Raw genomic sequence first — 72,089 nt, 5'->3', positions numbered from 1 at the left:
GGTTGCAACAAACCCGCTGGCCTCTGATGCTCGGCCTTCACTTGCTGGCAAGTAAGGCACTTCGATACGAAAACAGCCACATCTCTCTTCATACCCCGCCACCAAAATTGGCGACCCAAATCCTGATACATCTTAGTACCTCCCGGATGCACCGCAAGGCGCGAATGATGAAACTCTCGGAGTACTTTCTCTCGGCAAGACTCTGGTACAAACAAACGGTCTCGGTATCTCACACTCAGGTCGGGATACACCGTCAAACCCTTCTCAACTTTCCCACTGGAGATCTTCTCTCGGAGGGATTCTACCTCAAGGTCACCTCTCTGTGCCTCTAACACTCTAATCACAAGTGTAGGCTGCGCAACTACAGAAAACAAGGCCGCAGCCTCAACAGATTCGCCCAGTAGCAAATCAAACTCGCCAAGTGCTCCCAACATCTCCCATTCCCGGATGGCTATACAAGCTACATCACTAATGGTCTTCCTACTAAGGGCATCGGCCACAACATTGGCCTTTCCCGGATGATAATGCAACTCAAAATCATAATCCTCGATGAACTCCATCCATCTCCTCTGCCTCAAATTCAAGTCTCTCTGTGTAAACAGATACTTCAAACTCTTGTGATCCGAGAATACCTCGAACCTCTCACCATAAAGGTAGTGCCTCCAGATTTTCAAGGCAAAGATCACAGCTGCTAACTCTAAGTCGTGTGTGGGGTAATTCTTCTCGTGTATTTTCAACTGACGTGAACCATAAGCTACCACTTTCCCCTCCTGCATCAACACACAACCCAAACCCTCTCGTGAGGCATCACAATAAACCACATAACCCAACCCTCTCTCCGGAATAATCAACACCGGAGCGGTGGTCAATCTAACTTTCAGCTCTTGGAACGACTTTTCACAAGTCTCACTCCACACAAACTTGACTCCCTTCCGAGTCAGTCTAGTCAACGGTGACGCCAACCTGGAGAAATCTTTCACAAACCGACGGTAATACCCAGCTAATCCCAGAAAACTGCGAATCTCAAATACACTCTTAGGCTGTGCCCAATCTTGCACTGCCTCAACCTTGGATGTATCAACAGACACCCCTTCCCCGGATACCACGTGGCCTAAGAATTTGACTTCCCTCAGCCAGAACTCACACTTCCCAAACTTGGCATACAGCCTATGGGCTCTAAGTAACTCAAGCACCACTCTCAAGTGTTCCTCGTGCTCCTCCTTAGATGACGAATAGATAAGGATATCGTCCACAAAAACAACCACAAAGCGGTCTAAGAACTCCCGGAAAATCCGGTTCATCAAGTCCATAAAGACTGCCGGTGCATTGGTAAGCCCAAATGGCATCACCAAAAACTCATAATGGCCATACCGCGTACGGAATGCCGTCTTAGGAACATCTTCCTCCCTGACCCTCAACTGATGGTAACCCGATCTCAAGTCTATCTTAGAGAAACAACGGGAACCCTTCAACTGGTCAAACAAATCATCTATACGGGGCATAGGGTACTTATTCTTAACCGTAGCCCGATTCAACTTCCGGTAGTCTATACACAATCTCAAGGCACCATCTTTCTTTTTAACAAAGAGTGCCGGTGCTCCCCACGGTGAAACACTAGGGCGAACAAAGCCCTTATCAAGCAATTCCTGGAGCTGAACTTTCAACTCAACCAACTCTGCTGGAGCAAAACGGTAAGGTGCCATAGAAATCGGCGCCGTACCAGGCACTAAATCAATAGAGAACTCTATCTCTCGGTGAGGTGGCAAACTAACAAGATCTTCGGGAAAGACATCCGAATACTCACAAACCACCCTCGGTAACACAATCAGTGTCTCATCACACTTACTACTCTAAAAGCTAGCAAGTAGACCACTAAGCTCACTTCGCCCTCGCGAATCATACCCCGGTGGCAAAACACTACCAACCCGGTCTCCCAAGAAATGGAACCACTCCCCGCTCAAGGTACACAATGTAACCCTCTGGCGGTAGCAATCAATAACAGCCCGGTATGACGATAACCAGTCCATACCCAAAATAACATCAAAACCCTTCATGGGCATGACAACAAACGGAAAAGGAAGCCTATAGTCGGCGACCTCTATATCACATCCTCTAACACCCTGTTTCAGAATCAACTCACCACCCAAAGGTGATACCACACAAATAGGAGATACTAACTGTGCTAACTCCAATTCCAAAACAGATGCAAATGCAGCAGATACAAAAGAATGAGATGCACCCGTGTCTATCAACACATTAGCAACTGAGTTGCAAAACAGAAAAGTACCTCTCACTACTGATGGAGCCGGTACTAAGTCCTGCGCGGTAACAGCATACACGCGCCCCGTAGGCCCCTGGTCTACCTGCTCACCTCTCGGAGCAAAAGACTGCTGCACAGACTGGGATGACGAAGCTCCCTGATTGGCCCTCGAGGCCTGCACAGACTGAGCTGGCTGAAAACCCTGCGTCTGCCTAGAACCAGACGCTCCCGAAGTGGCACTCAACTGTGGGCAAAACCTCTTCATGTGCCCAGGTTGTCCACACTGATAACAAATCAAGAGCTGCCCCCTGCCCAAACTCTGACTCGACGGTCTAGCTGAAGAAGAAGCAGCTTTCTGACCCCCACCCTTCTGCGGGCAAACAGAAACCTTGTGACCCAGCTGGCCACACTTGTAACAAGTGAATTCTCCCTGACTGCCTCTCCCCGAGCCTACACTAGGCACTGGAAAGGTCGATCTAGAGACTGCACCCTGAGACTGCTGAGGGTTATAACCCCTCTGCCTCCTGCCATCACTCTGACTATCCTGGCTCCTCTTGGAGCCTCTCTGACCCTCATCCTCCTCCTGCATCATAAGCTCCATATGAGCTGCAGCATCCACTAGGTGTCTATACTCTCGAATGTAAGACCCACCAATTCTCAACTTGAGGCCCCGCCTCAACTTCCGCTCAAACTCATAACAACGGCGTTCCTCAGACGCCACCAGTTCAGGTGCAAACCTGGACAGACTGGTAAAAGTAGCCTCAAACTCGGCCACTGACAAGCCCTGCTGATTAAGCCGGCTAAACTGATCCCTCAGCTTCTCCCTAGCTGCTGCTGATAAAAACCTCTCCTGAAAAGCATTCACAAACGCCTCCCAAGTACCACCAACACGAGCTTTCTCGTACTTCCACCATTGACCCGCATCTCCCTTCAGTTGAAAGGATGCCAAGGTCACTTTCAGTGCTCCGTCCTCGATGCCAAGCATCTCAAACGTCTTCGTTGTCTGTTCGAGCCATTCATCTGCCTTAAGCGGCTCTTTAGGATCCCCGATAAACTCGTCCGGATTACACCGGAAGAACTCCCTCTTCAAGAAGGAAGGCCCTGTCTCAGCTGCCTGATTCCCAGCTCTAAGAATACCTAAAGCTCCTGCTATCTCTCTGGCCAAGGCACCCATAGCCTGCTGACCTACTGGCTCAGCCACATTGGCCTGCCCAACTCCCTCCTGCACTGCCGGAATCTCACCCTGTAACGGTACTTCCTGCCTCGCAGGTCTACCACGCCTAGCACCTCTTCCTCGTCCTGACATCCTAATAAAGGCAACACAGAACGTTAGCACATTCCTAAGTGTGCCGAAACTAAACACTCACGTCCTAATGCATGGACAAGTGTAATTCACTCCACATAAGCACATAAACACATAAGCACTTACGAACTTCATTTCCGGATAATAATAGTCCCGAGACGTTACTAGAGTTCCGGTTAGAAACAGCGTTGATCAAGTGCTTTTCCAACAAGACTCCCAGAAACTCAAGGATCCAATCAATATCCCAGAAATTAAATCCCATACCCACATAGTCACATAAGCATGTTAGCATTTAAGCACATAGCATATGATATTACATCTAAGTCTCTACCAAGCGAGACAAACCCATTGTGATACTAAATCACTTCCCACGTACCCAAAGTATTCGAACCCGGTACGCTCTGATACCAAGTTGTAACGCCCTCAAAATAATAACAATAAACCCATCAGATAAGACATGAATTTACATTTAAACTAACCGCATTCCTTTCATTCATTAGAATTCCAAGACATAAGTATTACATGTTTAACCTCATAACAAAATGCCCTACGGGCTTACAGCTTTCCAAGTTAACACTTGGTTACAACAAATAGTTCTAACTCGTTTACACATTAAGCCCTTGGCTTGAAATTACATGTAATACATCAAAGTAAAACGACAAAACTATGCCCGCCACAAGCCTCCCAGCTATGTCCTTGGAGGTGGCATGCTTCCTGTACCTGAAAATGATATTCCCATATAGGGTGAGCCACAGCCCAGTAGAAATACACTAAACCAACCATGGATAATGACTAAAACATTAGCAATTGATAGTTGGTCAACACTGATACAATCACATAAATTTCATATTTATGTCAACGACTTACAAGTCCCAATTACTTTTCATTTTCCCTTTTTCAACAGATAAGCATGCTAGCTCTATCATCATTTCCACAGATATGTATAAAAAACTATATCTCACATTCAGATAAGCATAAAAGCTATGTCCACATTCTCAACAGATATGTATATCAACAATATCCACAGATAAGCATACAAGCTGTATCCACACTCTACAACAGATATGTATATCAACAATATCCACAGATAAGCATACAAGCTGTATCCACACTTCACTTCACAAAGATAAGCATATGAGCTCTATCTTCACTTCTCTAGACAAGCATATGAGCTCTGTCTACGGAGTACATCCCCTATCTCCTCCAAATACCTATCCGGTTTAGAGGTCCATCCCCTATCTTCCCCTAAACCGCGGAGTACATCCCCTATCTCCTCCTCTACACATAACGTATATAAACACATTGGTTCTATATACAATCACACAATACAAACAATTAATGTATTCTAACAACTGTCAAGTTCCATAACACATTCCATTGATTAGTTTCAGTTTGCCTAATCAACATACATTGTCTACAACAATCACGACTATCCTCCACCGATAGCCCAAAGCAGTTATTTCTAAAACAGAAAATAAATGCACAAATGGATATTCAATCAACATTTTCATTTCCTCATTTCTCACCAATTAATTATCCCAATTAATTAAACAATGTAATTAGGCCATTTTCCATAATTACTATTTCAACCCTTAGGTCCCATTTTCATCAATGATTCAACAATCATTCCATTTTTCTATGCCAAACATGCATCTAGGTTTATTATGAATGAAACCCCAACTTTTGGATAATTGCACAAAAGCCCCAAACTTTCACAAAATTACCACACCAAGCCCAACATCTCAAAATACCAAAATTTAAAGACAAAACCCATAGAGAGGAGTAGGATATCCCTACCTCAAATTCGGAGCCCCAAAGGAGAAGACGACAAAACCCAACGTGCTCCAAAACCCGAGATTTTCAGATTAAAATGAAGCCCTCGACGATCAACAACTTTTTTGTAAAGGCCAAAGGTGAGTAAATCACTCCTACTAGATCAAAACCTAGAGAGAAGGTAGAGTCTAGAGTGAGAGGCTCAACAATGGTGATTTTGGAAAAGTAAGAGAGAGAAGAGAAAGTGAAAAAGTGATTTGAAAAGTCACAATTTCGGGACTTTAACCCAGGTCTCCGCTCGAGCGTAAAACACCCCGCTCGAGCGTCCACTCACAGACTTCCGCTCGAGCGGCCAACCTCCCGCTCGAGCGCAGAATGCACTCGCCCAGCACTTTTGCAGAACCAGGCCTCCGCTCGAGCTCCCAACCCTACGCTCGAGCTCACAACACTGCACAACAAGATACTGGATGGATGTATTCCCCGCTCGAGCGCCAACACCTCCGCTCGAGCGGACAGGCCAAAAATCTGGGCAACTAGTTTTGGTTTCTAAACTCAACCAACCTGAAACCAACCCGCCCAACACATCCTATAACTCAAATACTAAGTAAAAAGGATGCAAACAAGATGATAGACAACTACCAACATCCACGGACACATGTCCGGGTCACTGTACAACAAGGGTAAACCCGGGATCGCTATACACAGTGGTTGGCTTGACAAAACTGGAGCTTACCCCGATGCTTCTAACCACGGTCTGGTGCCTGTACACCTACATATATATATGAGCAGTGAGCTAAAGCCCAGTGAATAACACAATGCGTAAAGGGGTTAAGAATAAATGTCCTTTCAATATTGAAAATAGTTCATTAAATCAGTATTTCAGTCGTTCAGTCAGTACAATCATATGTGGTACACCCATTAGCATAACAGTACAGTAAACAGTAGGTCTTAAAAGACCGGACAGTAAATGATGGCCATCTATCAGTAAATAGTAGTGGTTCCAACAAGGGAACCGACAGAGATCTCTGTAACAGTAACAGTAAACAGTAGTTGCTAAGGATGCCACAGTACAGTTTAGAATATAGGACATACATTCATTCAATTAACAGTAACAGTTCAGAAAATAGTTCAGTTCAGTTGTTCAGAAGATAATCATTTTGAACATATCTTTACACAGTTGTTACTCACAGAGTTCTGGGCTACAATAAAGCTAGAGTGCGTCCCCAGTCGCCAACCCTACACAGTTACAGATTGAACACACGCTAAGCTACACAGTTGGGAAAATAATAACTTAATCCCTAATTTACCTCGGTGTGTTCTACATCTATGTCCTCGTTAAGATGCCTTAAACTAGGCCTAAGAATGCTTAGGATGGGATGAGGATGCAAAGGTGCATTTTAAAAGCATTTTCAGAATTTTCAGAAAATAGGGGTCATGCTCGAGCGTATGTTACCCCACTCGAGCGGATATGCAGGCAGAGGTTTCTGCTCGAGCGTAAAATTACCCACTCGAGCATTAAGCAAAACAGTCAAAAGTGCTGGATGGGTGAAAATCACGCTCGATTGGGTGCTCGACACTCGCTCGAGCATGTGACACAATGTCCCGCTCGAGCGTCAATTCTTCCGCTCGAGCGGACTTCAAAACAAAACAAAAATGCTGGGAGCACGATTTCCACGCTCGAGCGCCAGTCACCCCGCTCGAGCGTGAGTCCAAATTCTGGAAATTCCAGATTTGAACCTCAAGCTCAAAACCAAGTTTTAAACCATAAATTTCGATCCTCTTGGGCCAATTTTCCAGAAAACACATCAAAACTCATACTTTAACATGATTCCAAAGCTCAATTGTAAAATTAAAGCCCAAGGATGTTTCAAACAACTCAATTCGAACCAAATTTTCATGAACATAAAGAACATGCAAACATGCATGAGTTCAGCTAGCCTCCAAGCTTCCAAAACATGCTCCAAGGAGCCAATTCTTTCCAAAACAAAATGGAATCATGGACTTCACATAATTATGAGCATGCATGTGACAATTCTCCATAGAATCAACTCAAAATTCAACAATATAGGCATGCATGCATGGAATGAGCTCTTAATTCAACAACTTGAGCTAGTTCTAGGCTTAGATCACTAAGAACACAAGAACCATGGATGAACATTCATAAACACAACAACAAAAGGTTGAATTTCCTTACCTAAGTCTTGAATTAGAGGTATGGAGGCTCAATGTTGCAAGAACTCCTTTAATCTTCCTAATTTCCAAGCAATTCTCTCAAGAACAAATCAATTCTCTCCCTCTCTCTCTTGGTCGGTTGAGACAAGGAAAGGCTGATGAAAATGTTTTGTATAGAGTGTAATAAGGCTCAACAATAGTCCAAGTAGTGGGCCACTAGGTGGTACCAATGTAAATAAGGCCAACTATGCAATTTATCAATATTTAATCTAATTTAATCATACCTAACCAGTTTTCAGATAAATATGCCATAAAATCCTATTAATTCTAAGGATCACAAATCATCAATCAATTTCAGATTTGGCTGCCAATAAGGCCTTCAATTCGCAATTTAAACATAAAAACACGAATAGATCAATTAACAATCAACAGATAGCAAATGCTTTTAAACAGATACAGTCAATCAATCAGTTTCAGATTTCAATCAGTCAGTTCAGTATTTCAATCAGTTCAATTACTTCAGTTATCAATCACAATCAGTCTCAGTTTAGCAGTAATCGGTAGTTATCGGTAAACAGTGACGAGGGTTGTTACAATTAATGACAAATCACAATATATATGATAATTTATTTTTCAAATAAATAACAAAAGTGAGTTAATATGTTTTACTTGTAAAAAGTTTACTAGGTGATTAGTTTTGAAGTATCATGGAGGCAATATAATATGGTGTTGCAAGACTACTGAATAATTATTTTTTAAATATTAGAGTAATATCATAAAAACAATGGCAAATTACACCTAGTTTTACTTTGGAATAAAGCTTCGTAGCTCGAAAAAAAGGGGCTCGAATGGCCCGACCTCTCTTTCTTTCTCTCTTTCTGTCTCTTTCTTCTTTATCTCTCCTCCTCTGCCTTGGTCTTCTTCTTCTTCCTTTTGAACTGCGACTGTGATGGCAATGCCAAAAAGGTTTGTGACGGTAGGCTGGCTTTCTCTCTCTCTCTCTGTCTCATATATATATATATATATATATATATATCTGTGTATATACAAATCTAACTAGCCAAGGTGTGTTAAACATGTTGGCCCATGTTGTGTGTATATATTTATAGATCTGTGTATATTGACATTTTTTTTGGTTGACCGGTGGTTTTCTCTTCTGTTCCCCTCTCTTTTCTTCTTCTTCTCTCTTCTTCCATTTTCTCTTTTTCTTTCGCCTCTCTATTACTAGATTCAGAGAGAGGGAAAAAAAATGCCAAATGTTTGGTTTTGATTTTGATTTTGGGTTTGGTTTTGATTTTGAGGGTTTTATTTGATTTGATTTTAGATTTTGGGAAGGAAGAAGAAAAGGGGAAGGAAAAAATAGGAGATCCTGTGACAGCCCAAATTTAAGAACAGCATAATAAGATTTAGAAACTTAAAATCAATATTGCCACCAAGATTACTAACATCCATTAATTAACAATCCAGAATTTAAAGTTTTTACATCACAACTTAGTCTTAGTACATAACCGAAATGACATAAACATAAAAAGAAAACTAGAGAAAAACTAGAATTTTTAGGAAATGGTTCATGGAACTTGGGCACTCTTCAAGCAAACCAAGGCTGAGTGTCGTCTTGCAAGGCCTCGGTGTCTCCTTTGGTTTCTTTGGTACCTGGTATAAAACGTCAGGGCAACGGAAATGCCAGTGAGTGACGAGCTCAATAAGATACTACAACTCGAAAATGCCCACCCCGATAATAATACTCACAATTCATGAATAATGTGTAATAACAGAATAACCAGCAACATTTAGTAAGTATAAAATAAATGCTATCAGTTGAAATAATAACAATAAATAATAATAAATCAAATAAAAATATAACAAACGAAAACAGTATTTCATCATAAGGAATATATCTAGATTTTTTTTTTCCATAGATTTAGTTTATCAGATAAATTTAGTAACTCCCCGCGGAGCACTATTTCCATTCAACCACTAAGCAATGGCCACGGGCAATTCTAACTCCCCCTTGATCAAATATTTAAATGTTACTTACTATAACTACCAATGATGCCCACGTATCAGAGTTACGTACCCGAGTCGTGACATCACGGTCTGCCCTAAGGGAACGGTCTATGTTGTGACACCCGCACTATAGCGACCCCGGTCTTTGTCCTTTAGATTATTGTATCCGGACTTAGGTTCCGTGGATCCTGTCAGTATATATTGGTTGTTGTCGTCCTTTAATCTCTTTGTATTTGAGTTATAGGATGAGTTGGGCGGGTCTGTTACAGGTCGGTTGAGTTTAGATGCCAAAACTAGTTGCCCAGATTTTGACCTGTCCGCTCGAGCGGGAGTTTGACGCTCGAGCGGGGATTCTTTTGTTGCTTGTCCGCTCGAGCGGGGGTTTTGGTGCTCGAGCGGGATTATCACCCATCCAGTATTTCCTGTGCAGTGTTGGACGCTCGAGCGTGGGATTGGACGCTCGAGCGGAAATGTGTGAGTGCCGCTCGAGCGAGGAGTTTGTCGCTCGAGCGGGGACCTGGTTCTGCAAAAGTACTGGGAGTGCGTATTTGACGCTCGAGCGGGAGTTTGGACGCTCGAGCGGGGAGTCGACTACATCAGTCCGAAATTTCACTTTTTGGATCACTTTTTGACCTACTTTTCTTTCTTAACTTTTAAAAAACCGCCCATTGAGAGTCTCTCTCTCTTTCTCTCTCTCTAAACCTGTCTTCTCTCTAAGAATTGATCTACCTAGGGTGAGTATCTAACCTTGGTCCTTTATTAAAAAGATAGAGTGAGTCAAGGGCTTTCATTCAATCTGAACGTTTGGTGGTTTGGAGCACTTTGGAATTTGGGTATTCATCTTCGTCTTCTCCATTCGGGTTATTTTCTTCGAGGTAGGGATTTCCTACTCCATCCTATAAGTTTTGTTCTAAGTTTTGGTATTTTGATATGCTGGGAGTACTTTGGTAATTTTGGGAAAAACCCTAGTTGTATTAATAAATTAATTTGTATAATTAATTTAAGGAAATTGGGAAAATTGGTTAAATGCATGAAATTGAGGAATTCATTGATTAAATGGTGTAGTTGGATAATTAAAATCACTCGCCTATTGAATTGTTGATATATTTATTTCCAGTCTAGAAATAACTGTTTTGGGCTATCGGTGGAGGATAGTCGTGCTTGTTGTAGACATTGCATGTGGATTAGGGAAAATTGAAACTAATCAATTTGTTTAAGTCATAAATTTAGACTATTGAATTAATACAGAAATTACATGTATTGATTGAGCATTGCATATGCATATTGTTTGGGAGGAGATAGGGGATGTACTCCACGGTTTAGGGGAAGATAGGGGATGGACCTCTAAACCGGATTTTGTTTGGGAGGAGATAAGGGATGAACTCCATTAGCATCACTATTATGTGTGCTTATTATATTGAAGTGTTTTTACATGTTATTGATACAACACTACAATGTGTATCAAACGGGAAGTATGAAGTGTTTTGATATGAGCCTGAGTCTCATCTGTGTTGTTGGCATTGGAAGTAATGTGATATTGAAAGTAATGTGAATATGATATATAGTTCATTGTTGTAAGTTTGGCCAGGTTCTGAGCCATATTGATAATAATGGGAATTAAAACATGTCATAGACATTAGTGTCATGAGACGGTATTAAGTTATAATTGATTATCTTGGTTAACCATCTATTGAATGCTATGGCTTTATTCAATACTTATATTTGGTTTAGTATTTTTCTCCTGGGCTGTGGCTCACCCTTTATGGGAATATCATTTTCAGGTTCAGGTAATAAGTTACCTCCAAGGACTTAGCTTGGAAGGATTTGGCTTTGTATTTCGAAGACTATCTGTAGTTAATTATTTTATTTGTTAGTACATGTAAACATTCAAGCCAAGGGCTTCACTTGTGTTTGGGTTAGAACTCATATTTTTTGTGTCCAAGTGTTGACTTGGAAAGATGTTAGCCCGTAGGGCATTTAATTTGATGTTACATGTAATGCTTATATTTTAGTAATACTCTGATGAATGAATTAATAAATTGTTTTCTTTAAATATTTCATGTCAATGATATATGTATATAATGGGTTTATTTTGAGGGCGTGACAACTTGGTATCAGAGCCAGGTTTGAATACTTTGGGTACGTGGGAAGTGATTAGTATCACAATGGGTTCGTCTCATTTGATAGAGACTTAGTGAAATGTTATATGCTTATATGATAACATGTTTATATGATTATGTGGGTATGGAACGTAGTTTCCAGGATGTTAATTGGACCCTTGAGTTTCTAGTAGTCTTGTTGGAAAGGCACTTGATCAATGCTGCTTCCAACCGGAACTATAGTGACGCTTCGGGACTAGTATCATCCAGGAACGAAATTCGTAGGTGCTTATGTGATTATGTGCTTACGTGGAATGAATTATTGTTGTCCAATGCATTAGGACGCAAGTGTTTAGCTTCGGCACATTTATTAATGTGCTAACGTCTTTGTTTCCTTATTTAGGATGTCAGGACGAGGACGAGGACGAGGGCGCGGTAGGCGTGGTAGGCCGGGTAGGCAGGAGGTGCCTGTGCCAGAGGAGGTTCCGGCAGTACAGGAGGGAGTTGGCCAAGCCAATGTGGCCGAGCCAGTAGGCCAGCAGGTTATGGGCGCTCTAGCCCGAGAGATAGCAGGGGCATTCAGGGAGTCAGTAGGCATTCTTAGAGCTGAGAATCAAGCGCGGGTTGTTGTTGTGGATGCAGGACCTTCCTTTCTGAAGAGGGAGTTCTTCCGGTCTAACCCGGATGAATTTGTGGGTGATCCTAAAGAGCCACTTAAGGCAGATGAATGGCTCGAACAGACAACGAAGACGTTTGAGATGCTTGGCATCGAAGACGAGGGGTTGAAAGTGACCTTGGCATCTTTCCAGCTGAAGGGGGATGCGGGTCAGTGGTGGAAGTTCACTAAGGGTCGTATAGAAGGTACATGGGAGGCTTTTGTGAATGCTTTCCAGGAGAGGTTCTTATCTCCAGCAGTTAGGGAGAAGCTGAGAGACCAGTTCTGCCAGCTTAAGCAGTCGAGTTCTTCAGTGGCCGAGTTTGAGGCTGCATTTACCAGCTTGTCCAGGTTTACACCTGAGTTGGTAGCGTCTGAGGAACGCCGTTGTATCGAGTTTGAGAAGAAGTTGAGGCGTGGCCTCAAGCTGCGAGTTGGGGGAACTATGATTCGGGATTATGGGCGTATGGTTGATGCTGCAGCCCACATGGAAATCATGATGCAGGAGGAGGAGGAAGGACAGAAGGGCTCCAAGAGGAGTCAGGATGGTCAGAGTGATGGTAGGAGACAGAAGGGTTTTAATCCTCAGCAGTCTCAGGGTAGCTTTTCTAGATCGACTTTTCCTGTGCCGAGCGCTAGTTCGGGGAAAGGTAGTCAGGGAGACATTACCTGTTTCAAGTGTGGCCAGCTGGGCCACAAGTCTCCAGTTTGTCCTCAGAGGGGAGGAGTGTAGAGAGCAGCATCATCTTCGGCTCGATCTCAGAGCCAGAGTCAGGGTAGAGGCCAGCCACTCTCGTGTTATCAGTGTGGTCAGCCAGGGCATATGAAGAGGTATTGCCCGCAGTTGGGTGGCACACCTGGTGCATCTGGTTTGAGTCAGATTCAGGGTCAGCAGCCAGCTCAGTCGAGTCAGGCCTCGAGGGCCAATTAGGGGGCTTCATCGTCCCAGTCGGTGCAGTAATCTTATGCTCCTAGGGGTGAGCAGGTTGATCAAAGGTCTTCTGGGCGCGTGTACGCTGTTACCGCGCAGGATCTTGTGCCAGCACCATCAGTTGTGAGAGGTACCTTCTTGTTTTGTAACTCGGTTGCTAGTGTTTTGATTGATACGGGTGCATCTCATTCCTTTGTGTCTGCTGCATTTGCATCTGTTTTGGATTTGGAGTTAGCGCAGTTAGCATCCCCTATTTGTGTAGTGTCACCTCTTGGGGGTGAATTAATCTTGAAACAAGGCGTCAGGGGTTGTGATATAGAGGTCGCCGATCATAGACTTCCATTTCCTTTTGTAGTTATGCCCATGAAGGGCTTTGATGTTATTTTGGGTATGGACTGGTTATCGACATACCGGACAGTAATTGATTGCTACCGCCAGAGGGTCACTTGTTGTACCGTGAGCGGGGAATGTTTTCATTTTCTGGGGGACCGGGTTGGTAGTGTTTTGCCACCGGGGTATGATTCGCGAGGGCGAAGTGAGCTTAGTGGTCTACTTGCTAGCTTTGAAAGTGGTGAGTGTAATGAGACCCAGACTGTGTTGCCAAGAGTGGTTTGTGAGTACTCGGACGTTTTTCCTGAGGACCTTGTTAGTTTGCCACCTCACAGAGAGATTGAGTTCTCTATTGACTTAGTGCCCGGCACGGCGCCGATTTCTATGGCACCTTATCGTTTTGCCCCAGCTGAGTTAGTTGAGTTGAAGATCCAACTCCAGAAGTTGCTAGATAAGGGCTTTATACGTCCTAGTGTTTCACCATGGGGAGCACCGGCCCTCTTTGTTAAAAAGAAAGGTGGTGCTTTGAGACTTTGTATAGATTACCGGAAATTGAATCGGGCTACGGTTAAGAATAAGTACCCTATGCCTCGTATAGATGATCTGTTCGATCAGTTGAAGGGTTCCCGTTGTTTCTCGAAGATAGACTTGAGATCGGGTTATCATCAGTTGAGAGTCAGGGAGCAGGATATTCCGAAGACGGCATTCCATACGCGATATGGCCACTATGAGTTTTTGGTGATGCCATTTGGGCTCACCAATGCACCGGCAGTATTTATGGATTTAATGAACCGGATATTCCGAAAATTTTTAGATCGTTTTGTAGTCGTCTTCGTGGACGACATCCTTATCTATTCACCTTCTGAAGAGAAGCACAAGGAACACTTGAGAGTGGTGCTTGAGTTACTTAGAGCCCATAAGCTTTATGCTAAGTTTGGGAAGTGTGAGTTCTGGCTAGAAGAGGTCAAGTTCTTAGGCCATGTAGTTTCTGGGGAAGGAGTGTCTGTTGATACATCCAAGACTGAGGTAGTGCAAGATTGACAGCCTAAGAGTGTGTTTGAGATCCACAGTTTTCTGGGGTTAGCTGAGTATTATCGCCGGTTTGTGAAGGATTTCTCCAAGTTAGCTTCACCTTTGACTAGTTTGACTCGGAAGGGAGTCAAGTTTGTATGGAGTGAGACTTGTGAAAAGTCGTTCCAGGAGTTGAAAGTTAGACTGACCACCGCTCCAGTCTTGATTATTCCGGAGAGAGGGTTGGGTTATGCAGTCTATTGTGACGCCTCACGAGAGGGTCTGGGTTGTGTGTTGATGCAAGAAGGGAAAGTAGTTGCCTTTGGCTCACGTCAGTTGAAAATTCACAAGAAGAATTACCCTACGCATGATTTAGAGTTAGCAGCTGTGATATTTGCCTTGAAGATTTGGAGGCACTATCTTTATGGTGAGAGGTTCGAGGTATTCTCAGATCATAAGAGTCTGAAATATCTGTTTACACAGAAAGACTTGAACTTGAGGCAGAGGAGGTGGATGGAGTTTATTGAGGATTATGACTTCGAGTTACATTATCATCCGGGGAAGGCCAATGTGGTGGCCGATGCCCTTAACAAGAAATCTGTTGGTGACATAGCTAGTATAGCCATCTGGGAATGGGAGATGTTGGGTGCACTTGGGGAGTTTGATTTGCTTTTGGGCGAATCCGTTGAGGCTGCGGCCTTGTTTTCTGTTGTTGCACAGCCTACACTTGTGACTCGAGTGTTAGAGGCTCAGAGGGGTGACCTAGAGGTAGAATCCCTCCGTGAGATGATTTCCGGTGGTAAGGTTGAGAAGGGTTTGACGATGTATCCCTACCTGAGTGTGAGATACCGAGACCGTCTGTTTGTGCCGGAGTCTTGTCGAGAGGAGGTACTCCGAGAGGTTCATCATTCACGCCTTGCGGTGCATCCGGGAGGCACTAAGATGTATCGGGATTTGGGTCGCCAGTTTTGGTGGCGGGGTATGAAGAGAGATGTGGCAGCTTTCGTGTCTAAGTGCCTTACTTGTCAGCAAGTGAAGGCCAAGCATCAAAGGCCAGCGGGTTTGTTACAACCCTTGCCTATTGCTGAGTGGAAGTGGGAGCATGTCACTATGGACTTCGTTGTAGGCCTTCCGAGGACTCAGCGGGGTAGTGACGCCATTTGGGTGGTTTTAGACCGGTTGACTAAGTCGGCGCACTTCATTCCTATGTGCGTGAGAGATTCGGTAGACCATCTTGCCGACTTGTATATTCGGGACATAGTGAGATTGCACGGGGTCCCAGTGACGAGCGTCTCGGATAGAGATCCTCGTTTTACTGCTAGGTTGTGGCAGAGTTTGCAGAGTGCCTTGGGCACCAAGTTAACCTTTAGTACGGCTTATCATCCGCAGACTGATGGGCAGTCCGAGCGTACTATTCAGATCCTTGAGGATATGCTTCGAGGTTGTGTCCTTGACTTTAGTGGGACGTGGGAGAGGCACTTACCATTGGTGGAGTTTGCCTATAACAACAGCTTTCAGTCTAGTATCGGTATGGCACCGTTTGAGGCCTTGTATGGCCGACCGTGTAGGTCTCCAGTTTGTTGGGCCGAGGTGGGTGATGCACCTTTGTTGGGTCCGGAGTTGGTTAGGGAGACGACGGAGAAGGTTGAGCTTATCCGTAGGAGGCTTGTTACAGCCCAGAGTCGCCAAAGGAGTTATGCCGACCGTAGGAGGAGGCCTATAGCGTTTGAGGTAGGTGATCATGTCTTTTTGAAGATATCACCTAGGCGAGGCTTGATGAGGTTTGGGAAGAGTGGGAAGTTATCCCCTCGGTTTATTGGTCCTTTTGAGATCCTTGAGAGGATTGGCGAGGTTACTTATCGATTAGCTTTACCGCCGCAGTTGTCCGGAGTTCATGACGTGTTTCATGTGAGTATGCTTCGGAAGTATGAGCTAGATCCATCACATGTATTGGATTGGACCGATTTAGAGGTAGATGAGGATGCCTCGTATGAGGAGAGACCGGTTCGAGTCTTGGATAGGCGGGATCAGGTCCTGCGTGGCAAGACCATTCCTTTGGTGAAAGTCTTGTGGAAACATCACGGAGTGGAGGAAGCCACGTGGGAACGTGAGTTGGAAGTCTGTGAGAAATATCCGGACTTGTTTGTTGTTGTGTAATCTTGTATTTAGATTTTGTAATATTGTTGAACTTTAGAGCTTTATATATGTCTTAAGCTGTAAAACATTGAGAATGTTTTGGTTAATGGAAATATTTTGGAACTTGTCTCGAAATGGAAGTTTAATAGAACATTGCATATGTTGAATATATTGAAAATTGTTGAAATTGAAAGAAAATTGCATAGTGTTAATACAGGTGGAAATATATGTTATTTTACATATTGAGAAATGCCTCTTGATAAGAGATGAAATGGCCGGTGTTGGGTCAAGTTGTTTATTTTGAGTTATCATATTGTTGGAATTTGAGAAAAACTTGTTTTCGAAACCTTATGCTTAATTTCGGGGACGAAATTCTTTTAAGGAGGGGAGGTTATAGCGACCCTGGTCTTTGTCCTTTAGATTATTGTATCCGGACTTAGGTTCCGTGGATCCTGTCAGTATATATTGGTTGTTGTCGTCCTTTAATCTCTTTGTATTTGAGTTATAGGATGAGTTGGGCGGGTCTGTTACAGGTCGGTTGAGTTTAGATGCCAAAACTAGTTGCCCAGATTTTGACCTGTCCGCTCGAGCGGGAGTTTGACGCTCGAGCGGGGATTCTTTTGTTGCTTGTCCGCTCGAGCGGGGGTTTTGGTGCTCGAGCGGGATTATCACCCATCTAGTATTTCCTGTGCAGTGTTGGACGCTCGAGCGTGGGATTGGACGCTCGAGCGAAAATGTGTGAGTGCCGCTCGAGTGAGGAGTTTGTCGCTCGAGCGGGGACCTGGTTCTGCAAAAGTACTGGGAGTGCATATTCGACGCTCGAGCAGGAGTTTGGACGCTCGAGCGGGGAGTCGACTACATCAGTCCGAGATTTCACTTTTTGGATCACTTTTTGACCTACTTTTCTTTCTTAACTTTTAAAAAACCGCCCCTTGAGAGTCTCTCTCTCTTTCTCTCTCTCTAAACCTGTCTTCTCTCTAAGAATTGATCTACCTAGGGTGAGTATCTAACCTTGGTCCTTTATTAAAAAGATAGAGTGAGTCAAGGGCTTTCATTCAATCTGAACGTTTGGTGGTTTGGAGCACTTTGGAATTTGGGTATTCATCTTCGTCTTCTCCATTCGGGTTATTTTCTTCAAGGTAGGGATTTCCTACTCCATCCTATAAGTTTTGTTCTAAGTTTTGGTATTTTGATATGCTAGGAGTACTTTGGTAATTTTGGGAAAAACCCTAGTTGTATTAATAAATTAATTTGTATAATTAATTTAAGGAAATTGGGAAAATTGGTTAAATGCATGAAATTGAGGAATTCATTGATTAAATGGTGTAGTTGGATAATTAAAATCACTCGCCTATTGAATTGTTGATATATTTATTTCCAGTCTAGAAATAACTGTTTTGGGCTATCGGTGGAGGATAGTCGTGCTTGTTGTAGACATTGCATGTGGATTAGGGAAAATTGAAACTAATCAATTTGTTTAAGTCATAAATTTAGACTATTGAATTAATACAAAAATTACATGTATTGATTGAGCATTGCATATGCATGTTGTTTGGGAGGAGATAGGGGATGTACTCCACGGTTTAGGGGAAGATAGGGGATGGACCTCTAAATCGAATTTTGTTTGGGAGGAGATAGAGGATGAACTCCATTAGCATCACTATTATGTGTGCTTATTATATTGAAGTGTTTTTACATGTTATTGATACAGCACTACAATGTGTATCAAACGGGAAGTATGAAGTGTTTTGATATGAGCCTGAGTCTCATCTGTGTTGTTGGCATTGGAAGTAATGTGATATTGAAAGTAATGTGAATATGATATATAGTTCACTGTTGTAAGTTTGGCCAGGTTCTGAGCCATATTTATAATAATGGGAATTAAAACATGTCATAGACATTAGTGTCATGAGACGGTATTAAGTTATAATTGATTATCTTGGTTAACCATCTATTGAATGCTATGGCTTTATTCAATACTTATATTTGGTTTAGTATTTTTCTCCTGGGCTGTGGCTCACCCTTTATGGGAATATCATTTTCAGGTTCAGGTGATAAGTTACCTCCAAGGACTTAGCTTGGAAGGATTTGGCTTTGGATTTCGAAGACTATCTTTAGTTAATTATTTTATTTGTTAGTACATGTAAACATTCAAGCCAAGGGCTTCACTTGTGTTTGGGTTAGAACTCATATTTTTTGTGTCCAAGTGTTGACTTGGAAAGATGTTAGCCCGTAGGGCATTTAATTTGATGTTACATGTAATGCTTATATTTTAGTAATATTCTGATGAATGAATTAATAAATTGTTTTCTTTAAATATTTCATGTCAATGATATATATATATAATGGGTTTATTTTGAGGGCGTGACACGCACCACCAACCTTATATCGCCTACACCGATAAGAGCCGAAATACCTTCCCGTGCCATGTTAGGGTTCGCAATTCACTTGCGCAAGATTCTAAACCGGGCTTACCCCATCACTTTTACAATTTAATGTATCATTGGTTAAATTTCATGTTTCTTTACTTGTTGAGATATTCACAAAAATTCAAAATTTAATTACCAATAATGATATACCAACTCATTAGAATCCCAACATAGAATATTACATATGTCACACAATAATAAACAATTATACAAAATGTAAATAAATAATTTATTTAAACTATGGTATGAAATAATAATGTAGATACCAAAAAAAAAAAGAAATAAATCATAATTACACACATGCATGGACTTTTAATCTATAAGATTAAACTAGCACAATATTAAATAAACCACAATACACCCATACATGGATTACTAATTTACAATATTTGATGAATTAGACCAACACAATAACTGATTTTTTTATCCAAATAAATAATTGAAGTGATGATCTTAAATCTGTCCAGAAATTTTCAGGTTATACATTAGGTAATAAAAATTATAAATAAATTATTTATACAGTTCTAAAATTCGTGAAAATGTACAGAATAATCAATAAATATGTTTAGGTCATTTTTCAAAAAGAATTTCCCAAAAATAAGTTATAAATAAACAATTGAAGAGATAGTTTTTGATTCCTCCTTAATCTGTCAAAATTTCAGAATATATATCTTGCAAATACAATTATAAATAAATTACTTATACAACTCTAAAATTCATACAAATCTACAAAATACTCAATAAACATGTTATTGTCATTTTTCAGAAAGCATTTTCCAAAAATAAATTATAAATAACTCTTAAAAATTCCAAGAGTGTTTATGACACAGATTTATCACATTTTCTTAAATTAATTCCATACTTAAATTTATAAATCAATACCATGATCTAAAATTTTATTATGAAACTAGACTTCTCAAATTTCATTTTTGGCTTAGAAATTATCAGATTTGGTTTAATGTAAAAATTTTAATGATTTTTCAAACACATAATAAAATCTGCCTATAGCTCCAGATTTGGTTAAAAATATGTATAAATTCGTACAAAACTCAATAATTGTTGAAAAATTTTGTGGATGAACTAGACATCATTATCAATAATCTTCAAATTTTGAGTATAAAATTGTCTAAAAATTCGTACAACTTGCTGGCAGATTTAAAGGGCCAAATAACATCTTCAATAATCTTTTTAATGGCATAAACTACACATGCAAGTCCAAATTCCACAATATGATTTTTAGATTACCAATATTTAATATACCATCATAAAATTTTATACAATAAAATCCTGTCTTCAAGTTTAGACAATTTATCATATGTATATAATCTGAAAATTTCAAATATAAAAAAAAAAAAGAGAAGGTTGAGAGGGTTTTGTTACTTAGTAATAGGATGACAAAATGGTTGAGAATTTTGGCTTCCTTAATCTCCTACTCTTCTTCCTCTCCTATTACTAAGCATGGTTGCTTCAGGGATTTCTCTCTTCTTCTTCTTTTTTCACCGAATGCTTGCATGCACACCTATATACAATGAAGGCTTGCATGCATATATGTATACAATGCTTGTTGAGCACATCTCTCTCTCTCTCTCTCTCTCTCTCTCTCTCTCTCTCTCTTCATTCTAAGTTCTCTTTCCCTCAATTCTAAGAGCATAATCAGCTCCTCTTCCCTAAACAAGCATGCAAACCAACATGTGGAAAGCCACCACCTAATTTCTGCAAAGGTTTGATTCCCCCTTCTTTTTTTCTTTTTTTTTATTTGTATTTGTGTGGGTTTCTGAAAATTGACACACTAAGATTTTTAACTAAGGTATTTAGTAAGAATAATTATCATATTGAATCCTAATTAAAATAATTTATAAACAACAAATATTGAACACCCACAAAATTATTATTCTTAATAATGTCTTTGTTAGTGATTGAATTTGGTCAATTTAAAACTAACTTTTACACTAATATACAATTCAGATAGACTGTAAATAAAATTAATTAATTAATTTATTTATTTATTTTCTTTTAAGAATAATTAAATGTGGGGTTTTCACAGATCCATTGTTTTGATTTTGTCTCAAAAAACCAGCATCCATTGTTTTGATTTTGTCTCATAAAACCAGCACTGTTGTCTTCTTCTTTCTAGAAATAGAACAACAAACAACACACACACACAAAGAGAGAGAGAGAGAGAGAGAGAGTAAAAAAAGAAAAATGGTACCAAAACGACGTCATTTTGGCACCTCGAGCCATGACTTTTTCGAGCTATCTAGCGGGACTGTTTACTTTGTTCCTACCAATTAAAAAATGTGACACTTTGGTTGAAATGGTTAAAAAATGTAAACTTTCTATTAAAAATTTGTTACTGAAATGGTTGAAAAATTGGCATATGCAAGTCACATGATATCTCAAAGATTGAAAATGTCTAAAATCGCCCTCTTTTCTTTTTCGAGCCTTCAATGTGAAAATTTCAATCCATTTAAGGACTATTAACAAAAAAAAAAAAACTGGAAACCTAATTTCAAATTTATGGTTAAAAATTCATATTGAACTCAAAAATGATAACATTGAAAATTTACTATTTTCAATAAATTAATTCTCTATTATAAAAAAGTGAAATTATAATTGAATGATAGGAATTGTAAAATTGAGGGCAAAAAACTACCTTCAACATCATGATCACCACAACACAAGTTTCTAACAATGAAATTTTTTATTGGAGAACAATTTGAATTCAATCAGTGATATTTCGTCGAATATAGGTCTCTATTTATAATTTCAACGTGAATTTAAAACCCCCAAAAAAAAAAATTTAAGAATCTGAAGAAAAAGAGAGGGAAAAAAAGTTATAAATTTTCACGTTGTTCACTGTATTGAGAACAATGAAATTTCACTATGTTCAAAACAGTGAAATTTTCAATTTAGGACTTAAAATTGTAAATTTGATGGCCAATTGCAAGCCTTTGGTACCTAATTTCAAATTTATGACTACAGTTTTAAAATTAAGGGATCCAAATTGGCAACATTTAAAATTTCTCTATTCTAAAATAAAAAAATCAAAGTGTTCTAGTATGCATTCATGACCTAAACTCATGTCACATTATTAAAAAATGAATTTAAGAGTCATATTTTAAGAATTTCTAAGTAAAATTAAAGGGTTGATCTTGGTAATTTGAACAATTCACTTTTTAAGACTCGTTGTATAGAATATTTATGCAAAAAAATTAAGATGATCGGTAGTTATATGTTTGAATCACATTTGTTTTAAAAAAAAATAAATTATAATTAGCTTGTTTGGTTTGGATTTTCAGGATTCACTTTTCAGAAAATTAAATTTTTTTGTTTTTCGTGTTTTTTGGTTTTCACTGATTTTTATTAATATTCGAAGTAATTTTTTTAAAAAATTTTAGATACACCTAACATAAATACACTTAAAAGTATAATATTTGTGGAAAAAAAATCTTTAGAAAATTCATTAAATACCAAAAATACAAATATATATATATATATATATATATGAGAATTCAATATATTTTTCATATTCTTGTGTATTTGTTGATTTTTTAAAATATTTTTTTCAAATATTTTACTTTTTAGATATATCTAAGTAAGGTGCATCTGAAAAAGTAAAAAAATTATTTAAAAATTTAAAAATATTCACTAAAAAAAAACACGAAAAACAAAAAAACTTAATTTTCAGAAAATTAAAACCAAGCACACTAAATTATTTTTTCAAAAGTAGCTATCCATTTTTTGAAATAAAAATGTGATTCAAATACATAGTTATTTATATTGAATCATTTTAATTTTTTACATAAATATTCTAAAAAATAAACAGTTCAAACCATCAAGATCTGCCCAAAATGAGCTCACCAAATCTAAACATTCTCTTAAATTGAGATAATCCAAACTCAATTTCTTTTCTATATTTCTGTAAAAATTCATTTAGGATGGGGCTTGCCTTCAGTCCACCATCTGGATTGAAAGGTTCAGTCCGCCTCATTAGGCCCACTTTTAAGCCTCCTTTTGACAATCCAAACCTTTCACATTTTAGGGTTTGTTAAGTATATTATTCTTGTAAAAAAATCGCGTCGATCGAATAACGGATACTATGCATTCGGGACTCTTTTTTATGAACCGTTGATTTTTTGACCATCTATGTTTTTTTTAGACAAAAGTGATCCGAATATATAGTATCCGTTATCCAATCAACATGATTTTTTATAGGAATAATATACTCAACAAATTCTAAAATGTGAACAGTTTTGATTATCAAAAAGACACCCAATGGGCCAAATTGAACCGAACTTTCTCAAATTTGAATTGGAGACAGTCTAGCTCCATTCATTTATTATTCAATGACTATGTTTGTCATTTGAATGAATATGATTGCATTTATTTCAATTTGTACACAAAAGTGTCACAGCTGTCACAAAACTGTCTTTTATTAAGGGAAGTTATTAGTTAGTCTCGATACCGTTATATGGTACTTTAATAATGTTGTGATGGATAAAAAAAAATAAAATTTATGAATTTTATGTTAAGTGATTAAAAAATATAAAAAGGTATAATAAATTATAATCACATAACATCCAAGACCATCTAATAAGTTTTCCATTATTAGGGGGTTGTGAAATTACAAAAATACTTGTAGCCCTCAAAGTTGAGACTTTCATGACCTCCAAAATGACGTGGACTAATCATGTATTTTTATTTTTTTGTTTTTTTTTTAAATTTTTTTTCTTTTCTTTCTGGTCTAATTACAAATAAGTGAGAGTTGTTGGGATTGTATTTTTGTAAGAATCTGTAGCATTGGTGGTGAAATTAATGCTTGCCATGTTTTACAGTTATGTTTCAGGAAAGTCTGACCTGGAATTATGAGATAAATTGGTTTAAATTGTTGTTTTCGGAGATGATGATCGAAATAGGCACTATTTGGCATAAATTAAAGAACAAATTATTCATAAGTTCTTTTTGAAAAGTGTATATTTTATTTAATTTTAATTTTTCTTGGATATATTCAAAAGTTTTATACCCATTTATCTTCTTCTCTTTTCTTACACCTGACTTTTCTCTTTGATATCAACGACGACCATGCCTTCGACTACGACCATGACTACGACCACGACCACAACCATGCCTTTCTTTCTTCTTTATTTTTCTAATCTATAGTCATCGGCGACTAGTGACCACCATTGATTGGAGTTCATCGGTAACCATCGAGCACCAACTCCTTACTTCTTGCTCACCGATGGCGAAAGAAATGAGTTTTCGACAAAGAAGATGAGTAGATCTACTCAGATCTTACATCAAATCTGAGGAGATCTACTCAGATCTACGTTAGATCCGGCTAGATTTAAACCAAAAAATAGCTATCGAAGTACAAACATCTCTCTATATTTGTCTCTTTTCTTCGATCTCTCAGTTTTTTTTTACTTTTTCTGTACTACACACTTCTATTTTTCTGTTATAATATAGAAAATTTTCAAGTTCTGAACAAATTGTTTTCAAATTTTAGTTACAGGTGGTGAAATTGTAAAATTTTACAATTTCAATTTTTTTGGTGCTAAAATGAATCATTCTTTAGAATTGTAAAATTTTGTAGTTTCATAACTTTATTTAGAATTGTTAAATTTTACAATTTTATAACATGTTTTTCAGTTTTATTAATAAAGATAAATACTTAATAGAATTATATTTTGAAACTATAACATTTTACAGTTTCAAGGCTTATTTTTCAGTTTGATCAATATTGAAAATTATTTTCTTAAACCCTACAAAAATTGAAAATAACATTTTTTTTCCCCATTGTTGCCGTTTGTTATTCTTAATTTTTTTTTCCTTTCAAAATATCAATATTTATTCATCTTGCTATGTTTTTTTGTTTTAATTTTTCAGTTTATTCTATTTTTTTTATCAATATTTTGGACGTTTTGGTGAGTCTTCAGCCATATTCTTGACGTTTAATGAATATTCTAGATATTCCTGACGTTCAATGAATATTCTAGATATTCCAACGACTTCCGGTGATATTCAGAACATTCTGGCGATACTCCGTCGAATTTCCGGTAATATTTCGGCGACTTCCCGATGATGGTAAACATTTCGACGAGTCTCCGATGACTGTCCGATGAAAATCCGGCGGTGGTGGAATGTAGCAGTGTCTTTAAATTTTTTCTTTTAAAAAAATAAATTTTTTTGGTAGCAATTAAAAATAGTAGGACTAATTGGTTCAAGTATTTTGTTTTGAGACTAGATGAGTTTTGAATTTTGTGTATGAGACTTATCAGTAAGTTTTCCTAAATTAAATAAGTGCACTTATTTAGATAAGTATATTTATTTGGATCACATTACCTCTATACTTTTTTTATACATTTTATCGTAAAAAGTCAAAAAGTATATTTATTTAAATCATCCCAAACATTCCCTGTATAGTATATATCTGCTTGCAATATATAATTTAGGAGAAATTACAATAAAGTGATGATAGTTTCACAATATAATTATAAATTTATAAAAAAAAAAAAAAAATTAAGATATTAATTATTACTATTTATAAAATTTATCAATAATTTAATTTAATTCATTTTAAACATACATATTTTCTCCATAAGTTATATGTAGAGACAAGTGCAACACACATTCCTACCCTGGATTGGACATCATTTTAGGAGGAATAATGTTTGAGAGCTCGAAAATCCCTGCCCCCTAATCCCCCTAATGCCCAAAACGACGTCGTTTTGGGCATTAGGTTTTTTTTTTTTTTTTCTTTTCTTTTTTTCCTTCGATTTTCAGTCTGCAGAGAGAAAGAGGAGAGGGAGAGAAAGAGAAGAGAGAAAGAGGAGAGGAGGAGAGGAGGAGAGAGAGAGAGAGAAAGAGAGGAGAGGAGAGCTCTGATCGTCTCGTCGCCCGCCGCCGTCGCCCCACCGCCAGCTCCTCCTCCCCGCCGTCGCCCCGCCTCTGCCTCTCGTCGCAGCAGCAGCAGCAGCTCCTCCTCCCCGCCGTCGTCCCACCTCCGCCTCCTCCTCCCCCGAATATTATGCCCCCTCCAGTCCCTCCTCCTCCTCCCTCCCTCTCTCCCTCCTTTCTTCCTTCTTCTTCTCCGAGCTTCGTTCTTCTTCTACAAAAAAAAAAAAAAAAAATCAAAAACGACGAAACAACGTCGTTTTTGGTTCGGGGGATTAAGGGCGACTCAGTTTCGAGCCACGTAGCACGGTTGATTTTAGGAGAGAGGACTGGAACAGGACCCATTTAGTACTCATTATGGATGTTATATTGATAATTTACAATTTGATAAATAGCCCATACATTTTCTAAAATTTATTTAAAATATAAATTGTCTCTTATAATTTTTAAAATTATAAATACATCTTTGTTACAATTTTTATTTAACAGAAAAAAAAATCCTAATTACTCTTTTATACAACAATAAAATTATCTAAATTGTTAATTGAAATATATTTTTGATAATATTAAAAACAATTAATGGACTTAATAATTTATAAATAAAAATGATTATTTAATATGTGATTAGAAACTTGAAGGGATGAAATATAATTTTTAAAAATACAAGAGAAAATCTGTATGTTAAGCATATCTTAGGCGGTATATTTATAATTTACCCTTTATAATTTAAATTGATCATCTTTTAAATCTTTATATGTATTCATAAAAATTAAAATTAAAATTAAAATTTTATTTTATTTTATTTTTTGAATTGGGGAAAAAAGGGTGTTGCTTGGAGGTATCATTGTAACCCCTAGGTTCCGGTATTATGACCAGATTTATCCCAATCCAAAGAAAAGAACCAACCACCGAGGTAAGCGGGAAATGCACCAATCCCCAGGCAAAGTCATGAATGGAATACAACTAGGGGTACAACTCGGACGAATTCGGTTAGGTTGGGAGGTTGTCCAAGCCCAACCCAAGTTGTGCTGACACCTACCTAAGCTCGCCTAGACCCGAATTGTAATATGAGGTTGCCTGCCTAAACCCGACCCTGAATTAAACCCGAATTGCCTGAGCTGCTTGAATTATAAATGAATTTCAAAATTTTTTTTTTTGCAACTATATTATTAAATTATTAAAATTTGACTATATTTACATTTTCTATTATAAAAAATAATTAATACCATCAAAACAAATAATTTATATAATATAAAAAATATGCCGTTATAATAATCCTTACAATTTATGAGTAAATATAAAAAATAAAAAAAGTAATATTTTATGTTATTTATATATATAATATATATTTAATATGATTTAATAATCTAAAGTGCTTTAATATCATGTAATGACTAATAATTTATATATATTTAATATTTTTATATATCTATAAATATATATAATTTGAGCTTCGGGTTGTTTGACGTCTTTGCTCAAGCCCCTACATAAATTTAATTCAAGTTTCTGAATTTTTGTTCAAGTCTCTACTGAAATTTAAACCAAGCTATTAGTGAATCAAACCACAAGTTCAACTTGTTCTCCTCTTTCACTAACTTTGTACTCCACGAGGCTTCAATGAACATCATATTAATATTTTTACCAAGTTCGTTCAGATTCTATAAACCATATATGGAAGAAGAAAGTGCAAAAATATGTTTTAAGAATAAAGGTGACCAGTGGACAAGACTGCTGTTAAAAGTGGAGAGTATGATGCCTTACCTCCATTCCTAGAGAGATTATTTCCATAAGCCAAACGTGTGACACAAGGAACACTACCAGCAAGCCTTACTGTGACATATGTTTAATGCTTAGAAACTAAAACAAATTTCAAAGGTAGGTAGTACAAGAAGACACATGCATTGATGGAAAATAAACATGGTTTATAAATCCAACATAAATTATACAAAGCTGGAACCTTAAATTTGACAAAGCAAGGCTACTATCATCTGAAATGGCATCTAGCAAATACACAAACACATCCGATTGTGAGAGCTTAGCATACCATGGGTACAAAAAAAACAGGTATGACTCACACACACACACACACACACACAAAAACAAAAAACAGAGCTACCAGAGAGTTGCAGATAAATCTGTCAAATCATTTACTAACTCCAATCAGCATGCACAGCCACCTCGTTGCTCTGTTTCTGAAACAACATCAGGAATGCCTTGGAAGTATCTGAAAATTGAAATTGGAAGTAACAAAAAAGAAAACAAGATTAGGAGCAACAAAGATTATTTGTGAATCTTGAGACTAATATCTCCACTACACTTTAAAGAACTAACTCCAAAGGAACCTAACATCTAGGGTTGCATTTGGAATAATAGATTTGAAAGTGTATGGATTTGTACATGATTGTACAAAGAATATAGCATGTGTTTGGATTTGAACAAGCCTTATGAATGAAAACACCCCAACTAAGCAAACCAAAAACAACAACAATAACAACAGCAACACTAATTATATTATCACAACATTCAGCAACACATTTACAAAGCTATTTTTGCATAATTTTGTCCAACACCCACTAAAATTTAAATGGAATTATTTCAAACCATGCGTCAACCACTACAATTATAAGGTTTTGCACGTATTACATCTTGAACAAACAAAATCAATTTCTTACTACAGGGAAAACCACAGCAACAATTATAAGGTTCTGCATGTACTACATCTTGAACAATTTTTCTTCGTTCTCTAATTTCACCAAGGTCTTTACAACCCTATACTAGAGAATGATATAATCATCTAACAAAACAAATCCTCAAAGTTCTACCTGTTCAAAGAATTAAAAAAAACATTCCTAAACTCAATACAGAACATTAAACACATAATCCATGTGTACTATGATAAACAAACATAGCCTGCCTGATGAAACGCGGGTGCATGCATTCCAAAATCTCAAGATACAAGTACTCGTTCATTTGTCAATTTCAGGTGAATCAACAAAACACCTCCAAATTCATAAATTGGTTTTTTTCCAGAAACATTTTAAATGCTCAGATGTAAAAACGGTTAGGAAGCTTAGAGTTAGAAGTGCCAAAGGCCTTTTTTTGGGAGAAACCCTTGACCATGGGCATTATATTACTACCTCAAACTCCTCTGAGGTAGTTGTCATAATTGTCCATCATTATCGACTGGATTTATCCTGCTATGGCATCTAATCTCTATTACATAACAAGCATCACCACTGCAACTATCTAATTTATATCAGCACCAAAAATTTGTCAACCAATACTACGGCTATTCTATTTATTACGATCGTAAAAACATATTACAATAAAAACCATTCTTTCATCATAATGAATTGCATGGCTACCACAAGGTACTCCATACAGATGACAACCATAAGAAATGAGTACAGATGACCTCAGATGCGAAGCAGATGAATCATGATGTCCCCACCCTTTTCTACATAACTTACCACATCAAACATTTCCCATAATTATTTCTTAGCAGTTTCATGCCTGCTTATTTTTTGTTGCTCAATTAAATCTGTCTCTTTTCTTCCTTCATATTATAAAACTTATGGTTGAGTGGCATGGCATAACATTTGTAGATTGATTTGACATGGTAAACTCTATATGAGGGAATTAGCCAAGAACAACCAACAATGCAGAAATCACAGACAGAGGAAAAAACGAGAAGGAAGAATAAAAGAAGAATATGTTGTAAACCATTGTAGTGTTTTTTTAACACAAAAGCCTTGTGTGAAAGTTAAACCGAATGCCTCAAGGCATAAAGGAATGGCTTGGAAATGGCTTTTCACTATATAATTTTATTTTTAGGACATAGTATGTATTGTAGTAAAAATGAGAAACACCAAACCAGTAAACCTACACAAATACTAAGAAAGTCCTTCCAAATATTTTACAAGCAAATTAATATTGTTCAACAAAGAAGACTGGTCGATATACCATAAGAACATTGCAAATGTAAACATCAAAACAAGCATAATATAGTTCAATTACAATACCATCTATTTTTATTTTTTTTTAAATGACAAAATGGCTAAAATTAATACCCACAACCAAATAACAAAACATACAAAACTTGAACTACATCAAAAGTAAACCAGGGCCTTTGGCCTAGTGGTGTGAGGTTGCATGTTCAAATCCTATAGAAAGGAGTTTGATACCCTTTGAGTTGCCCCCTTCCCCTACTAATAGCCAACCCCTATTGAATACTAATGTATACCATGTGATAAAAAAAATAAAAAATAAAAGTAGGATAACTAGTAAAAGATAAACAACCTTAAAAAGATATCAGCTTCTTTAAAAAATAAATAAATAAATAAAAGCTACTCAGACATAAGAACGATACTAAAATTGCATAGCCCTCATAGTTAGGTTCTTCTCCCAGTCCCAACTAATATTGCAAGGAAGACTAGAAGCAAAAGATTGTGGACAATCCACTTTTATGTTAAATGACACATAACAGTAGGGAAATTCAATGACCACATACAATCCTCTAAGATACCAGACTACAAAGAATTTTGATAAAATGCCTTTATCATGCATGTCAATGTGCATAATCTATGCCTGTGCACATAATTGTGACAATTGCAATGTCATGCAAGGTTCATTAGCAATTGAATGTTGAAGGTCTGTGTGGTGGGAGTTCTAGTCAGTGAGTTTTAGTGTGGTGTGCTGACACGGTCATGATAAGAGAAGCGGCAGTGTTTAACTCTCGAATTTAGGGTCATTTATTTTCACCCCATATCCAAGGTTATGGCAAGTATTTTTTGTATTTTTTTATTTATTTTGACAGGAATTGTCAAATTTTGGACAGGAAGATTTCCCAATATCTCAACTTTCCTGAAACCCTAAATCATGTGTCTCCTTTATAATTTGTTCCAACATCGTAATCACTATTGTCACCTTCAAAGATAGCTATATAGATAAGATTAAAATTCATATAGTATGTTAAAAAATGGTCATTTACCATTGAAGCATGATAACTTAAGCAGACAGCACCATAATACATGTGGGCATAAAAATTTTTGAGGACTAGAGAAGTAACAGACTACATCCATATCAGAAAGACATGTATGATATGATTTTATGCTTAAAGAGTCCGTCAAACTTTAAGAATTAATTACCTCAAGAAATGACACACTTTGTTGAAAAAGATATCTGCACTTTATTCGTCAAAATTGTAACCTACGATTATCCTAATCTTTTGGAAAAATGATACCTAATTGTAAAATTGTGTTAAAATCCACCTACTCTCCACCTACTTCACCCACTTAAACCTACTCCACTAAACCTAACCCACTACACCACTACCACCTCACCTACTCCACTAAACCTAACCCACTACACCACTACCACCTCACCTACTCCACTAAACCTAACCCACTACACCACTACCACCTCCACTTCACCTACTCCTTACCTACTACACACTCACCCTCTTCTATATATAGGAATCATGAATCATTGTAATAGATATCAATACATGAATCAATAATACAATTCTTTATTTCTCTTTATACATTAAATTTCTACATGGTATCAGAGCCATAAGATTTAGGCCCGTATTTTGTTTTCTCACCGGCGGGCAGCCGGCCGGCAACCTTGCCTCCGCTGCCCGCTGGAATTTTGTACACATACCTTCACTTTCCTGCCTCTTCCAACTTTCTTACAACTGTTGTCCCATAGATGGGCTTCATATCTACCGGTCCATCTATGCCTTGTGACACCTCTATACTGTGAAGTCCTCTGTCCAAATGCATCAATGGACTTCCTATGGACAACCTGCTTCTGATCAAGCTTCTCAGACCCTCTTTTCTTCCCCTCCTTGAATGGTGTTTGGTACACCTCATGGCCTCTAAATGCATAGTAATCTGAGTATTGCTGGGCTAATAACGAAGGCCTCTCGAGCAACTGAGATGGGGCTTCATATTCCCTTGCCCATCCAGCATCCATAACCATCACTTTGTCACAGTCCATAACTGTGGGTATTCTGTGAGCTATGCTGATTATTGTAAACGACACAAGGTCCTCGCGAATGGTTTTCTGAATGACAACATCGGTCTGGGAGTCGACAGAAGCCGTTGCTTCGTCCATAAACAGAATCTTGCTGTGTTTTAGCATGACTCTCCCCAAGCACAGAAGCTGTCTCTGTCCCACACTCCAATTGTCTCCGCCATCAACCACTGATGCATTGAGTTTTTCAGGCTTTGCAGCCACAACATCTTTTAGTGGTACTGTTTTTGTGCGAAGGGACAGAAATCATCACATTTCTCACCTTTTTTTTCTTTTATTTTGTCCTCCACTTTACACCTCACATGCCTTCTCTCTGTCTAAACAATAATTTTCCACCATCTCCCTCTTTTTCTACACAATATTTTTGTACCACCGCCCACTCCATGATACCAATATCAAAAAAAAAACAAAAACAAAAAAAAAAAAAAATTTTATTCCAGTTAATTTTTCTGCATTACCACACCTACCATTCGAGTTTGCCAAACACACTTGCTTTATTCATATCGGGACTCACCCCGATCACCATTTTACATCCAAAAAAAAAAAAACAAACAAACAAACAAACAAAAAACAAAACAACCGCACCCATAGTGGGATTTTTCTTCTCTACTCTACTGCGGGTCTCTTCTTCTTGCTTTTCTCTTGATTGTCCCGTGACTGCCCAGCCTCCATGCTTCCTAGACCACCAAGCAAGTTGCCTCCTCCCTGCTCCTCCACTACAGCATATGGCGGCCCTCCAAATCGGAACATAACGGTGGCCTTCCGCTTCAGCTCCTTGTTTTCTGCCTTTAGCACACTTATCTCTGCTCGCGCATCCTTATACATGCGTTGGAGCAGAGCCAGCTGGGAGTTTAACTGTTGCACCTCATTTGTCCTGCTCTGCAGCCGGTGCGACAAGTTTGTGACCGCAGTCATGGTTTCCACACATGACTTCAGAGTATACTGATTGGCCTCAATATCAGTTTGCACCGCCATTTTTTGCTCCACCGACCGCATCGGAAAGTTCAACGGAGCAAACACAGAGGTGTTTGGTTGAGGTTCACTGGCCACCGCACCAGTTCTCTCTCTTGTTGACTCATTGAGGTCGGGAAAGAGAGTGAGTAGACCACGGGATGAAGAGGCCATATTCTGGGTAGCTGGACGGGAAGAAGAGGCCATGTTGCTGAGTGTTTCAGAGACGGGTTGGTTACAGAGTATTACAGAGTTTCTCAGCAAAGGAAGAGTTTGTTTCAGAGGTTTTTCGCAGCTTTTCTCTGCCTCAGCCTCAGCCTCCGTCTTATAGCCGAGGCAGCCACGCGCATCGCGCGCCTCTTGCCACCAGCCGACAAACGGGCACGCCAACCAAGACACTCACGTGCCTCGCCATCATGTCCGGCACACCTTTTGATAAATTGGGCACGCCTTTTGATGGCACGCCTTTTGAAAAATTGGGCGCACCTTTTGAGGGTGTGACTTTTTTAATGGGTCCGACAAGACTCTGTAAACTGTCCCGACATTGATTCCGGTTAGCTCCTTTATGGGTCCGACAAGACTCTGTAAACTGTCCCGACATAGATTCCGGTTAGTTTCTACAAGGGTCCGACAAGACTCTGTAAACTGTCCCGACATAGATTCCGGTTAGTTTCTACAAGGGTCCGACAAGACTCTGTAAACTGTCCCGACATTGATTCCGGTTAGTTTCTACAGGGGTCCGACAAGACTCTGTAAACTGTCCCGACATTGATTCCGGTTAGTTTCTACAAGGGTCCAGCAAGACTCCGTAAACTGTCACAACAACTGTCACCACATTGTCTGCTACAACGGTCCGACATGACCCCATAAACTGTCTTCTACAACGGTCCGACATGACCCCATAAACTGTCTTCTACAGCGGTCTGACACCGCCATCCAGTGTCCTCTACACCATTATGACACCATCATCCAGTGTCTTCACCAATGGTCTGACACGACCATACAGTGTCACCTATCCTCTTTTATTTTTATGTATTTTCTTGTTTTGTTACTCTCTCCAAACTCAAGTTGGTTAGTTCCTATCCCCCTTGAGTTTGCGGGGGGCTGTTAAAATCCACCTACTCTCCACCTACTTCACCCACTTAAACCTACTCCACTAAACCTAACCCACTACACCACTACCACCTCACCTACTCCACTAAACCTAACCCACTACACCACTACCACCTCACCTACTCCACTAAACCTAACCCACTACACCACTACCACCTCCACTTCACCTACTCCTTACCTACTACACACTCACCCTCTTCTATATATAGGAATCATGAATCATTGTAATAGATATCAATACATGAATCAATAATACAATTCTTTATTTCTCTTTATACATTAAATTTCTACAAATTGATAGGAATAATAGGAACTGCAACTCATGAGCAAGGGTAATAGAAAACTTCAAACTATCTTGACCATATGAGTGAATACTATTCTGTAACATATTTTTGAAAATAATAATATAATATTGATAAGATAAATAAATTCAGGGATAATATGCATCGCTTAACAAGCCTTTTAGACAGCTTTATGACTTAATGCAAGATCCAAATGGAAGTATTTATCTATATTTTACACAATGGAGGAATACCTATCCCCTGCAAAAGCATAACAATTTCCAGTATACAACATCGATATTTTTTCCAAAACACGTTCCATATTTTCCAACCATCAATCAACAAGTAGTGTACTTATCCCAAAAAAAAAAGATCAATGCATAGAAATTTAAATATTTGTGCCAAGTCCGCAAAGTGAACTTACATATCCTGCTCATGCTCATTGACTAGAGCAGTTTTGGTAATTGACAGGAAAGCAGCATCAACATTGATATCCTCTTTTGCAGATGTCTCAAAGTAAGGAATGTTCCCTTTTGAAGCACACCATTCTCTCGCTTTCTTCTCAGAAACCTGTGTGTGGATATATTAGATCCAAACACAAAAGCACATGAAGGTTTAAACCGAACAACAATTGTATATCCTTACCACTCGGCTACTTCCACCATCTATATCAATCTTATTTCCAAGTAACATAAATGGAAAAATCTTAGGATCAGGTGGATTTGCCTACAACACAGTGGAATCAAGTTAAAGTGATGTAGCATCAAGAAGAAACAACATAAAGAGAGAGAAGGAATATAGAGAGAGGAGAAACAGGGAACCAATCCCAAACAATATATCGATTCTTCATTATTCAAGCCAAGTCTGATAAAACCATTAAATAAAGAGCTATTTATAGGCATCCTAGGAAACCCTAATTAAAGTTAACCCCAAAAAAAAAAAACTATAATATTCATAAAAAGACACGGCTTTTCATTCCCCAAAATAAATAAATAAATAAATAAATCCTTAATCTTCAATTCATCTTCATTCAACACATTTTCACTCCCCATTATAAAGCTAAGAAATGGCTCTAGAATCGCAAGGAACCGTTAAGTAATACAATATATATCAACATCAAGCTGGGATTAGGATTTCCACAAGCATCACATATTCAAATGATTATGCTGATTTGGTATATGTTTTTACGAAATATAGGTAGTTTAGCCACCACTTGCCGCCTCAGTAAGGTTAGGGGTACGTGGAGCAGCACTAGCAAAGCTTGGAGGAATTGTGTTAGGTGTGATATTCTGAAGCAACAGAGGAAGTATTTGGCTAATAGGATAAACGCACTGGTTCATAAGGATTTGGAATTGTTGAACGTAGATTATAAATGAGACTAGAGTGACAATGACATCGGATGGTGCCTCCAGTTGTGGTGCTGGTGGCGAAGCCAGTACAATGTCTTGTGAATGTTCCTAAGATTCTTCAGGAATGGAATTCCAATGAGCTTGATAGACTTGAGTGTTCTTGTAAGCTATGAACATGAAGGCCACTCAGCGAAATCACCTGAATGTAGATGGAGCTGACTGGAGGATAGTTGCACAAAGCGGAGGCAGGGGACTAGTCCTATAGAAGAGTTCAAGGTTGGGAGCAGGAGTGGGGATGGGTGGGAGCAAGGTTCTAGAACAAGGCCCCCCATAGGAGTTTTTGGCTACTAAGGACTGGAGGTCACAAGGTCACCGGAGTGTGGTAGAATATGACAAATATTGAGGACCCGGCGAAGGATTGGCAAAGCAATGGAGCAATCCAGCTAGAGAGAGAGGTGGTAGAGTTTGAGAGCTTGAGAAAGACCCTTTTGGAAGATGATGTATTAAATCCTGTGATGTAAGGGAGTCCTGTCTTTTATTTATTAAAGGTTGGTCACATGACCATAACCAACTGTTTGGATATTCCAAGATTCCATTGAGATATGCCAGAATGTAGCCACGTTTTAGGATTTGTCTCGATCATCGATACTTCGTACATGAGCTTAGTGACACGGTCTCTTTCTCAGTAGGACTTGCCTAAGGCAAGCATACTCGTGGGCATAACGTAGGGCAAAGCCTCCATCTCTAGCCTCCAAACCATAAGAACCCCAATGTCCTGCAGTGTGTGTCAAAGACCTCAGAATGCTAAATCAAAATTTCAATTCTTTAGGTGCTGAATCCACAAGTAAAAGGTCAAACTACCAAGTGTAAGAGGGGCTAATTTGAGCCCACTAAATTATTTAGGCCCAATAGCCCAAGATTAGTGGGCCCGAATTTATCGCAAGTCCAAGAATCGGAGGGCCCAGATTTATCGTCATCAAACGGATTGAATCGCTCTAACCCTCGAAAGGGTTCGGATCCACGAACCTAGAAACTTACTCGGGCCCGGACTCGAAAGGGTATTAAACAAGCCTAGAGATCCGAGGCACTCGGACTCGAAAGGATTCGGATCCACAAATCTAGAGATCCGAAGCACTTGGCTTCGAACGGATTCAGACGCAATCTAGAAGTCGCTCCGTTAATGAGTCCCAGAACACTTGCAGGCTCGGAGCTTTCCGGGATCTACGCACCAGAACCATGGGCGTAATGGAGTTCGAACAAAGGACCCGATCCCGAGGACGGTGAGTGGAGATAAATTCACTCTTCGGTTAAACTAGCCTATACCCGGGTCGAGGTGGCACGACCCCGGGGGGTCCATGAGACTCGGCAATATTTTGCGGCAGGACGTCCTCTGGGACTACCCCTGACCCTTTGGGATGATTGAGGATCATTGGTTAGGTGTGGCTAAGAAGAAGGGTTCGCCGAGGGAGTGATCTCCTCTTCGGGGTTTTCTCATCCTCGGAGAAGTCACCTCCTCGGAGAGGTCACCTCCTCGGACAAGGTGGTTAGAGAGAATATTCCCCATGTGCCTTGCACATGGGCTCCATCCTACATCATGAGGTGCCTATAAATAGCACCCACCCATAGCTTTACAAGGGATGGATTTTGGAGATTTTTAACTCTTGGGAAAGAACTAATTTCCCTTCTCCATTATCAACCTTGAGAAAGTGGGAGATCAATGGGAGAGCCTTGCCATTATTCTATTCTCTAGCCATTTTGCCTTCTTCTTCACCCAATCTCTTATCTCCATCATCTCCTTTGTTGTTGTGTTCCTAAGTTGAGATTATTGAAGAATCTAAGCCTCTCATCATATTCTAGAGAATTCGATCTTCGAATTTTCCAACTCCTTTCTTGAACCCTCTCCTACATTTTGGCGACTCTGCTGGGGAGGCGGATTGGTTAATGGTCTCAACAAGATCTGGAATCCACACAACTCCAACAAGGATGGCGGGAGAAGATGAAGTTCACCAACAAGGATCCTCTAATGGTGGTGATGACAGAACCATGGCTCCAGATCAACCACTTTTGCTTGAAGCCATTCAAGGACTTCAAAATACTCAACAAGAGATTCTTACCACTCTTCAGAATCTCACTCACACCATGTTGGTGATGAGTTCTAACTTTGCACCGGCGCCAAACGGAAATCAAACTGGTGGTGGAGTTATTTCCGCCGGAGCGCAAAATCAAATCCAAGAAGAAGTAGGCCCCAATCAACCTGTGGCTCATGGCAACACAGCCACAGTAACACATGCTCAAACCACAGTAGGCGGCAGCAGTTTGCCTATGCCCGGGCTCCATGGCGTGCCGAGCCAAGATCCAATGGTGACTAGGGGAGTTTCTGGTGTAATGAATGGCGTTCCGACGACTGTTGGTGTCCAGGAAAACATAAGGAGCATGATGGCGCAAAAGGGAGCTCTGCCCGTACCTAATCTTGTTACGCCACCAATAAATGTTACCCAAGCACCAAGCGGGCCTCCTTTGGTGCCGACAACAAATCTGCAAGCACAACCCGGTATAGCGGCGCCGTGCGGTGGACTCTATGGGCCTCAATTCAATATCCCATCACCAACTGGCTTGTCTATAGGCGCTGATGGCCAGTATCGTCAAATGTCCTCACCAATGATGAATTCGCAGCACCAGAATGGCCAAGATGCCCCTAGCTCAGTCTTCGGGTACATAAGCCAAGTCCCGGGAATACCACCATCAAACTCTCTCCCTCAACAGTTTCTCACTCTCGCCGATGTGCAGGCCATGTTCGATCTCGAACGGGGCAAGAGGACCTTACCCTCTTTGCCTGATCCAGACATCAAGCCGCCTTACCCCATTGAGATGCTGAACTATCCATACCCTGAGGGGTATACAGTGCCGAAGTTCATCAAGTTCGACGGCAAACAAGGAAATGCCCGAGAACATGTTGTGAGATTCATCGAGACTCTGGGTATTCATGGTTCAAACCACGTCCTCCGACTGAGAGAATTCTCTAAGTCCCTCACCGACCGAGCATATAGTTGGTATGTTAATTTGGCCCCAAACTCTGTCCGAAGTTGGGAGGAAATGGTTAACAAATTCCACTCCAAGTTCTTTCAAGTGGCGGAGAAGGTGACCACACTTACATTGTGTAAAGAGAAGCAACAAGAAAGTGAAGACATCCTTGACTACGTCAAAAGGTTTCAGGACAAGGCCGTAGATTGTCATGAAGCAGTCGAGGAGAGTTATCTGGTTCAAATCTGTCTAGAAGGGGCATTGAGCAGATACAAAATGTTTCTAGTTAATCACAAGCTACCCACCTTCTCGGCATTAATAGAAGCAGCTCGGAACATTAGCATTCCTCATGCTCAGGAGTCCGGATTTAAGGCCAGTTACAAGACTAGTTTCAAATCGTCTCGTGGACCTATTGTTGCTGCTGCCTCTGCCCCAGATACCCGAAATTCACAAGGAGGAGGTCATAGAGGCCAGAAGAGAAAGCAATATAATGGTGAAAAGGGGAATGTTTCTTATCCATGTGGAATCGAGGAAGTGAAAGCTCTAGTTAAGGAATGGGTGGCTGACGGAGAGCTAAAATTGCCTTATGTTGAAGAAATGCCATCAAAAAAGGACCGTAAGAGCCCTGAATTTTGTGTCTACCATCGTACATTGAAACATCCGACGGAGAAGTGTTGGACTCTCAGGAAAATCTTCAGAGATAAAGTCGAGGCAGACTAATTGAGGTTCAAAAAGCGAGGGACTCAAGACATCCGAGAACAACCGTATCCTCAACACCGAGACAAGGGAAAGAATGTTGCTATGATAGCTTATGAAGGCCCAATGATCGAGGCTATCGCTAATCTTGATGACGATGACTGTTATCTGGACGACATCCTCGAGCCAGAGGGTGAACAAGTTTACTATGGAAGTGCTCTCGATCCAGAGGGCAGAACATTTATGACTCATGGCGAAGATCCCTTTGATCCAGAAGGAGGAGAAGAATACTATGGAAGAGGAGGACACCATGTTTATGTGGCATCTTATTTTGAGGAGACCGAGGAGATGGTTAACTACGAGCCTCCAAGAGTGGAAAAAGATCCGGATCACTATGCCAAAACCCTGCAAGACTGTGTAAAGTTCAAGCAGTTTTTTGACCAGCTTGGACTTTCTAGGGAGGCAAGAACGGAAATCACCAAGTCTATCATTAATATAGCCGAGGCACACCATGAGGAATGCATGTCGACTGAGGGGTCTATCCCGAGGAAGGCAAAAGAGCAATCTAGTGCCATTACTTTCTCCGAGGCTGATCGAAAGTATCCTTTTTCTCACAATCGCCCGTTTTATGTGACTGTTTTTATTAACGGGGTTGAGTTCAAAAGGGCCTTTCTAGATAGTGGAGCCTCTATCAACATTATGACTTGCGCTACTCTAGAAAAAGCCGGAATCTCTGAAGAACGCATTGTGAAGCAGCCGATAGTCATCACTGGCTTCGGTGGAGAAAGGAGAGTTACTATCGGATGCATAACAGTTGATTTAGCCGTTGGAGAGATTCGCTCGGCCACCAAGTTCCATATTATCGATTCTGAGGCAAATTATCACATCATTCTAGAGAGGACCTGGATGCATAGATATGGGGCTGTACCATCAAGTTATCATCAGTGTGTTAAGGCTAAATGGGGAAAGAAGACGGTGACAATTCAGGCTACAGAAAGGCCGTTCGAGATCCATGAAGCTCATTATTCTGATGCCATCTACTTCACCGAACTGGCTGTCGAAGAAGTTCCCACCACCTCTAAGCCTCGAGGGGTCAAAATTCCTCGTTGGAGGATATCAAAGATGACAAGGAGCCGATGACAGAATCAAGTAAGCGGGCGATGTCTAGACCAGAAATTCCGCCTATTCCTCGGAAGGTGATGAAAGTTCGAGAAGGAGGCAAGATGGTGTATTATTTATGAAGGTGCGGGGAGTCGGTTTCTTCAGTCACCGACTCCGAGTCAAAAGAAGAGCCTCCTGACAATGATATAGTAATAAAGCCTGAAGTGGCTCCAGAATGTATGCAAGATGGGCCGAAGCCTCAGCCTGAACAACTTATCGAAATAGATCTGAGTGATGGACAAGATGCACCGAGGCCGGTATTCGTAAGTTCGAGCCTTAGCCCAGAAAAGCGGGAACAGTTGTTAAAGTTGATAAGCCGATACTCAGATGTGTTTGCTTGGTCATATAAGGAAATGCCCGGACTAGATCCTGACCTAGTCTCCCACTATCTTGATGTGTTCCCAAACTCCAAGCCAATTAAGCAAGCTGCTCGAAAATATCATCCAGATCTCGAAGAGAAGATTAAGGAGGAGATTGAAAAACTTCAACAGGCTGGTTTCATCCGGCCAATACAGTACCCCACGTGGTTAGCAAACATCGTGCCAGTAAAGAAGAAGAATGGCCAAATCAGAGTATGTGTAGACTTTCGAGATTTGAACAAATCTTGCCCGAAGGATGAATTCCCTCTTCCTCACATCGACACCCTCGTGGATACTACCTCGGGACACCAGATGTTCTCATTCATGGATGGATTCAGTGGATACAATCAGATTAAGATGGCTGAAGAGGACGCAGAAAAGACTGCTTTTAGAACACCTCTCGGAAACTTCTTCTATACAGTCATGCCTTTCGGACTCAAGAATGCCGGTGCAACTTACCAAAGGGCTATGACTGCAATCTTTCATGACATGATCCATCATGAGGTGGAAGATTATGTTGATGATCTAGTGGTGAAATCCAAGAAAGAAGAAGACCATCTCCGAGACCTTGAGAAGGTATTCAAGAGGTGCCAGAAATTCAAAATGAGGATGAATCCTCTCAAATGTGCTTTCGAGGTGACGGCCGGGAAGTTCCTCGGGTTTCTTGTACATAGGCATGGTATCGAGGCAGATGAAGACAAGGTCAAATCTATCAGAGCAATGCCTCCCCCGCATTCTCAGAAGGAGTTAAAGAAGTTCCTCGGGAAGGTGTCTTATATTCGGAGGTTTATCCCAGCACTTGCAGAGATCTCTGCCCCTTTCGGATCATTGTTAAAAGGAGATGCCAAGTTCGAGTGGAACCAGGAGCACCAAAAGGCCTTCGAGAGAATCAAGGCGGCTTTGACCTCGCCTCAGACCATGATAGCCCCGCAGCCCGGGGTGCCTCTAATGTTGTACTTAACTTCAACCCCCATGTCCATAGGGACATTATTGGTCCAAGATGTAGATGGAGCAAAACGCCCAGTGTATTACATTAGCCAGAAGATTCGAAGAGCAGAAGTCCGATATACTCCGATAGAGAGACATTGCTTAGCTTTGGTATTTACCGCCCAAAAGCTCAAACATTACTTCTTAGCACATCAGATTCAGATTGTTACTAAGAGTGATCCAATCCGATACCTCATCAGCAGGCCTGCTATAACCGGGAAGGTGGCAAGATGGTTGTTAGCACTGGGTGAATTTGAGATCACATGTGTAGCCCCCAAGGCGATTAAAAGCCAAGCCTTAACTGACCTTCTTTCTCAAATTCCAAGTGGTGACTATGAACCAGTGAATGAAGAAGTAAGAGGAGAGGTGCATGCAGCTATGGCTTCCGAGGAAAGCTTTTGGACATTGAGCTTTGACGGAGCAGTAGCCAGAGGTAAAGAAGGAACCGGGATAGTCCTTACAAGCAAAAGTGGGGAAAAGTTATATTTGTCTTATAAACTGGATTTCCATTGTTCGAATAACGAAGCCGAGTATGAGGCTCTTATTTTAGGCTTGATAGCAGCTGAGAAGCATAGTATCAAGAAGATTCGGATCCGGGGGGACTCAAAGCTGATAGTGAAGCAAGTTTCAGGACAGTTCGTCTTAAAGGAGCCTGCCTTGGCCACATATCGAACAACAGTCCAAAGGCTTCTTGACAAATTTCAGAAGGTCGAAATAGGGCATGTGCCTCGCTCCGACAACAAGTTTTCAGATGCCCTCGCAACATTAGGGGCAAGAGTTGACATTCCAGAGGAAGAGGCAACAATTGTTATCAAGAAGAGAACAGAACCTTCAATAATACCCGAAGACAAAGGCCTTCCGGAGGACTGGAGAGGAGAAGTCCTCGAACAACTCAGAAGCAAAGTTGGAAAACTGACTATGGCCAAGCTTGCCCAATTCACAATTATTCAAGGTGAACTTTACTTCCGAGGAGGTACCGGATTCCTAGCCCGGTGTGTTGGCCAACAAGAAGCAAGCTTCCGACTACAACAGATCCATGAAAAGTCTTGCGAGGATGAGGATATCAGTCTGTACAAAAAGATCCAAAGGCATGGCTATGATGGTGCATGATGGCCACAACCCGAGCAGCTAGTGAAAGCTTTCCAAATGATCTTGCAACTCTAGGAGCAAATGTCAACATTCCACGGAAGAAGTCTATCTATGACATTTACAGTTTGCATTTACTGCATTGTCCATGAAGTTCTATCTTTCTTATGTTATGAAGAAATTTATTTCCTCCATATTATGTATCTCTATTAAAAGTTATTTTCTCTACATTGTATATCTTCATTGTGTTATTTTGCTTGAAACAGTTTTCAATTTTGTTGCCCCTCAAAGAAGAAAAAGGAATGGTAGACTCAATTACCAACCTGAAGGGAGTTTTCTTGACACAGTAGAAGTATACTTCCACTCGGACCCCTGAAGAGCAGCCATGGCTTCCATCAATGCAAGCTTTGAGGGTCTCTCTTGCTGAAGTAGAGTGTGTTCTCCGCCTCAGACTTTCGAAGAACAGATCTTGCTTCCATCAGTGCGAGCTTCAAGGGATAGCCTTTGCTTCCATTAGCTGCCGAAGTAGAAGTGCACATTCACTCGGACTTCCGAGAGACAGCCTTGTTTCTGCTCGGACTTCTGAGGGAGAGCCTTCCAAGGGACAACTCTTGCTCTCATTAGTGCGGGTCCGAAGAACAACCCTTGATTTCATCAATACGAGCTCCGAGGATCTTTCTTTTCAAAGTAGAGTGGGCTCTTACTCGGACTTCCGAGGGACAGCCTTGTTTCTGCTCGGACTTCTGAGGGAGAGCCTTGTTTCTGCTCGAACTTCAGAGGGACAGCCTTGTTTTTGCTCGAACTTCTGAGGGACAGCCTTGCTTCTGCTCGGACTTCTGGGAGACAATCTTTACTTCTATTGGTGCAAGCTTGGTAGACTCGGTTATCTTCCAGAGGAATCTTTCTTGTCAAAATAGGGTGTGTGCTACTTTCGGACTCCCGAGGGACAGTCTTGCTTCTGTTCAAACTTTCGAGGAAGAGCCCTTGCTCTCATTAGTGCAGGTTCTAAGGGCCCCGAGGTCATGGATTTCGCACAAAAATTTATTTGCCTGAAATAGTAAAACCGACAAATGAGATGAGCAATATCAATTTCATATCCTGATTCAGACATTATCAGAATGGGGCAACATCAACAAATAATAATGATCTATTTAAGCTACAACAATTCTACTCCTTTGAGCGAGTTCGTGAAAAATGCAACAATCAAGTTTTTGTCTCTTCGGGCCGGCTCCTCTCAAGCCGACGTAAAGCTACAACGGTCACACAAAATTTTGGCATCAGCTATGTATTTCCCAAGCATCCACAAGTTAAACAAACAACAATATATCATCTTTATTATTCAACGAGAGGAAGAGGGAGCCGAATTTCATACTCACAAATTTGGGACTGTTAGAGGGGTGAAGTCCGAAGCCAATGTTGGAAATTCAAGTTGAAATCAGAGAGGTTTTATAGACTGTAATCAACAGGACTGAGCTAGGCTGGGCAAGACCACGCACGTTGCGTTGAGTGGGCGAACGTGCGTGGTCGGCGTTGGACAAGTTGAGACAGGGCGGCAGCAGTGAGTGTAGCTTGGATAAACAGTAAGTGAGAGGGGTGCTAGACGAACCAACGACGCGTTGAAAGGGCGACGTGGTCCACGTTGATTAATCACGGCCGAATCCAGTGAGTATGCAAAAATCGAGATTCAAACTCCGAAAAAAAAAATAGCGCCGGGTGGTGAGACTAACGAGCTGGATGGTGTTAGGCAAAACCACACATCGCGTTGAGTGGGCGACGTGTGGTTCGCGTTGAACAGCCGAAGACGAAGGCAAAGCATCGGGCATCCACTATTTATCTTCCGAGCATCTACAAGATCGACAAGACAATAATTAATTATTCAACAACATGACTTATATACAATATGAGGGGCTCATTCCCTCGGGTTTCGCTTGCAACAACATTTATTGTATTCTGCTCTACAAATTTCAAGACAAGTCTAACAAAATTTTCAGTAGCAGCACCAACAAAACTCAAAAGATTCAAATTATTTCTCTCTCTACACCAACATTAATACCCCATCTATGTCAATATTTATCGACACAAAGTCAAGCTTCAAAATATGAATTTCAGGGCTACATTTCATCATGAGTTCAAGATCCAGTCGGAGGGGTTCAACAAATAGCAATAGCAATGTGTGTATCATCGACAACAACAACACGTTTGTTTCTTTCTTTTCAACAGAACAAAGTGTCATTTTTGTCTACATTCAAACCAAGCTTCTGAGTAAAGTTTCAAATTCAGGAATTACAATATTCAAACATTCAATATTGTGATTTTAGCAACATCAGATTTTGAGTCAACAAAAATGCCTCAAGACTGGCCTCCATTTCAAGGAAAAAATCAACGGAGGGCTATTCAAGTTTTATTTTCTTTAGCAATGAGCAGCAATCGACACATCAAGATTCACAAAATATATATTCAGATGTAGAGATTCTGAAATTGGGTTTACCACAAAGAAGGCTTCCACCAATTTTTCTTTAAAAAAAAAAATAATAATAATACTTACCCACAGACTTAGAGAAGTAACGAAGATGATGAAGACCAAAGGCGGTGTAGGCTGAGAATGGTGCACGAAACAGCGGGCAGCTAGGCAAACCAACACCGCGCTGAGTCGGCGGTGTGGTTGGCGTTGATTAATCATAGCCGGAACCAATGGCGATGGATTACAATGGGTATGAAAGTAGGGCCGAAATTCGTGAGTTCGGAGCCCCGATAAATATTGTTAAGCTAAGAAATAATACCAACAACAAGCTGAACGGTGCTTGGTGAGACCACGCACGCCACGTTGAGTCGGCGGCATGTGTGGCCGGTGTTGGGCAGTTAAGGACAGAAGTAGCAACGCATGTGGGTACCGCTGGATAGCCGATGCCGGTAGCAAAGATTACAGCAGAGATAAGTCGACAATAGTAAAACACCGATGGTGAGGTAGAGGAGTCGGCGTCACAATGGCTCTCAAAAGCCGGAAGCAGCAGTGTCGTCACAAGAGAAGTCAGTGTCGGTGCTAGTTGGTGAACCTTGCTCCGGAATATTTGGATTTCTGAGAAGCTACGTCGATGAGCCGAAGTAAAGCACCCATGGTAAGCAGCGGCTTGGGTCGCGATACGCACGGTCGTCGGAGCTGGGGCAAGGTGATGGCAAGTCGGTGCTGGTGCTGGCCTGCCGTGACAGTGGCTGGGTCTTCGGCGGCGTTGATGGAAGCTGTGATGGAGGGCTGTGCAAATGGCAGCGGTGCTGGTTTGTTGAAGAAGAAAGATGGTCTCTCAATCTAGAGAGAGAGTAGGCTGAGAGACGAAGTCGGAATGGATGCGGCGGCTGTGCAAAGTTTGTAAGGATTAGGGTTTTTTGAGCCTTTCCTAAAAAAAAAAAAAAAAAAAAAGAAAAAAAAAAGAAGAGTACAAAAAAATAAAATTTTTGCTTATCAATTTTTTCTGTAAATTGAAGTGCGTCATCAACTTTATCCATAGGCTCTGTCGTGACAAAATGTTTTTTTTTTTTTTTTTGGGGGAACGTGATGCGAAACAGGGTCGAAGAAATGACAGTATGCATGTCTGAGAAATTTAAAATTTCTCATACACGCAAGGGACAAATGTAAAAGGGGCTAATTTGAGCCCACTAAATTATTTAGGCCCAATAGCCCAAGATTAGTGGGCCCGAATTTATCGCAAGTCCAAGAATCGGAGGGCCCAGATTTATCGTCATCAAACGGATTGAATCGCTCTAACCCTCGAAAGGGTTCGGATCCACGAACCTAGAAACTTACTCGGGCCCGGACTCGAAAGGGTATTAAACAAGCCTAGAGATCCGAGGCACTCGGACTCGAAAGGATTCGGATCCACAAATCTAGAGATCCGAAGCACTTGGCTTCGAACGGATTCAGACGCAATCTAGAAGTCGCTCCGTTAATGAGTCCCAGAACACTTGCGGGCTCGGAGCTTTCCGGGATCTACGCACCAGAACCATGGGCGTAATGGAGTTCGAACAAAGGACCCGATCCCGAGGACGGTGAGTGGAGATAAATTCACTCTTCGGTTAAACTAGCCTATACCCGGGTCGAGGTGGCACGACCCCTGGGGGTCCATGAGACTCGGCAATATTTTGCGGCAGGACGTCCTCTGGGACTACCCCTGACCCTTTGGGATGATTGGGGATCATTGGTTAGGTGTGGCTAAGAAGAAGGGTTCGCCGAGGGAGTGATCTCCTCTTCGGGGTTTTCTCATCCTCGGAGAAGTCACCTCCTCGGAGAGGTCACCTCCTCGGACAAGGTGGTTAGAGAGAATATCCCCCATGTGCCTTGCACATGGGCTCCATCCTACATCATGAGGTGCCTATAAATAGCACCCACCCATAGCTTTACAAGGGATGGATTTTGGAGATTTTTAACTCTTGGGAAAGAACTAATTTCCCTTCTCCATTATCAACCTTGAGAAAGTGGGAGATCAATGGGAGAGCCTTGCCATTATTCTATTCTCTAGCCATTTTGCCTTCTTCTTCACCCAATCTCTTATCTCCATCATCTCCTTTGTTGTTGTGTTCCTAAGTTGAGATTATTGAAGAATCTAAGCCTCTCATCATATTCTAGAGAATTCGATCTTCGAATTTTCCAACTCCTTTCTTGAACCCTCTCCTACACCAAGCATGACGCAAGTTGCCACTATGCTAATAATTCTAGGTTTCTACCATTGAACTCAATTAATAGGGACTATTTTTTATTTCATCTATTTTTAAATGGAGATTTCCTTCCCTATACCTTTGAAACAAAAAGTGTTCATTTCAATGACAGCCACAAAAACATGGCAACTCTAAAGGTACTTCAAATATGCAGAAAAATCAAGAGGCGAAAGAGTTATGATAAAAACAAACAATCTTGACTTTTTTCAGTATATTTAGAGCCATTTGAAACATTATCATCTATGAAGCACAGGTACTTTGAAAATGTTATCGTACTAGATACTGGTACTCGTACCGATAGGACTGCATGTGTACCGGGGTACAAGAAATATGTACCGGATACTTTTTATACATTCTTTAGCAGTTGAATACTCCATGAGTATATCGGGAGTACACCAAGTTATGGGACATTGCTGGAGATACGTTTAATTTATTAAAGAGTTCTTATTTACTTGAAATTGCAAATCCTTTACTTGATGTGCCAGAGATGAAATTCAATGATGAAGTTGATGGAAGTGAAAACTAAAATTTTAAGTTTTCAAATTTTGCTTAATTTGCTTTTGGAATGAAATTTTATTTTGTAATTTCTCCTATTTAATGGCATTAAAATAACTTATAGACTTTGGTCTGGTATTGGTATTGTTGACCTATGATTTCTTTTTTGGTTTTCTAATTTCTCCTTTTAGTTTTGGTATTGAACTTTGATTTTTAAATTGAACCTCAAACTATAAATTATAAAAAATATAATATTTATTGACGTACCCCAGTCATACCCGAATCCTTTTTTTTTTAGGTCTTTCTGTATCGGAATACCCGTACCATTATCCGTACCTGCACCTGTGCTTCATAGATTATCATAATGTAAGGCAAACCTTAGATTTTTTTTATTTTTTAACAAAGAGTCCAGTATATCAAAGGGTTGACTTCCTATAGTTCTTGGAAGTATCACTCAAGAAATAATAACAAAAGAATAAACAGACTTATGAAGTTCTACGATTACCAATAAAATGAGAAAGCAGAATTCGCATGAAGTCAACTTTAAATTAAACCCAAAAGTCTAGATGAAGCAAAAAATGATCATGTATAACAACCACAGCCACAACATTGTAAAATATATATGAAGTAGGAAGAATCAACCTATATAAAGAAAACATCCACTACAGCAGAACGACCAAAATATTATCAACAATTTTATGGTTATGATCCTCATAAAACTTGAACAACTACACTCCCTTGTATTTGTTCAAAATTAGTAGTTGTGAAAAATTCTATAAACAAAAAGAATCAATGAACCATGTATTTGAGAGCAAAGTACCTCTAATTGAATCCTTCGATACAAAAAGAAAATGACAGCCTAAAACAACTCCATATATTTCAAGATTCTGAAATGTTTGATTGACTATCTTGTAAGTTAGGCATAATGTGCAATTTAAACAATGGGCCTCGGCAGTTGTTTATTGATTCATTTACACTTACGCACGCTCATTGAGACAAATAGACCAAAGCTAAAAGATACATGACAAATTGTTCAACATTGGCAGCAATGAGATAAAGATGGTAACTAACCTGTTTGAGAAATTCTTCATGCCAGTTGTTAAGAGTATCAAATGATTTCATGACATTAACATCGTATACAAGAACACAGCAATCTGCCCCTCTATAAAAGGCAACACCGAGACTCTGAAACCTCTCCTGCCCAGCTGTGTCCCATATCTACCAAAGCAAAGCACACAATCACACAGCAAATAGAGAGATATTGATCAAACATGCTCTAGAAAAAACCAGGCACAGAACAATAAAACTGAACTGAGAACCCACTTGTAGAGTGACAAGCCTGTCATCAATTTGTAGTTCTTTGGTGACAAAATCAGCCCCAATTGTAGCTTTATATTGCTGACTGAACTTCTTATGTACATATCCAGTAAGCAGTTAAATACCCACAAATACTAATTCAAATAACATAAAAAATAATTCACAATGAGCTTAAGTAGCTCTCTCAGTTGGGATTTTAGAACTGTTTCATTGGATTCCATGGTCAAAAATTCAAAGAAAAATGAAAGCAATTTTCAGACCCAATAGCGAAACAATTGACTTGTAATTAAAAAAACAATCAATATGGAGATTTGAAGATTGAGCTACAATACAAAAATTGAAGCTGCGATCTTCAAAATTCAGGAAAATAAAAACATGAAAATTCTTTATTTGAAGGATACTGATTCATCAATGACGTCTTACCAACCCTGACAACAAAAATAAGAATAAAAATCAATAAAATTATTAAAAAAAAAATTACGGAATTAGAAATCAAGTTGTGATTGAACCCTACAAATAAAAATGAAGAAGAAAATTAATCGTACCCACTGTCGCCGAGGACGATGACCTTAAGCAAAGTTCGTCTGCGCACGGACATGGCGAGCAAAAAGTAGAGAAGCTTTTTTGAATCTGGTAAGACTCGAAGATTTGGACAGAGAGAGACAGAGAGAGAATGTGAGATTTTAGAGAGAAGAGAGAAGAAAAAAGGGGCGGCAATTTGGATGATATCTCCCTATCTGGAAGTTGGAACATTAATTGGGATACCGACCCAATGGGTTGTTTTGACAAAGGGAAAATTTAGCCAAAACTTTTTTTTTCGACTCTTATTCGGTGGAAAAGATATTTTAATTTATTTTAAAATTATTACTTAAAAGTCCTAATCATATGTTTGGTTCTAGTTTAAGTCCTATCAAAAAAAAAATTTGAACTAATAAGTCTCATTTTTAAATAAATAGACGTGTTTGCCCTTTAACATAAATAACTGTATATAAAATTCCATTCACTTTATTTATTAGAAAGAAAAAAGAAATCAGTTAACAGATCAGTCATGGAAATAGCTGAATATTCGAATCGTGAACGATCTTGAAGGATTTATTACTTTGGTTCGCTATTATACGTAATTGATTTCTCGATTTTGATTCGAATAGGAAAGGATCTTAAAGGATTTCTTAGTTTGGTTCGCATTTTGAGTTGAAATCTGTTGGAGTTTGTTATGTGCGATTTCGATTTATAAATTGAAGAATTGATTTGCTGGATATTTGATCTTCGATCCGATTTATAGATATGTATTGTTTCGATTTTGTATATTATGTTTTTTTAGAATTTTCTTTAGTTTTGATTGAATTTATTTATGAGAATATGTTGAATAATTTTGTTTTTACGAATTGAAGACGTGATTTGCTGGATGATTTCTCGGTTTGGTTATTTATTTTATGAATTGAAACGTGATTTGTGAACTATTTGTATTGTTATGAAGTTTTTTGTTCTGGTGTTTATTGTTATGAAGTATTTGTGAAAACTGAGAAAGTACTTAGTATTGTTCTGATTTTTACTGATGCGATCTTTTTTTCTTGTTTAGATTGAAAGATGAGTGAAGGTTGTACAAATGCGCTTATTTTTTTGTTGTGCAAGTATTATGGTTGCACATTTGCAATTAAGATTGATCAAAATGTTACATATGATCAGTTGGTTGAGAAGTTACGTTTGAAATGGGATAATTTGCAATCTGATAATATTTATCTATCTTACTCATTGCCTGGACATCCTAATTGTACGTTGGACAACAATGAGGAGTTAGATTTGTTGTTGGCATTAGTTGTGCATTTTGATTCAAAGTGTATTGATGTTGTTGTGAGGGTAAAAGACTCAACCATTGACTGTGGTTATCTCAACAAAAGATTGGATTATGGAGAAAAAGAGTCAATGTTGGATCTTGAAGTTTGTGATATTACATTGTCTCATGACAGCAGTAAGTCTGTGAACTTGTCAAACAGAGCATCTACATCCTCCAAAAGGAATTCGAGGTTGGAGGTTGATGAAGAGGTTGATATGTTATCATCATTTTGTCGATACAAGGAAAAAGTACTGTTGTCTGCTGGTTGGGCAGTTAGTATTACACATGTAAGATAAAAATTTGAAGGTGGAATTGTTGAATTTCGTAATGCATTGTCGAAGTTTTCTATTGAGTGTGGATTTGAGTTCATATTTGTTAAGAATGATAAAGTTCGTGTTACCGCATAATGTTTGTTTAGAGAGACAAAAAGTTGTATGTGGAATGTTCATTGTAGAGTAGAGAATGCTAATGGGTTCTTTTATATAAGGAAATTGAACAATGTCCACACATGTGGTGCTGAAGTACGTACAATGAATCATTCTTATATGAGTTCTGATTTAGTTGCTGTTTTGATTGTTGAAGGTGTTCGTGATAATCCATTAACATGTCCAGTTCATGTTGTTTGGGATTTTAAGTTGGGGTATGGGCTGAGAGTTAGTTATCGTCAAGCTTGGTTGGGGGTAGAGAAAGCAAAATGTGAGATTTTTGGAGACTACTTAATGTCATTTGACCAGTTAAGATGGTATGTAGATGTTGCAAAGAGTTGCAATCCAGGGAGTTACATTGAGTTTGAGTGTGCCGATGATACTAAACGGTTTAAGAGATTATTTGTTTCTTTTTATGGCTCCATTAGTGGATTTGATTATTGTCGACCTCTCTTATTCCTTGATGGCACATTTTTAAAGAGAGATTTAGAGGAAATTTACTTGCTGCTACAAGAAAAGATGGAAATCAAGGTACAAAAGAAATTTGTTTTCTCTGTTCTGAAATTGAGAAAGTTCTCAGTTTAGAAATATGATTGAATGTTTTAAATTTTATATAATATTGTTGTTGTATATGCATTTTTTATTTTTTCAGCTATTCATTTTTGTGTTTGATATTTTGAATGTTAAAGTGTTACAATTTTCTAAGAATAATAGAATATTTTCATTTTTTCTATTTTGTACATGCAGGGTTCTTTCCTGTTTGTTTTGTAGTTGTTGGCTCAGAGAATCAAGATAACTGGCGTTGGTTTTTGGAGCATTTGAGTAGAATTGTTTCACCACAACGAAGTATTACATTTGTGTCAGATCGTAACCTTGGATTAGTTGAAGTGTTGCCAAAGGTTTTCCCAATGGCTTTCCATGCTTATTGTTTATATCATTTGAAGATGAACTTGAGGCATCATTTGCGTGGTATGTTTCATGGATTGAAAGAAAAGCTGACCACTCTGTTTGGGAAATGTGCATATGCTCAAACTGAAGAAACATTTCATCAATGTTTGGTTGAGTTAAAAACTGAAAGTGGGTCAAGAGTTGAAAAGTTTTTAGATGACATACCATATGATCATTAGAGTAATGCATATTTTCGAGGGCAACGCTTTGGAGAGATGTGGTCAAATGTAGTTGAATCTTCCAATTCGTGGATACGAGAGGAACGCCACTTGCATATCACAAAGTTGATTGATATTGTAAGAATTAAGTTGATGAGGAAAATTGCTAAGATGAGGGAACTTGTTAATAAATGGAATGGTTTGATATGCCCTAAAATGGAGTCCAAGTTGCATGATGGTTTTAATACTTCGAGGCCATGGATTGTTAGTTCATCTGGAAATGATGTCTATGAGGTGCATTCACATCCATCTGTTTCAGTTGACATTAGTAGACGGATATGTTCTTATGGCGAGTGGCAGTTGAAAGGGTTTCCATGTGCACATGCAGTTGGTGCTATACAAAAGAGTGGACATAATTTGAGTTTATTTGTTGATCAATACTTCTATGTTCAAAGTTATCGAGAGTCCTATTCTTTTCCCATATATCATGTTCCTTTAATTTGGAAACCAGATTATAATGTTGATGGTGATAGTGAAGTTGTTCTTCCTCCTTTGTCTAAGAAGCAACCAGGAAGGCCAAATAAGAAGAGGATTCGTTCAAATGGTGGGAAAGTGAGGCAAATTACTTGTAGTAGATGTGGGAAGGTTGGGAATCACAATAAGAAATCGTGTAAGGAGGCTTTGTGATTTTTGTAGCTGCTTTGTGATTGTAAAAATTTCGTATTCATAAATTTCTTGAAGTAGCAGTTTGTGCCGTTGAGCACTGAGTAATAATCTTCTATGTTTTGAATAAAATGACATTGAATTGAAAGTGAAAATATTCTTAGTTTCAAATTTTAATTTTGAAATTGTTTGTAATAATATTATTTTGTTGGCTTTCGGAAATAAACTTGACTATTGAATGTTTATTTTGAAGATTATGTGAATACTGTATAAAAAGTGAACATATTCTCAGTTTAAGTTTTTAGTTCAAAATAGCTGATTTTGTGATAATAGTGTGAGGCTCTTGTTATGAATTGGAACTAGTTATAAATGTGATCAATTGAATGAATGTGAATTAATATTCTAAATAGATGTGATCAATGCTTTATGTTTTGATTAAAGTAACAGTGGACTGAAAGTGAAAATATTCTTTGTTTCGAATTTTAGTTTTTCAAATTGTCATAATATTGTGAGGCAGCAAATAAATTGTTGTGATAATATTGTTGTTTGAAAATTGAGTGATATGTATAAAACTGAAAATATTCTCAATTTTAAAGTTTCTAAGTTTGAAAATAAGTGTTTGTGAGGCAACAAAACACTGCATAAAAACTGAAAATATAAACAAAAACATCAACAAAGCACTGATTGTGATACAGTAAAGTCTTGTGTCCACTATTTTTACATGTAACACTATTTTCACATGTAATACTATTTTCGCTTTTCCCATTTAGTAGTGTGAGGAACAGGATAATAGAAACTAAGAATATGGACAAAAATATCAACAAAGCTCGGGTGCATATATCTTTGAGAGTATGACAAAATATTCCATTACACATCGTAGAAATTGTAATATGTTTGTTAGGTAATATGCTTGGAACTATTAACAAAAACATTAGTCATTGTATCAGAGTGTTACAAAAAAGAGTTCATTGAGTTATACATCAAAAAAGATTTCATTAAATGTTGCAATCTTGACTTTACTTGACTCTGATTGATCTTTGTGGATCACTGAGGAACTCATATACTATGTATCCTCTGAGTCTTGTGGATGTGCGTGGTGGTAATGCGTTTGGAATTGGTTGATGCTTCATGTATTGTCTTATGATGTAGCAAACAATAATTCCACAGTCATTCCTACATAAATCATTTTTGACATAGTTAGGGAAAAAAGAAATTTTTTTGAAAAAGATATTAAAATTTATTAGTTAGAATAAATTAACATACGTCATTGCTTCTTGTTGAGGGCTGTCTTTGATTGATTCAATCTTGACATCAGGATTCCAAGCTTTTTCTGCTTGACAAGGTGTATCCTTCATGTATTGATGGATGATTTTTTGCTGTGAAAAACATCAATATAAAGTATGTAATGATTTACATTTGATTATTGTAATGCTAATCTGAAATTGTTCTTACCAGTTGATTTGCAACGTTGTAGTGCTTGTCCTTTCCTTTTCTTGGTCTCAAAGAGTTGAAATATTTCCAAGTCCCCAAGTGTTTGTCGATAACAAGTAATGTCCAATGATTGAAATTGTGGATGGGGATATGGATGTATCGACATGGGAGGGATTCTTGCAAAGTATTTTTCAAAATCTTTTTCCTTAGTTCTGAAGTTTTTTTCTTCAATAGTGGCTATTTTTTACAAAAAATATGTGAATATTCACAGTAATGGTACGAACTCAATATTCATATGTCGATGAAAAGCAACAAAACATGATTAACTACGATTTATCACTCAAATTGTTTTGAAATCTGAGTAGATTCCCAGCAATGATACCAAAATCAAAATTTAAGAATATTCACAACAATGATAACAAACACAAAAAATCTACTTTGAAACCAAAATTGAACGAAAGATAAAGTATAGAATTGGCACATGCACATTTATTCCTTACCCAATATAGACTTGACAGTATGAAAGACTTGTCATTGTGCTCTGCTGCATCACCAGAATTCTGTGCTTGTGGTTCTCTTTCAAGAATCTTAGCACATGCATCAATTGTCTATCAAATTGAAACACAAAAGTGATGTTAACAAATTAATGAGAAGTTTTTCAGTGTTAAAATATTACAAATATTATACGTACACAGCTGGATATGTCTGTTCCTTTTACCGAGTTCTTGATATCATTAATAAACACACAATTGTCATATCTTGCGCCAAACCATATACAAGCACTACAAAATAATAAAAAAATGTGTTAATAATTAAGTCAAAATATTTTTAGAAAACAGAGCTATTTCTCAGTCTCATTTCATATATTTGTACTACATGAAAAATTGAAAGATTTATGTAAGATTATACCTTGATTCTGTTTGCTTTTTTTTCCAAAGAATTTGTAGTTTATATTTATCTTCAGGAGGTAGCAATTGAGCCACAACATACTTGTTTGAAATTGTCTCATCTTTGTGTTCCTTCTCTTTCTCAACTTTAACTTTCTTGCCTCTATACTCATAATCTGATACCTCAGTAGTCTTCCTTGCTTTAGCTTTGATATTTTTAATCATGGAATTCTGTAGATTTGTTTGTCTTGATTCTGTCAGATCATCGGCTTTTATTGCACAAATTTGTTGGGTTAAGTCATGGACTTCTTCCTCCACTAACTGATTCTGCAACTGAGAATTTTGAAAATCTTTTACATTTGTATTTGTCTCACAATGTTTTGTTGCAAAAGGTTGTTATGTTATCTCATGGACCTCTTTCTGATGGAGCTCTTTGTCCACAACTTCAGAATTTTCATGGACCTCTTTCTGATAGAGCTCTTTGTCCACCACTTCAGAATTTTCATGGACCTCTTTCTGCAGCACTTGAGAATTTTCATCGTTTATTGTATGACCTTCATTCTTTACATCTGTCCCAGAATGTTTTACTGCATAAACTTCTTGGGTTATCTCATAGACCTCTTTTTCAACCAATTGGTTATGCAATCGAAAATTTTCATCTTTCAATTGTTGTATTTGTGCTGTGAGTAGCCTATTATCCTCTTCAAGTTTATTTATGTAGATGGTCTTCACTATGTTGTCTAGTTGCAAATTGTTGTTCTCAGTTTGAAGTTTCTCAAGTGTTTGTTGATGAATTTGTTATTCTCCCTCAGGTGCATCATTGAGTATAATGTTGCAGAAGCCATTAAAGTCTTCATTTGCTGGCTTTTGTTCTTGGTGGCACTCTTCAGCATATTGACCATCTTCTTCTTCTTCTTCATCTTCTTCAGAATCTTCTTCTTACTCTTCAGTATTTTCAGCACCTTGTTTTTGTTGTTTTTATTCTTGTACTTCTTGTTCTTCTTCTTTAGCATCTTCTTCTTCAGCATCTTCTTGTTCTTCATCTTCAGCATTTTCAGCATCTTCTTTTTCTTCTTCTTCAGTGTCATCAAGTTCTTCATCACTTTCCTCACTGAATTGAGCAGTAGTTACCTGTAGGTCAACATACAATAGATATTAGTTTTTGAAATAATTGAAGTTTAGGAAACTAAAAAGTTTCTCAGTAATAATTTAGTGTATAAAATTAGGGATTTTTCCCAACTTGAATTGAAATTCAAATGAGATGAGGATGTGACATGTCTTGTTGTCAGCTGATGTAGTGATATGACTTTTATACGTTTATGTAATTTGGTAAGATTCCACTTGATCACCCTTGGGCATGCTTCGCTAACTTCAGGGTGGATGATCAGTGTGTGCTCACACAACCAATACTACAAAGTAAATGTAAAGAATTTTTGTCATTTGAATAAGAAATAATACTATCTGTTATTAACAACAAACTAATAGAATAGAGTAAAGATGTACTTACTAAGAGAGCCATAACACATCCTGTGACTTTTGCTAGATTTTTGTGGTATTTTTCAATTGAAGACATCAGTGTGCTCCTTATTGCTTCTACCCAATTGTATTTGTTCATTGAGTTTATGTCTTCCATGTAATTAAGAAATACCCATCCAACTGTTGTTCCTGATGTAGAGAAAAAAAGCTTCAAACAAGTATACATACACAGCATCCTTATCACATCTTCAGTGTCTTCTTTCTTTTTGTTTTCAATGCTTTTTGCAACAAGTCGGTGATGGTTGTGCTCGATAGCCTTTCAGTTTGTATACATCTTTTTGTCAGAAATGATGATATACTTTTATTTCCATAACCAAGATGTATCGGCTTATCTCCACAAGATATACCGAAGATGGACTTGATGTCTTCTGTTATTAGCTTTACAATTTCTGGTCCTAACTGGAAAGAACCACTATTGTCTGGCTGGTATGTTTGAATTATTTTCAATACAATGTCATTATATTTTCTGCATTGTTTACAATTCATCTTGTTTTTCAATATTGCATCAAATAATAACCAAAATGGGGTTTTCTTCAAGCCATTAATATGCTCATTCCTGAGTTTGATGTGTTGTAATAGCTTCACTATTGTCACCATGTTTGATTTGAAAGTTTGTTCTTGTACTTCTTGTTCTTCTTCTTCAGCATTTTCTTGTTCTTCGTCTTCAGTATTTTCAGCATCTTCTTTTTGTTCTTCTTCAGTGTCATCAAGTTCTTCATCACTTTCCTCACTGAATTGAACAGTAGTTACCTGTAGGTCAACATACAATAGATATTAGTTTTTGAAATAATTGAAGTTTAGGAAACTAAAAAGTTTCTCAGTAATAATTCAATGTATAAAAATAGGAATTTTTCCCAACTTGAATTGAAATTCAAATGAGATGAGGATGTGACATGTCTTGTTGTCAGCTGATATAGTGATATGACTTTCATACGTTTATGTAATTTGATAAGATTCCACTTGATCACCCTTGGGCATGCTTCGCTAACTTTAGGGTGGATGATCAGTGTGTGCTCACACAACCAATACTACAAAGCAAATGTAAAGAATTTTTGTCATTTGAATAAGAAATAATACTATTTGTTATTAACAATAAACTAATAGAATAGAGTAAAGATGTACTTACTAAGAGAGCCATAATACATCCTGTGACTTTTGCTGGATTTTTGTGGTATTTTTCAATTGAAGACATCAGTGTGTTCCTTATTGCTTCTGCCCAATTGTATTTTCTCATTGAGTTTATGTCTTCTATGTAATTAAGAAATACCCATCCAACTGTTGTTCCCGATGTAGAGAAAAAAAGCTTTAAACAAGTATACATACATAGCATCCTTATCACATCTTCAGTGTCTTCTTTCTTCTTGCCTTTCAATGCTTTTTGCAACAAGTCTATAATGGTTGTGCTCGATAGCCTTTCAGTTTGTATGGATCTTCTTGTCAGAAATGATGATATACTTTTATTTCCATAAGCAAGATGTATCGGCTCATCTCCACAAGATATACCGAAGATGGACTTGATGTCTTCTGTTGTTAGCTTTACAGTTTTTAGCCTTAACTAGAAAGAACCACTGCTGCTTGGCTGGTATGTTTGAATTATTTTCAATGCAATGTCATCATATTTTCTGCATTGTTTATAATTCAGCTTGTTTTGCAATATTGCATCAAACAATAACCAAAATGGGGTTTTCTTCAAGCCATTAATATGTTCATTCCTAAGTTTGATGTGCTGTAATAGCTTCACTATTGTCCCCGTGTTTGATCTGAAAGTTAATCTCCATTCTATATGCTTTCCCTTTTGCTTTTTATCCATTGAAGTTGATTTTTTATGCTTTCTTATCATTTTCTTTGCATTACTTTTTAGTCTTGGGGCTTTCATGAGTTGCTTTCCTGTACGGAAAATCAACATAGACAAGATATAAACACTGAGAATGTGCCCTAAAAGAATCAATCCAATGTCATTCTCATGAAGTCTAAATTTGATGACATTCATGGCTATAAAAACAAAATCAACATTGAAAGTTAAATTGAAAGCAAGAGAAGATTATTAACTAGGGTTTTTCACTCAAATTGATTAAGAATATGAGAACATTCACAGCAATCGCAGCAAAAATCAACATTGAAACTTAAATTGGAAGCAAGAGAACATGATTAACTAGGATTTTAAGTCAAATTAATTGAAAACATGAGAAAATTCACAACAATCATGTCAAACTCAATATTGAAACCTAAATTGAAATCAAGAGAATATGGATTAAGTCCGGGTTTTCACTCAAATTAACTAAGAATCTGAGAACATTACCAATAATCGTACGAAAATCAACATTGAAACCCAAATTGAAACCAAGAGGATATGATTCACTAAGGTTTTTTACTCAAATTGTCTAAGAATCTGAAGCATTCACAGGAATTGTACGAAAATCAACATTGAAAGCTAAATTGAAACTAGAGAATATGATTCACTAAGGTTTTTTACTCAAATTGTCTAAGAATTTGAGAACATTCACAGGAATCGTGCCAAAATCAACAATGAAAGCTAAATTGAAACCAAGAGAATATGATTAACTAAGGTTTTTCACTCAAATTGATTGAAAATATGAGAACATTGACAGCAATGGTACCACACTGAACATTGAAACCTAAATTGAAAACAATAGGATATGATTAACTAGGATTTTTTATTCAAATTGATTCAGATTGAAACCCAAATTGAAACCAAGAGAATATGATTCACTAAGGTTTTTTTACTCAATTTGTCTAAGAATCTGAGAACATTCACAGCAATCGCACCAAAATCAACAATGAAAGCTAAATTGAAACCAATAGAATATGATTAACTAAGGTTTTTCACTGAAATTGATTGAAAATATGAGAACATTGACAGCAATGGTACCATACTCAACATTGAAAATTAAATTTAAAGGAATAGGATATGATTAAGTAGGGTTTTTCACTCAAATTGATTCAGAATATGAGAACATTCACAGCAATCGCAGCAAAATCAACATTGAAACTTAGATTGGAAGCAAGAGAACATGATTAACTAGGGTTTTCAGTCAAATTGATTGAAAATTTGAGAAAATTCACAACAATCATGTCAAACTCAATATTGAAACCTAAATTGAAATCAAGAGAATATGGATTAAGTCCGGGTTTTCACTCAAATTAACTAAGAATCTGAGAACATTACCAACAATCGTACGAAAATCAACATTGAAACCCAAATTGAAACCAAGAGGATATGATTCACTAAGGTTTTTTACTCAAATTGTCTAAGAATCTGAGAACATTCACAGGAATCGTACGAAAATCAACATTGAAAGCTAAATTGAAACCAGAGAATATGATTCACTAAGATTTTTTACTCAAATTGTCTAAGAATTTGAGAACATTCGCAGGAATCGTGCCAAAATCAACAATGAAAGCTAAATTGAAACCAATAGAATATGATTAACTAAGGTTTTTGACTGAAATTGATTGAAAATATGAGAACATTGACAGCAATGGTGCCACACTCAACATTGAAACCTAAATTGAAAGGAATAGGATATGATTAAGTAGGGTTTTTCACGTAATTTCAATAAGAATCTGAGAACATTAACAGTAATGGTAGCCAAATCAACATTGAATCCTAAATTGGAAGTAACAGAAGATAATTAATTAGGTTTTTCACTCAAATTCAATATGAATCTGAAAACATTAACAGCAATGGTACTAAAATCAACATTGAAAACTAAATTGAAAGTAAGAGAACATGATTAACTAGGGTTTTTCACTCAAATTCACTAAAAATCTGAGAATATTAACAGTAATCGCACCAAAATCAACATTGACACTTAAATAGAAAGCAAGAGAACATGATTAACTAGGATTTTTCACTCAAATTCACTAAGAATTAGAGAATATTCACAGTAATCGCACCAAAATCAACAATGAAACCTAAATAGAAAGCAAGGAAACATGATTAACCAGGGGTTTTCACTCAAATTCACTAAGAATCTGAGAATATTCACAGCAATCGCACCAAAATCAACATTGAAACCTAAATAGAAAGCAAGCGAATATGATTAACTAGGGTTTTTCACTCAAATTCACTAAGAATATGAGAATATTCACAGCAATCGCACCAAAATCAACAATGAAACCTAAATAGAAAGCAAGCGAACATGATTAACAAGGGTTTTTCACTCAAATTCCCTAAGAATCTGAGAATATTCACAGCAATCGCACCAAAATCAACATTGAAACTTAAATAGAAAGAATGAGAACGTGATTAACTAGGGTTTTTCACTCAAATTCACTAAGAATTAGAGAATATTTACAACAATCGCACCAAAATCAACAATGAAACCTAAATAGAAAGCAAGGGAACATGATTAACTAGGGTTTTTCACTCAAATTCACTAAGAATCTGAGAATATTCACAGTAATCGCACCAAAATCAACATTGAAACGTAAAGAGAAAGCAAGAGAACATGATTAACTAGGGTTTTTCACTCAAATTCACTAAGAATCTGAGAATATTCACAGCAATCGCACCAAAATCAACAATGAAACCTAAATAGAAAGAATGAGAACATGATTAACTAGGGTTTTTCACTCAAATTCACTATAAATCTGAGAATATTCACAGCAATCGCACCAAAATCAACATTGAAACTTAAATAGAAAGAATGAGAACATGATTAACTAGGGTTTTTCACTCAAATTCACTAAGAATTAAAGAATATTTACAGCAATCGCACCAAAATCAACAATGAAACCTAAATAGAAAGCAATGGAACATGATTAATTAGGGTTTTTCACTCAAATTCACTAAGAATCTGAGAATATTCACAGCAATCGCACCAAAATCAACATTGAAACCTAAACTGAAAGAATGAGAACATGATTTTTGTGGCATTACAATGAATGTTCTCAGATTCACAAACAAAAACAAAAATGAAAGTTTCGAACTCAACATTCAAGCTGAAATGGAAATAAAAAACAAAAGGTTCGAAAATGAAAGTTTCGAACTCAACATTCAAGCTGAGATGGAAATGAAAAATAAAAGTTTCGAAAATGAAAGATTTCGCAAAAACTGGGGTTTAAGATACTTGAATCTTACTTGTTTTCACCATTTTTGGTTGTTCGAATGTTTGAATGTTTGATGATCTAGTTTGTTTTTGTGAAATCTGAGACGAGATTGATGAAGGAAGACGAAATGTGAGGCGAAATTGATGAATGTGAGAATGAAATCTGTGAGGGTGAGAAATGGCGAGATGAACTGTGAATGAAATCGTGAATCTGCGATTTTTGTTTTGTGTTTTGATTGGTAAGGGTAGTTTCGTCATTTCAATGGATTATGGGACTTACTGGTTAAAACTTTTTGAACTAGGACTTAATGTACCATTATTTGCTAAAACGGGACTTACCTGTAAATTACCCTTTATTTTTTTATAAATTTTGTAAGAAAAAAAATATATAATTGAGTAAAAATAAAGTAAAATATATTTTTTTTCTTTTATTGATATATTTTTAGAATAATATGTTAATGTCAAATAGAGTAACATGTTATTGTGAGAGAGAGTAACATGCTATTGTGAGACAGAGTAATATATTACTGTCAAACAAAATAATATATTACTGTTACTGTTTATATTAATTTCAACGATAATAATTTTTTTAAAAAGAATTTCATAATCAATATAGATTTTATTTGATAGATCTTAATGAGAGAATTCTAAAAATATTAATTTTATTAAAATTGACATTTACATCAAAAGTTATATTATTTTAAAATTTAATATTTTGATAATAGTAATATTTATTGGACTTTTTAAGGAAATTTTTTTATACTTATCCTTAATAGATTAGAATTTTATTATGAGTGGGTTTGGACTAAATCCCCCCTTGAAAATTTGATTAAAATTTAGTTTTTTTTAAAAAAATAAAAAATAAAAAAATAGAGAGGTGTTATGACTCAAAATAGATTAAAAAATGACTTTTAACCCTCTACCCAAAAGAGGCCAATATAACAACTAAACGCACCCCGCACGTGCTTCTTATATACAGCATTGGGGTATAATTTATAAGCCGACTATTTTCACTTATTATAAAAATATGTGTAGGAAAATAAAAGTGTGATGTGAGCGAAATAAGTTAATAAGCCATGTTGCCAAAATATTTAAATAAATTTATATTTGAAATTTTTAGTTTAAGATTCCTAGAAATATTTTTTTTAATAAATTATAAATACACCTCTTAAGATGCGCTTAAAATACGAATCGTCTTCTATAGTTTGAAAATTATAAGTTGGAATTTTTTTATTTAACATAATTAATTATAAAAATTAAAATTTCTAACTAGTTTCTTATACAATAATAAAATTATATGTATTATTAATTGAAATAAATTTCTGACATCATTAAAAATTGTTAATTAATTTAATGATTTATTAATAAAATGGATTATTTGTTATGAAATTTGAAACGTCAATAGGTGGGATGTAATTTCCAGAATTACAAGAGATAATTTGTATTTTAAGAAAATTTCAAAGGATGTGTTTGTAATTTATCCTATTTTTTAGATTGATAAAGTTAACACGATTTTTTCTATTAGTTTAAATTCTTCCAAAACACATGATGACAAAATTTTATAACTTTTTAAACCCATTTTAAAAAATTTAAATTTTTAGAATTTTTTATCTAAATTTCTATTTTTTTAAAAAATAAAATTTGTATTTTTGAAATAGTTTCATCAAGATCTGTAAAACAAAATTCATAATGAATACAAAATTCTAAAAAAAAAAAAAGTCAATGAAATTTCACTAATCTAAGACATGTCAGTGAGATTTCAGTTGGCTATTGAAATTTCAATGACCAAATCGAAGTTAGTGAAATTTCGATAATTAATTCAGTCTAAGTTAGTGAAATTTCAATTCGTCAATGAAGTTAGTAAAATTTTGATGACCAAGTTAGTCTACGTTAGTGAAATTTCGATGATCAAATCAGTCTAAGTCAATGAAATTTCGGTTTATCAATTAAGTCAGTGAAATTTCAATGACCAAGTCAGTCTACATTAGTGAAATTTTGATTGATTAGTGAAGTTTCGATGACTAAGTTAGTAAGTTAGTGAAATTTCATATTTTTTTTCCTTCAAAATTTCATATTACTCATAAATTTTGTTTGAAAGATCTTATCAATAGGATTTTACAAAAAATTGACATGTAAATCAAAAGTTATTAAAGAAAAATAATCTTAAACCTTTCCTATTACCCAAACTATATAAAGGATATATTGTTAATTTTTCCTTTACATTTATTTTCTAGAAAAATAAAAAAGACATCTTGCATAAATATTTATTTTAAAATTTTATTTTGAAAATAAATTAGAGAAGTGGTGGTTGGAAATAGTGATTGAACGTAGTCATTGAAGTGGTGGCTACTAGAAGTGGTTTTTCGGGGGAGGTGGTAGTCGTTGGTGAGAGATGGTTTGTGATAAGATAGAAATATTTGCTGAAGCTGTGGCCGAAGATGGATGATAATAGTCGAAGATAATACTGAGAGTGGTTATTGTTCGAAAATATGGTTTTCTAGGCTTATTTTGGGCCATCTTTGAGCCTAAATTTGAGTGGGTTCCACACGTCTTTTGGGATGGGTCCAAAGAGGTGACGTATTCTTTGTCGCATGGCAAGTCACCCAATGAAAGACAGTTCATCAAAACCATTTATGAGTGAATGAGAAGTTGATGTTGTTTTCGGGTTCGTAGAATGGACTATTAAAAAAGTAAAATGTGGATTTCCTTAAAATGATTATCTCACATTGGAAACTTAAAAGAACTTATGTTTGTATATAATTTCTAGGTGGCAACACTTGGGTTGGGCCCCAAGGGGCATCCCAAGTTTGTAGAAGGGAGGAGTTATGGACAAGTTGAACCTTGGCTCAAACCACCATGCACGCGCATGTTGTCGATCGACTGGGCACAGGTGTGGATCGGGTCGATTCTAACATTAATTTTTTGGACAAAATTTATTTGGTTTTCTTTTAATTTCTTCTAGAAAAATTACTTTAAATTTTGCACCAATTTTTTCTATCCACATGGTGCCCTTTTTCAGTCCATTTTTCGGCAGGTTCAACAGGTCCAAAATGTTCAACAGATTGAAAAATAGTCCAGTAATTTCGGACAGGTTTACAACTGCCCAACAGTTATGAACAGATATGAAACTGCCATAGTTTTCTGTTCAAAATCTAGACTGCACCTGTTCATTTCAAAAATAGATCTGTTCATTTGAAATTCTTACATGTTCGGACAGATCTGTTTGGTCACCAATCTACCTATAAAAGCAGACCATTTCCAGCATTTTTAATATCCTGAAAAATCTGAAATTGTCTTGGTTTCCTTTCAGTTTTTGCTCTCTTGCATCAACTTATTCTTCATATTATTTTGCGAAAAATTTGAAGAGTATAGAACACAGGTTTTTGGTTCGCCGTACAAATTGCTTAGAGTGCTACTATAATTTGTGAAGATCATTGTATCCTGGGAGATAGACGCCATTTATCCGTAAGCACCGTAGTGGGGTGAATCTGTCTCAAAGACATAGTGTCACAGACTCGACTTGATCTTTTTATACTTTTACATTTCGGTAAAAAAATTCTGTAAGTAATTTATTTTTATTTGTTTGATTTGTTTCAAGTTATTTATTTTGCACAAAAGATTGTTCCAACAATCTTAAGATAGAATCAAATTATTCTATTAAAACAAAAAATTTCGTTTATTTCCTTTCTTTTTTTTCTTGTTCTTACAGAAATTATTTTCTGTAGTTTTACAAATAATATTCTGGTTGGCAAAATAAATAGTAGTAATATACTGTTTGAAAAATAGTAGTAATATACTGTTTATTTTCTTTGACAACTAGTAGTAATATACTAGTAGTCATTAACAATTCAAAATATTTATTTGTAAAGTTGGTCAGAAATTAATTTTGGTTTTTAGAAATTATTTCTGAGTTTTCATTAATTAAAATTCTGTTTTAGTATTTTATTTTTTGAAGTGCTACAGAAATTTAATTTTCTATGTGAAATTAATTTGTTTAAATAAAATTTTATTTTATTTTCAAATTAATTGAAAATAAAAGTTACAATTCTTGTTTCTTTTATTTTTGCAGAATTTAATTCTGTGGTTTTGCATTAATTTTTTGTGTAGTATAAAATTCTAATTATAATTTTGTTTTATAATTTAGAATTCATGGCTACTGAAACTGATGCTCAAACTAGTACTGGTATGGTGGTTGTAACTACGCCAACTTCCTCTCCTGTTGTAACTGTGCCAGTCAATCACGGTGAAAAGCCAGAGAAGTTCTTACGAACTGATTTTAAAAGATGTCAGCAGAAAATACTGTTCTATTTTACTACTCTCAACCTGGCACGTTTTCTCCGTGAAGATGCCCTACTCTGAAAGAGGATGAAACTAACCGGCAAGTGGTTGCTGCTATCGATGCTTGGAAACATGCTGATTTCCTTTGCCGGAACTACATCTTGAACGGACTTGACAACACATTATACAACGTCTACAATCCTATCAAGACAACAAAGGAACTTTGGAAGTCTTTGGAGAAAAAATACGAGACAGAAGATGCTGGCTCGAAGAAATTCATAGTAGGCAAATTTCTAGACTTTGTGATAGTTGATTCTAAGACTGTGATCAGCCAAGTTTAAGATCTCCAACTCATTCTGCATGACATTCATGCAGAAGGCATGTCTCTTAGTGAATCCTTCTAAGTTACTGCTTCAATTGAGAACTTACCACAAGGCTAAAAGGAATTCAAGAACTACCTCAAACACAAACACAAAGAACTATCTTTAGAGGAATTGATTGTGCTTTTGAGGATTGAAGGGGACAATCGCAAATTAGAGAAGCGGGTTGGTAAGCATCCAATGGATTCTAAGGCAAATGTGGTGGAACATGCTCCAAAAGCAAAGAAACGAAAGTTTTCTGGAGAAAGTTTCACACAAGGCTCTAAATGAAGAGGAAATAAGAAGTACAAGTTTAATGGCAAATGTTACATCTGTGACAAAGAGAGACATCGGGCCAAAGATTGCTGTAGCAAACGCAAAGGCAAATGAAGATCAAGCAAGACACCTGCTCAAGCCAATATGACCGAAGTGGACAAAATTTTCAATGCTGTAGATGACATAAATCTTTCTGTAGTTATTTTCGAGGCAAACCTTGTCGAAAATCCTAAAGAATGGTAGGTGGACACTGGTGCTACTCGGCACATCTGTGCCGACAAAAAGATATTCACATTTTATTCTATAGTGGGCAACGGTGAACAACTTTTTATGGGCAACTTCTCAACTTCCAAAGTTGAAAGACAAGGAAAGATTATTCTGAAGATGACATCTGAAAAGGAACTCACTCTCAACAATGTGCTGCATGTACCGGACATTCGCAAGAACCTTGTTTCTGGATCTTTGTTGAGTAAAAATGAGTTTCGGCTAGTTTTTGAAAGTCACAAGTTTGTGCTTACCAAAAACGGGATGTATGTAGGAAAATGTTACATGTCTGAAGGCCTTTTCAAAATTAATGCAATGACTGTTGTACCCTCTGTTATTAATAAAAATACATCTTCTTCTTACTTCTTAAGTCTTCAAATTTGTGGCATGGTAGACTAGGACATGCTAATTATGGATCTTTGCGTAGATTAATTAATATGGAATATTTACCTAAATTTGACATTAACTTAAATCATAAATGTGAAATTTGTGTTGAGGCAAAATTATCCAAAACTCCTTTCCATACAATTGAAAGAAGTACGGAACCACTTGAATTAATTCATAGTGACATTTGTAATTTTAAATCAATTCAAACTAGAGGTGGAAAAAATATTTTATCACTTTTATAAATAACTATACTAGATATAGTTATGCTTATTTAATTCGAACCAAAGATGAAATTTTGGAAACTTTCATTCAATACAAGAATGAAGTTGAAAATCAACTTGGTAAGGAAATTAAAAAAATTTAGAAGTGATAGAGGTGATGAATATAAATCACTTTTTGGTGAGTTTTGTAAAGAACATGGAACAATTCATCAAACCACCGCTCCTAACTCACCTCAGCAAAATGGAATTGCTGAAAGGAAAAATACCCCGAAAGAAAGTGAATCAAACCTTATGAAATGTGGCATGAAAGAGTACCATCCTACAAATACTTAAAAGTGTGGGAGTGTTTGGCTAAAGTGGCTATTCCTAGTCCTAAAAAGACTAAAATAGGTCCTAAAACCGTGATTGCATATTCATTGGTTATGCCAAGAATAGTAGTGCATATCGATTTTTGATTCATAAGTCGAAAAATTCTGAAATGCATGTAAATACTATTATTGAATCTCGGAATGCATCGTTCTTTAAACATGTATTTCTGAATAAAACTGGACAAGAGACTAGTACTAATAAAAGATTTTATGATGCTATTACTAGTCGTAATTAAGAACAAGAGCAAGAGGTAAATCAAAATGAAGAAGAAGAACCTAGGCGTAGTAAACGTGCTAGAACCACAAAATATTTTAGTCCAGATTTTCTAACATATTTGTTAGAAAATGAGCTTTTAACTTTTAAAGAAGCTATGTCTAGTCCTGAAGCTCTTTTATGGAAAAAGGCTGTAAATAGTGAAGTTAAATCTATCCTGCAAAATCACACTTGGGAATTGGTGAATTTGCCACCAGGTTGTAAACCTCTTGGGTACAAATGGATTTTCAAAACAAAAATGAAAGCGGATGGATCAATTGATAAATACAAGGTAAGACTTGTGGTCAAAGGATATAGAAAAAAAGAAGGTCTTGACTACTTTAACACATACTCACTAGTTACTAGAATAACATCCCTTAGAATACTAATTGCCATTGCATCTTTGTACAATCTAGAAATTCATCAAATGGATATGAAAACCACTTTCTTAAATAGTGAGTTAGATGAAGAAATTTACATGGAACAACCAGAATGATTTTCTGTTCCAGGAAAAGAAAAGAAAGTGTGCAAATTAGTTAAATCATTATATGGTTTAAAACAAGCGCCAAAGCAATGGCATGAGAAATTTGACAAAGCAATGATGTCAAATGGATTCAAAATTAATGAATGTGAAAAATGTGTTTATATTAAAAACACAAGCGAGGGTTATGTTATAGTATGTCTTTATGTGGATGATATGCTTATCATAGGTAGTAATAATGACATGATTAAAACTACCAAGAAAATCTTGAATAAACATTTTGACATGAAGGACATGTGGATTGCTGATGTAATACTTGGTAGGAAAATTATCAAAACATCAGAAGGTTATGCTTTGTCACAATCACATTACAATGAGAAAATACTTGAGAAATTTGGTAAAAACGATGATCATCTTGCTAGAACACCTGTGGATGTTAATTTGTTTCTTTTTAAGAATGTACAGGAAAGTATTTCTCAATTAGAGTATGCCCAAATTATTAGAAGCTTAATGTACTTGATGAACTGCACTCGCCTAGATATAGCTTACGCAGCAAGTAAATTAAATAGATATACGAGTAACCAATGAGTAGAATACTAGAAAGCAATTATAAGGGTTCTAAGATACCTTAGATTTACTCGTAACATTGGGCTGAATTATTCTAGATATCCAGCAGTACTTGAAGGATATTATGATGCAAACTAGATATCGGATATTAGAGACTCAAAATCTATCAGTGGGTATGTCTTTAATCTTGGTGGTGCGGTCGTATCTTGAAAATCTTTCAAACAGACTTGCATTGCTAGGTCTACTATGGAATCAGAATTCATAACTTTAGATAAAGCTGGAGAAGAGGCAGAATAGCTTCGCCACTTCCTTCAAGATATTCCAATGTGTTCAAAACCGGTGCCTACTATATGCATACATTATGATAGTCAATCAACAATTGGTAGAGCACAGATTCATATGTATAATGGTAAGTCATGACACATTCGTCGTCAACATAACATCATGAGACAACTACTTTCTAATGGAATTATTTCCATTGAATATATGAAGTCTAAAGACAACATAGCGGATCCACTAACCAAAAGATTAGCAAGAGAGGTAGTTAAGAATTCATCGAGCGGAATGGGACTTAAGCCTATTAAATAAAAGTTACCACAACGGCAACGCAACCTCGTTGATTGGAGATCCCAAGATCTAGGTTCAAAAGGACAACCGAGTTGTGTATGACTCAGAAGGATCACTACGGAGTTAAACTCCTACGTATTTCTATGTGAAATAGTGATCTCTGCAGCGTTTTAGGTTGAGTAATACTTTTAATGATTCTTATATCTAGGTATACCTAATGGAGTATGGTAGGATACTCTTCATAAGAATCACCTATATGAGTGTGAACTAAGTCGGTTCTATGAGATTTGTGAAGGGTTACAATTCTCTAGAGCACTCATGAAAGACCAGGTTGTTCAAGGCCAAAATGAAAACAATAGTGAAAACTAAATCTGGTAATATACTGTGTGAGTTCTATTGTCTTGGTTTAAACAAATGGTTGAACAGTTCAAGACTTCAAGTTCACTGGTTAGCTAGTAAATCTGATAGTGTCTCACAAGGGAAGATTCAAAGCCAAAAGCTACCTATCCTTTGCTGAATATTTTCAATTTCTGTATTCTCTGTAATTAGATCATGTTGTTGCATTTTCTCTCCGTCAAATTCTATTTATGTAGGGGATTGTTGGAAAATATGGTTTTCTAGGCTTATTTTGGGCCATCTTTGAGCCCAAATTTGAGTGGGTCCCACATATCTTTTGGGATGGGTCGAAAGAGGTGACGCGTTCCTTGCTGCATAACAAATCACCCGATGAAGACGGTTCGTCAAAACCATTTATGAGTGAATGGGAAGTTGACGTCGTTTTCGGGTTCGTGGAATAGACTATTAAAGAAGTAAAATATGAGTTTCCTTGAAATAGTTATCCCACATTGGAAACTTAAAAGAACTTATGTATGTATATAAGCTCTAAGTGGCAACATTTGGGTTGGGCCCCAAGGACACCCCAAGTTTGTAGAAGGAATGAGTTATGGACAAATTGAACCTTGGCTCAAACCATCACCCAGGCGTGCGCACCGCCGTCCGTCCGTCCGACCGACCGACCGACCGAGCCGTGTCGGGCGCGAGTGTGGGTTGTGGGTCGAGTTGGTTCTAACATTAATTTTTTAGGCAAAATTTATTTGAATTTTTTTCAATTTCTTGCAGGAAAATTAATTTAAATTTTGCTCCAATTTTTTCTGTCCAAACAGTGCCCCTTTTTAATCCATTTTCTAGCAGGTTCAAAATGTTCAATAGATTGAAAAACAGTCCAGCAGTTTCGAACAGGTTTACAACTGCCCAGCAGTTATGAACAAATATGAAACTGCTGCAGTTATCTATTCAAAATCTGGACTGCACCTGTTCATTTCAAAAACAAATTTGTTTATTTGAAATTCTTACTTGTTCGGACAGATCTGTTTGGTCACCAATCTGCCTATAAAAGCAGACCATTTCCAGCATTTCTAATATCCTGAAAAATCTGAAATTGTCTTGGTTTCCTTCCAGTTTTTGCTCTCTTGCATCAACTTATTATTCATATTATTTTAAGGAAAATTTGGAGTGTATAGAACACAGGTTTTTGGTTCGCCATACAAATTGTTTG

At 37.5% G+C, this 72,089-nt stretch overlaps 3 protein-coding genes and 2 long non-coding RNA genes across 5 annotated transcripts; 2 read left to right on the top strand and 3 right to left on the bottom strand.

The window, feature by feature from the left end:
* Nucleotides 1-27,880: 27,880 nt before the first annotated feature.
* Nucleotides 27,881-50,356, bottom strand: LOC114300940 (ras-related protein Rab7). Its single transcript, XM_082874407.1, has 7 exons — nt 50,105-50,356; nt 49,961-49,987; nt 49,566-49,665; nt 49,314-49,460; nt 35,027-35,107; nt 34,806-34,951; nt 27,881-28,224 (listed from the first exon to the last, which is right to left on the bottom strand). The coding sequence occupies exons 1-7, from the start codon at nt 50,155-50,157 to the stop codon at nt 28,161-28,163; spliced, it is 618 nt and encodes a 205-aa protein (XP_082730533.1). The 5' UTR covers nt 50,158-50,356; the 3' UTR covers nt 27,881-28,160.
* Nucleotides 31,295-31,482, bottom strand: LOC145792815 (uncharacterized). Its single transcript, XR_014332748.1, has 2 exons — nt 31,422-31,482; nt 31,295-31,379 (listed from the first exon to the last, which is right to left on the bottom strand). It is a non-coding gene; the product is annotated as an uncharacterized LOC145792815 (long non-coding RNA).
* LOC145792814 (uncharacterized) lies at nt 34,022-34,317 on the bottom strand. Its single transcript, XR_014332747.1, has 2 exons — nt 34,257-34,317; nt 34,022-34,214 (listed from the first exon to the last, which is right to left on the bottom strand). It is a non-coding gene; the product is annotated as an uncharacterized LOC145792814 (long non-coding RNA).
* A 1,471-nt stretch (nt 50,357-51,827) lies between the features above and the next one.
* On the top strand, nt 51,828-52,945 carry LOC114303734 (uncharacterized). Its single transcript, XM_082876320.1, has 2 exons — nt 51,828-52,284; nt 52,566-52,945. The coding sequence occupies exons 1-2, from the start codon at nt 51,828-51,830 to the stop codon at nt 52,943-52,945; spliced, it is 837 nt and encodes a 278-aa protein (XP_082732446.1).
* Nucleotides 52,946-52,981: 36 nt separating this feature from the next.
* On the top strand, nt 52,982-53,611 carry LOC114303736 (uncharacterized). Its single transcript, XM_028248887.2, has one exon. It carries the CDS (start codon nt 52,982-52,984, stop codon nt 53,609-53,611), a length of 630 nt encoding a protein of 209 aa, XP_028104688.2.
* The last annotated feature ends 18,478 nt before the right edge of the window (nt 53,612-72,089 follow it).

The sequence above is a fragment of the Camellia sinensis genome, chromosome 6 (assembly GCF_055761805.1).
Source record: "Camellia sinensis isolate YWXY chromosome 6, ASM5576180v1, whole genome shotgun sequence".
NCBI classification, from domain to species: Eukaryota; Viridiplantae; Streptophyta; class Magnoliopsida; order Ericales; family Theaceae; genus Camellia; species Camellia sinensis.
Note: the sequence above shows the minus strand (reverse complement) of the source record. Positions and strands in the feature narration are given on the sequence as shown.

Excerpts from the sequence above, each read along its gene's own strand:
- LOC114300940 (XM_082874407.1), bottom strand. The coding sequence starts at position 50,157 with ATGTCCGTGCGCAGACGAACTTTGCTTAAGGTCATCGTCCTCGGCGAC. Across the intron at positions 49,988-50,104 it reads ATCGTCCTCGGCGACAGTGG|GGTTGGTAAGACGTCATTGA; the intron begins GTACGATTAATT and ends TTTTGTTGTCAG. Across the intron at positions 49,666-49,960 it reads AAGACGTCATTGATGAATCA|ATATGTACATAAGAAGTTCA; the intron begins GTATCCTTCAAA and ends ACTGCTTACTGG.
- LOC114303734 (XM_082876320.1), top strand. The coding sequence starts at position 51,828 with ATGTGGAATGTTCATTGTAGAGTAGAGAATGCTAATGGGTTCTTTTAT. Across the intron at positions 52,285-52,565 it reads ACCTCTCTTATTCCTTGATG|GGTTCTTTCCTGTTTGTTTT; the intron begins GCACATTTTTAA and ends TTGTACATGCAG.
- LOC114303736 (XM_028248887.2), top strand. The coding sequence starts at position 52,982 with ATGTGGTCAAATGTAGTTGAATCTTCCAATTCGTGGATACGAGAGGAA.